General features: G+C 53.0%; 2 protein-coding genes across 3 annotated transcripts in view; one reads left to right on the top strand and one right to left on the bottom strand.

The window, feature by feature from the left end:
• bcap31 (B cell receptor associated protein 31) overlaps window positions 1-23,856 on the top strand; it is a 41,453-nt gene extending 17,597 nt beyond the window's left edge. For both annotated transcript variants that reach the window (XM_072246299.1, XM_072246298.1), the window contains exons 4-8: window positions 2,616-2,760; window positions 15,544-15,679; window positions 18,073-18,193; window positions 22,719-22,819; window positions 23,202-23,856. In XM_072246299.1, the coding sequence (XP_072102400.1) occupies window positions 2,616-2,760; window positions 15,544-15,679; window positions 18,073-18,193; window positions 22,719-22,819; window positions 23,202-23,240 (542 nt within the window). In that variant the 3' untranslated portion in view covers window positions 23,241-23,856. The remainder of the gene's footprint in view (window positions 1-2,615; window positions 2,761-15,543; window positions 15,680-18,072; window positions 18,194-22,718; window positions 22,820-23,201) is intronic.
• A 4,003-nt stretch (window positions 23,857-27,859) lies between these two features.
• LOC140190261 (creatine transporter-like) lies at window positions 27,860-61,211 on the bottom strand. The gene is made up of 13 exons (XM_072246838.1): window positions 60,151-61,211; window positions 54,078-54,209; window positions 49,747-49,984; window positions 49,231-49,363; window positions 47,676-47,810; window positions 45,971-46,074; window positions 38,935-39,059; window positions 37,893-38,005; window positions 36,960-37,097; window positions 31,414-31,516; window positions 31,052-31,152; window positions 30,289-30,459; window positions 27,860-29,728 (listed from the first exon to the last, which is right to left on the bottom strand). The coding sequence occupies exons 1-13, from the start codon at window positions 60,383-60,385 to the stop codon at window positions 29,591-29,593; spliced, it is 1,866 nt and encodes a 621-aa protein (XP_072102939.1). The 5' UTR covers window positions 60,386-61,211; the 3' UTR covers window positions 27,860-29,590.
• Window positions 61,212-71,334: the final 10,123 nt, after the last annotated feature.

Here is a 71,334-nt window from a genome sequence, read left to right as displayed (position 1 = left end):
AACGCTCTGTTCTGTGTTGACAAATGCAGTACTGTCCAGAGGTCTTCTGCACCCTTGTTGTATTGTGCTGAAGACTTTTACGCAGCACAGGTGAGAAAAGGGATGAGTTGGAGTAAATTATGACCTTACTAGACAGGAGCTAATTGGGAGAGCTCCACAGTTGCTAATCAGACCTCAGGACTGGCACATTCCAGTAAAGAGGAAGCACGGGGCATGGAGCTCGCCACCGTACATCTGTAGAAATTTGCAAAAGTCTTTGACGTGCCAAATCTCCTCAGACTCCTCATGTTCATGATTGCATCAGTGTGCTGGGCCCAGGATGGATGAATCGTGACGTCGATGCCCTCAAATGTGGAAACTGTTCACCTCTGCACTGCCGAGCCTCGATGCGGACTGATGTGTGTTCCCTCGGCTTCTCTTTCCTGAAGTCCACAATCCGTTCCTTGCTCTTACTGATGCTGAGTGTAAGGTTGCTGTTGCGACACCACTCAACCAGCCCGTCTAGCTCTCTCTTGTACGTCTTGTTGCCATCTGAGATCCTACCAGCAACATGTGGGCAGTGCCCAGCTACAGTCACGAATGCGGATGCAGAGAAGCTGTCGGCTAAGCACACATCCTTGTGGTGCGCCTTTGTCAGTGAGGAGGAAATGTTATTTCCAATCTGCACTGACTGTGGCTCCTGGGGAGGATGTCAAAGATTCCAGTTGCAGGGGGAGAGTTGTGGGACAGCACAGAACAGAAACTGGCCCTTTGGCCCATCTACTGTGTCAATCCATTGATCTGCTTAGTCCCATCGACCTGCACTCGGATCATAGCCATCAGTGTCCTTCCCATCCACGTACCTTTCCAAATCGAACATTTCTATGTATTCTATGGATAATAAGAAGTGGAACCTGACCAGAGGGCTTAAAAAGAGGATTTTCATAGCAGTCGTGGAGTCCATTCTCACGTACGGATGCGAGACGTGGACACTCACCAAGACTATGGGAAAGTCTCTAGTGGTTGCTATACACGAATGCTCCGGATGGCTCTTGACGTGTGTTGGTAACAGCACATGACGAACGTCGAGCTCTATAACAACCTACAGATGCTCTCCGCTAAAATCGAGGCGAGAAGACTGCAACTAGCGGGGCACTGTCTACGCCACCCCGAGCTACCTGCCAGCCTAGTCATCATATGGGAGCCCAAGCACGGGAGGATGAACCCTGGGCGCCCTCCCAAGACTGTGGTCAACACGCTCCTAGAAGACAGCAGTACGGCTAATGTAGATGAACTGAACACACTGATGAGGGAGAGGGAGAAGTGGAGAGTCCGTCATCGTGCCCGATGCCGGCCCCCTAGGCCTGAGTTGACGTAGTAGTAGTATGGATAGAACAGGATGTAGCCACATTTGGAAAAGTGTGGCCTGATTAGGGACAGGTCAAGGTTTATGGATTTAATAATAGATTATAGATTAGACAAACTTCTATAAATGTGTAGTGGAGAGTTTATTGACTGGCTGGATATGGCACAGTCCATCACAGGTAAAACCCTCCCCACCATTTAGCATGTCTACACGGAGTGCAGCATCTATTATCAGGGACTCCCTCCACCCAGGTGATGCTCTAGTCTCACTGCTGCCATCAGGAAGAAGGTACAGGAGCCTCGGGACTCTCAACACCGGGTGCAGGAGCAGTTATTACCCCTCAACCATCAGGCTCTTGAACCAGAGGGGATAACTTCAGTCAAGCACTTGCCCCATCACTGCACTGTTCCCACAACCTGTGGACTCTTTTTCAAGGACTCTTCGTCTTGTGTCTATTTATTTATTATTATTTTGTTTTTGCACAGTTTTCCCCACTTCTGCACTGTTTGAATGCTCAGATTGGTGTGGTCGTTCTCTGATTCTAATGTAGTTATTCTATAGGTTTGCTGAGTATGCCTGCAGGAAAATGAATCTCGGGGCTGTGTATGGTGACAAGTAAGTACTTTGATAATAAATGAACTTTGAACTTTATATTTAGAGGAGGTGACAAAGAGGAGTGATGAGCATGGGGCAGTGGATGTTAATGACATGGACTTCGAGGCACTTGACAGAAGTTTCCCATGGTTAGCTGATCCGGGACATAAGGGCGCAGGAGATGAATGGTGATGACAGTTTGGTTGCAGAATTGCCTAGTCCATGGAAAGTGAGTGTAGTGGTCTTCTGGCTAGAGGTCTATGACCAGTGGTGTTTGACAGGGATCAGTGCTGGGCCATCAGTTGCTGAGATGCACATAAGTGGCCTGGATGAAAATGTAGATTGGCCGATAATTAAATTGTCTGCCGTATTGGGTAGATGGTCAGAATCTCTATTGCTGGCAAGAAGTGTTGCACTTAAAGTGAGAGAGAGAGCGCTGCACAGGACAAGTTCATTTCTGTATGCAATGGAGGGTGCTGCACACTAGCTACCAGGGCTGGTGCAGGAAGCGGGTGCAATGTTGATAGATGGAAGGCATTTGACATCATGTTTAACACACATACTTGGGGCCAATGAGCCTTTTCCTGTGATGTAGTGCTCCACTCGGGTGGGGACGCGGTTAGACTGGCTGTGATCCAGTGGAGCTGATGAAGGGATTTGCATTGACCTGTTTCAGATGCCATCCGTGAGGTTCAGAAATACAATGTTCCAGACAAGGTGGACCTCAAGCACCTGCCCACGGCTGAGGACCACATCCACATGAAGCTGTTCCGTGCACAGAGGAACCTCTACATCGCCGGCTTCTCCCTCCTCCTGTGGTTGTGAGTACCTGTGCCAGTTTCTTCCCCTAGTCCGCGGTTTTGAGGGATAATGGTCTCACTGGGGGCGACAGCAGGTCAGGGTAGCCCTTGTGCTGGCAGACAAGGCAGTCCGGAAACCCAGACACCCGGAATGTGTAATGGGGTTGTGTGGAGGGAGCTTCACTCTGCGTCTAACCCCAGGAGTGTGTGATGGGACAGTGTGGAGTGAGGTTCACTCTGCGTCTAACCCCACACAACCCCTTTTTTTTTTTTTTTTTTTTTTTTTTTTACAAAATTCTTTATTACAAATGTCGGTGCTATACAATATTTACAAACCCAGTGAATAACACATTTACTACACTACAAACAGACAATGCATGTTAAACCAATATATTGCCATCCTCATCAATGATGGCATTTACACCCCGCGGAGCCCAGCGGTCCCGGAACATCTCGATGGTCGCCGTGGACTGTGCGTATTCCTTTTCAATGTTCACCCGGGCTCGAACATACCCCCTAAACATAGCCAGGCAGTCCGCCCGGGGAGATCCTCCTGCCACCCTTTTCCAGGAGCCACGGATGGCAATTTTCGCCAGCCCCAGGAGCAAGTTGACAAGGACATCCTCATCCCTCTGTGCCCCCCTCCTTACTGGATGACCATATATGAATAGGGTGGGACTGAAACGCAACCAGAAGGCGAGAAGCAGCCCACGCAAATACGCGAAAAGGGACTGCAGCCTCACACACTCCACGTACATATGGTACACGGTCTCCTCCAGCCCGCAGAAGTGACACGCGGCTGGGAGATCCGTGTACAAACTAAAGAACTTATTGCAGGGCACCGCTTTATGCAGCACCCTCCAGCCGAGATCCCCAAGGTGCATGGGAAGGACTCCCTTGTAGAGGGACTTCCATTGGGGACCCCCCTCACCTCCAGGTGGAAAGACCGACCGCCATGGCGTGTCGGGACGGTGGACAAATGCTAGGAAGTGGAGGGTGTGGAGCAGCAGCCCATAAAGGTACCTCCTGCCTGCATCCCTGAATGGGATTGTGGGTGTCGATGAAAGACGGCTCAAGTTGTGTGGATTCGTCTCTCGGGCAAGGCTGCGGAGCCTGGGCCCGACGAGCAGCTCAGCTTGAGTCGTTCCACACACCTGAGCCGCACTGACATCCGTTGAGACAGGGCAGGGGTCGGCCAGGACCCCGCCCTCTGCCAGAGGAGGGGATTCCCGGCCTGAGGCAACCATGTTCCAGACTCTCAGTAGGTCCTGATAGAAGCCGGGCAGCCTCTGCAAAGCAGCACGGCTGACGCCCGCCGGTGGTAGCTGCATATCTTTGGCAAGACAGCAGCCCCTCCGGAGGAAGAAAGTCGCCAACACGTGCCACCTGGGAGGGTGCTCGGCGTACAGGAATCTCTGCAGAGTCCTGAGGCGGAGAGCCGCCAGTCGTGTGCGTACACACACCAGCGACTGTCCGCCCTCCCCTTCTGGGAGACTCAGAACCGCTGCAGAGACCCAGTGCTTCCTGTTTCCCCAGAAGTCGTCCACTAGCTTCCTCTGCATTCTCGCGACAAAAGGGGCAGGGGGGGGCCAAGGTGACCATCCGGTACCACAACATGGAGGCCACCAGCTGGTTTATGACCACCACCCTGCCTCGATAGGAAAGCACCCTGAGAAGGCCTGACCAGCGCCCTAGCCGGGCCATGACCTTTGTCTCCAGGTCCTGCCAGTTCGCCAGCCAGGTCTCCCCAGAAGGACTCAGGTAGACTCCCAGATAGAGAAGACGTCTGGTGCTCCACTCAAAAGCTCTCATCTCCTCCGGCAGGGAGTCCACCTGCCACTGGCCTACTAAGAGTCCGGAACATTTCGCCCAGTTGATCCTGGCGGAGGATGCCGCCGAGAAAACATCTTGGCACTCGCGCATCCTCCGCAGGTCACAGGGGTCTGTCATCATGAGGAGTACGTCATCGGCGTAGGCCGAGAGGACGACCCCCATGTCCGGTTCGCGCAGAACCAAGACCTGTCAGCCTTCGCTGAAGAAGGCTGAGGACGGCTCGACACAGATCGCATACAGTTGACCGGACATGGGGCACCCTTGACGCACTCCTCTTCGGAAGTGGATAGGTCCTGTCAATGATCCGTTAATCTTAACTAGGCACTCTGCGGCAGAGTACAGGAGCTGAACTCGGGCCACAAAGTGTGGTCCGAGCCCAAAAGCCTGCAGGGTGCCCACCAGGAAACTGTGGTCCACCCGGTCAAAAGCCTTCTCCTGGTCAAGAGAAAGAAACGCTGCCAGGGTCCCAGTCTCCTGGAGTAGGTGGATCAGGTCCCGTACTAGGTGGACATTGTCCTGGATGGAGCGGCCCGGGACTGTATAAGATTGGTCAGGATGGACCACCTGTCCAATTACCGAACCCAGACGGTTGGCCATTGCCCGGGCAAAGATCTTGTAGTCCACGCACAAGAGGGAGACCGGCCGCCAGTTCTTTAGCAGGCGGAGGTCTCCCTTCTTGGGCAGTAGGACCACAACAGCTCCTTGCCATGAGAGGGGCATTTCTCCGGTGGCTAGGCTCTCCCCTAGGACAAGGCTGTAATCATCCCCCAGGACATCCCAAAAAGCCTGATAAAACTCAACACTCAGTCCATCCAAACCAGGGGACTTGCCCCTCCGGAGTTGCCGAAGGGCAGTGGACAGCTCCTCCCGAGTCAGGGGGGCATCCAGACGCACTGCGTCCTCTGGGCTGACCTTCGGCAAATCCTTCCAGACCTCATTACACGCCTCCGCATTTGACGGATCAGGCGAGAATAAGGACCGATAGAATGAACGGACCTCGTTGTTAATTCCATCAGGGTACGTGATGGAGGAGCCATCGGCAGCCAGCAGCTCCACTAGCTGCTTTTGAACTCCCCGCCACCTTTCCAACGAGTAGAAGAAGGGTGAGCCACGGTCCAAATCCTGCAGCATTTGGATCCGTGACCTCACGTACGCACCTCGGGACTGCTGAAGCTGCAGGTTCCTTAGTGCACCCTTCTTCTCCTGGTATTCCTGCCACAGCTGCTGGTCTCCAGTGGTCGGACTGAGGCGGGACTCCAGGTCAAGCAACGCTCTCTCAAGCCGCTCAACCTCAGAGCTCCGCCTCTTTGTCGACCCCCTAGTGTACTCCCGACATAGAAACCGGATGTGGGCTTTGCCCACATCCCACCATAGCCGTAGGGAGCAGAACTCTCTCCGCTTCTCCTTCCAGGAGACCCAGAAAGCTCGGAACGAATCCCGGAATCGGCTGTCCTCCAGCAGCCGGTTGTTAAAATGCCAATACCCGGATCCCACCCGAGGGTGCAGTGGAATAAATTCCATCCACACAAGGTGATGATCCGAGCACGACACCGGCCGCATGGAGGACGCCGACACGCGGGAGACGTAGGCCCGAGAGATGTAAATGCGGTCTATCCTGGAACCTCCTTCTCTAGACCTTCTCGAGAAGGCGCTAGAGTTGGGGTGAAGATTCCGCCAGCTGTCCACCAAGTCAAAGGAGCTGACTAGCTCCTTTAACTTTTTTGCCAATGCTGGGTCGCGTTGGAGGCCCGAACGGTCCTCCGCCTCGAGGGTACAATTGAAATCTCCCCCGAGGATGACGCAATCCTCAGGATCGATGGAGCTCAGCAGGGTGGACAGCTGGCAGAATAGGCGCGTCTGCATCACACCGCACCTGGGAGCATACACATTGATAAAATGCAATGGTACGCCATCCAGGCGCACAACCAGGTGGAGCAGACGGCCGGGCACAACGTCCTGGACTCTTTCAATTACTGGCTGGAAGGTCGGGGCCAACAGGATCGCCACCCCGCTAGAAATGGAGCTGAGGTGGCTCATGTAGACCCCGCCCCGCCACTCCAGGAGCCAAGCAGACTCGTCCCCAGGGATGGTATGGGTTTCCTGCAGGAAACTCACCGTATACCGCCCATCCCTGAGGGCTGAGAGATTGTTATGCCTGCGAAGAGGACCCCTGCTGCCGTTTACGTTGAGACTAGCTATGGTAAGCTTCATGGCGGGAGCACACTAGGTCTCAGCAGCTGTGCCCATTTCGGTGAGAGCGGAGGCGCCCTCCACCACACTGTCCCGAAAGAAAGCAAGGATACTTTTTGCCTTCCGGGCTCGAGCGGTACCAGCGACACCCTGTGACCCACCATCCCCCGTAGGAGCGAGGCTGCTTCTCCCTCTAATGTCCCTTACTAGGTCATCCAGGAAAGATTTTAGTTGCCGTCTGTCGTTCCCCGCCACTGCATTCCTCTTTCCCTTTCCCTTTCGTCCGAGGATGACTCGCAGGGACCTCACCAGCCTCGGCATGCTGGGCCAGCATAGCGAGGCTAGTTGAGGCCGGTGCTTGGCACCCTCAGAGGTGAGAATAAAATGCTTAATTTCCTCTACAGGTATCAATGGGGACTTCTCAGGAGGGGTGAGGATGTCCATTATTTCACTATCGAAAGAGTCCCCCTCCAACCCGATCCCCAGGGACTCACTGCAAGTCATTATTTGCTGGGGTCGACGTGCACAGAAAAACGCCCTCCCCAGGGGGCAGGCATAGAGGGGAACCCAGCACCTTTGGTCCAAGGGATTCACAAGCAGCGTGGTGCTGAGAATGAGAGAGCTTTGTCTCGTCTCCTCTTACATTATTCGGTACACTGGCCTCCAGAGAGGCGCTGACTTGTAGGTCCTGGGTGGAGGCCTCCAGGGCTGCCTCATTTGTGCAAACAGGGCTATCACAAGCTTTTTGCACAACCACACCATCTACCCCAGGACTGGTGGCTACATCTGGGGACTCAGGTTTAGAACCAACCCCTACCCGGATTCCCACCCCTTCCTGGGACTCCTCCGCATCTACATCCCCTGCCCTCTTGCGGGAACGTTCCCTTCTCCTCTTCACACCGGAGGAGCACACAGGTGCAGGCTTCACCGATGGGGCGGCGCTCTCTGTTTCTGCTTGCGCACCTCCCCGAGTCCCACGCTCCACTTCAGGCGAAATGGGCGTGAGCTCTGCAGCCTCAAAGGCCCGCTTCTTACTGTGTTTGGATTTCCCCTTTGCCTTCTTACTCCGCACAGACTCCACCCCGTCCCCCACCTGAACCACAGGGAGAGGAGCAGGGACCGACCCAACCGTAGGAGTAGGGGTAGGGGTAGGGGCTGGGGCAGGATCACGGGCGGGGGCAGGGTCAGATGCAGGCGCAGACGCACGCGCAGGAGGAGGATCAGGGGCAGAGGTAGCTGGGGCACTGGTGCCCGAAATGGGCTCCCTCGGGTTCCGGGCGGCAGGACAGTCCCTCCGAAAGTGCCCCACCCCCCTGCACGCATGGCACCGCGGGCGCTCGGAGCTCCAGTACACCTGATAATCCACTCCCTCGTGCCGGACAGTAAACCGGCCCTCAACATCGTCCTCCCTTTCCAGCTGCATGAATACCTGACGCCGGAAAGAGATTACGGTGCGGAGGGTGCGTCTCTTAAATTTGTGTCGGATGGCAGTGATCTCCGACCTTACTTGCCCTAAACGGGCCAGTGGGGGTAGCAAGTCCTCATTTGGAATGAAAAGCTTAACATGCCCAAGCACGATACGTTGCGTGGGGGCCGTCACCAGCTCCATAGGTAAAAAGATGTTTTCTACCGTGACTCCCCTGCTTAGGGCCCGGGGCACTAGCTCTTCATTTGCCAGATAAAACACCGCCTTTCCGAACTCCTTCTCGGTGGCCAGAATACCACCTTTCCCAACAAGGTCCTCCATTGCCTCCGTACACTTTTCTAGTGTCATTCCAGGGCGCAAAATACATTCCACCTTCACCGACCGAAAAAGGGCGTTGTCCGAGGCCGGGGAGGCAGCCGCCCTTGCGTAACTCCCCGAAGGCCCGCGACTCTCTGGAGACCGGTCCGGCATGCTGGCGCTCTTTCCAGTCCGAGAATCCTACAGCGGTGCCGGTTAGAAGTCCTGGAGCGAGTTGAATAACTGGCCGGGAAAGTTTGCAGTCGACAGTTCCTCGCTGGCTCGACGCCAGGAAAGGCTCCGTCGGACTTGCAGAGACCCAGGCCGGGAGAGGCCGAAACGTCCTTCCAGATGCTCCGGCACCAGCACCGGACGAAAATCAGGAAAACAATGGAGGAGGAACGTTGCCCCGCTGTCAATGGGGGGGAACGACGGCGTTTGCCTCTGGTTGGAGCGAATCGGCTTCCTGGCGAGTTGCCAGCGACCGCAGCTGGGAGCTGCACAGTTAGCAGCCGCCAACAAACCCAGCCCAAACCGGCAGTAAAACTGCACACCGAGTTTCCACACCAGCGCCGTCACTCACTCGGTTGTCCAAGAGACTTTTAGAGCCACCTCCAAAGTATTCCACGAACTTTATCCAGTAGTTTTGCCTCGATTTCTCCCAGCTCAGTCAGCACAGCTCCTCTCTGTGTCTGACCCCAGGGGTGTGTGATGGGACGGTGTAGAGGGAGCTTCACTCTGTGTCTGACCCCGGGAGTGTGTGATGGGACGGTGTGGAGGGAGCCTCACTCTGTGTCTGACCCCGGGAGTGTGTGATGGGACGGTGTGGAGGGAAATTCACTCTGTGTCTGATCCCGGGAGTGTGTGATGGGATGGTGTGGAGGGAGCTTCACTCTGCGTCTGACCCTGGGAGTGTGTGATGGGATGGTGTGGAGGGAGCTTCACTCTGCGTCTGACCCTGGGAGTGTGTGATGGGACGGTGTGGAGGGAGTGTGTGATGGGATGGTGTGGAGGGAGCTTCACTCTGTGTCTGACCCCGGGAGTGTGTGATGGGACGGTGTGGAGGGAGCTTCACTCTGTGTCTGATCCCGGGAGTGTGTGATGGGATGGTGTGGAGGGAGCTTCACTCTGCGTCTGACCCTGGGAGTGTGTGATGGGGCGGTGTGGAGGGAGCTTCACTCTGCGTCTGACCCCGGGAGTGTGTGATGGGACGGTGTGGAGGGAGCTTCACTCTGCGTCTGACCCTGGGAGTGTGTGATGGGACGGTGTGGAGGGAGCTTCACTCTGCGTCTGACCCTGGGAGTGTGTGATGGGACGGTGTGGAGGGAGCTTCACTCTGCGTCTGACCCTGGGAGTGTGTGATGGGACAGTGTGGAAGGAGCTTCTGCCTCTGTGACTGTGATTGACCTCTGGCTGAATTTGAATGGTTTCCTGCCCCAGCAGTACCGATCATTCCCACAAGTGGGCAGCAGTGCTCCACTGTTGGGCCGTGGAGGAGGCAGAACTTCCAGGGCTGCCCACTGAAGGAAGAGCTGCCATTGGTTAACGAGGAGTCATTGGGTTCATTAAAAACGCTGTCCTCCTTTCTCCTCTTCCCCTCGCCCCCAATTGTAGGGCCAGCTTCCTGCACAGTGTTGTCAAACCTCTGGTGACTAGTGACGCTGGTCCCATGAGTCATAGTCACGACAAGTGGTGCTGCGGTCTCACAGCCCCAGGGACCAGGTACCATTTCCACCTCTGCCGCTGTGTCTCTGCCTGTCTGCGGTGGAGTTTGCACGCTCTTCCTCCCCCTCACCCCGATGACGTGCCGGATCGGTGGGTTCTCTTACTTCCGGGATGCCAATTCAGCCAACTCGAAGGCACTCAGCTCAATAGAAGTGATCAAATATTCCTGTTTCAGCTTGCTGCAGCTGAGAATCACAACCGCATCTAAGGTCTATACAGTCAGTAATGACTTTTTAATATGATTAAAGCATCCATTGCTGCTTAAAACTGATGGAAATAGATCAGACTCTGGTGGACTGTCCCCTTGAGATGGTGGTGGAAATGAGGTCATTGCGGTGGGCTAATTTTTTTTAATTTAAAAAAAAAAGGTTTTCAACTGTCAATACCAAAACATAGTCTCTGGTAAGTAGAACTGAAGATCTCTGAGCTAGGGTACAGTATCAGGCAGACATTAGGACTCCTTGTATATTTTGCTTCATGGAATCTTGTTTCACCCCTTCCGTTCAGAACACAGTGACTTGGATTGGCGGGTTCACAATACACCACCCAGACAGGACTACTGAGTCCTTTAAAGCCGGGGGGGTGAGGGGAGGTGGGGTGTCTTGATTTATGATCAATTCCTTGAGGTGGTGCTGTCCCAGTCTTATTCACCAGATCAGGAACCCATCCCACCACAGGCTATTATCAAGCAACACGCACAAAAGTTGCTGGTGAACGCAGCAGGCCAGGCAGCATCTCTAGGAAGAGGTACAGTCGACGTTTCGGGCCGAGACCCTTCATCGGGACTAACTGAAAGAGCTAGTAAGAGATCTGAGAGGGGGAGGGGGAGATCCGAAATGATAGGAGAAGACAGGAGGGGGAGGGATGGAGCCAAGAGCTGGACAGGTGATTGGCAAAGGGGATATGAGAGGATTATGGGACAGGAGGCCTAGGGAGAAAGGAAGGGGGAGGGGGGAAGCCCAGAGGATGGGCAAGGGGTATAGTGAGAGGGACAGAGGGAGAAAAAAGAGAGAGAGAAAAAGAATGTGTGTGTATATAAATAAATAACGGATGGGGTACGAGGGGGAGGTGGGGCATTAGCGGAAGTTTGAGAAGTCAATGTTCATGCCATCAGGTTGGAGGCTACCCAGATGGAATATAAGGTGTTGTTCCTCCAACCTGAGTGTGGCTTCATCTTTACAGTAGAGGAGGCCGTGGATAAACATGTCAAATCTCTTTCAAATCTCTTACTAGCTCTTCTTTCAGTTAGTCCTGATGAAGGGTCTCGGCCTGAAACGTCGACCGTACCTCTTCCTAGAGATGCTGCCTGGCCTGCTGCGCTCACCAGCAACTTTTATGTGTGATGTTTGAAATTCCAGCATCTGCAGATTTCCTCGTGTACAGGCTAATGTCAAACAGCCTCTGGAGCGATCTCATCAACTGGTGTGAAACAGCACATCCTGATGCCTCCCCCATCATCGTGGGAGATTTTAAGCAGGACAGCTTGAAAAAGTCACTAAATAATTATTATCAATAAATCGCCAGAGAAGACAACACGCTGGACCACTGTTTACATCACTATCAAGAGTGCTTACCATGCTATTTCACACCCATACTTCAGAAAGTCTGATCACCTGGCAGTACCACTCCCTAAGCATAGGCAGAGACTGAAGACTGAGGCCCAAGAGGGTCTAGACAAAGGGAAGCAGAGGAACGCTTTGAATCCTTGGACTGGACTGTATTCAGGGATTCATTTTCGACTTTATGTGAAAATGCTGCAATTGTTAGCAACTTCATTAAAACCTGTGTGGATGAAAAGTTACTGTACATTCCCAAACCAAAAACCATGGATAAACCAGGAGGTTCATTGTCTGCTGACGGCTAGATCTGTGGCGTTTAAGTCTGGTGACCCAGGTCTGTACAAGGAAACCAGGTATTGCCTGCAGAGGGCTGTTTCAAGAGTGAGTAAACAATTCCGAGTGAGGTTGGAGGCGAACTCTGACAGGGTTTGCAAAACATTACTTCTACAAAGTGAAACCCAATAGCATGAATGGCTTCACTCCCAGATGAGATCAATACTAAAAGTGAGACTCCTAACGACAGCTGTGAAGATCCCTGCTGTACCCGATGACCCTGTGATCTCATTTTCAGAGGCTGACGCCAGTCGGCCTCTGGAGTACCAGCTAAGGCTTTCAAAACTTGTACCAATCAACTGGTAGGAGCATCGAAGGACATTTTCAACCTCTCATTGCCATGGTTGGAAGTTTCCACCTGCTTCAAAACAAACAACGTTTATACCAGTGCCCAGGAAGAGTCATGTGAACTGCTTTAATGACTACTATCCAGTAGTACTCGCATCCACAGTGATGAAATTCTTAGAGAGGTTGGTCATGGTCAGAATCAACACCTGTCTCAGGAAGGACCTAGACCCACTGCAATTTGCCTACCGCCACAATAGGTCCACAGTAGTTGCGACCTCAATGGCTCTCCATGTAGCCTTGGATCACCTGGACCATGCAAATACCTGTGTCAGGATGCTGTTCATTGATTATAGTCCAGTGTTTAACACCATCATTCTTACAGTCCTTATTGATTGGTAATAACATCTCCACCTCACTGACGATCAACACTGCCGTACCTCAGGGCTGTGTGCTTAGCCCACTGCTCTACTATGACTGTGTGGCTAGGTACAGCTCAAATGACATCTCTAGATTTGCTGATGGTGCACTCTGTCAGTAAGACGAAAGAGCTGTTTGTGGACTTCAGGAAGGGTAAGATTACGGAACACGGACCAATCCTTATAGAGGGATCAGAAGTGGAGAGTGACCAATATCAAGTTCCTGGGTGTCACTATCTTAGAAGCTCTAACCTGGTCGCAACATATCGATGCAGCTATGAGGAAGGCGAGATAGTGACTGTACGTCGTTAGGAGTTTAAAGAGATTTGGTTTATCATCTAGAACACTGAAAAACTTCTATAGATGTACTGTGGAGAGCATTCTGACAGGCTGCGTCACTGTCTGGTATGGGGGCGGTGCTGCACAGGACTGAACTAAGCTGCAGCAGGTTGTAAAACTAGTCAGCTCTACCGTGAGTACTCGCCTCTGTAGTATCCAAAACATCTCCAAGGAGCGGTGCCTTAAGGCAGCGTCCATCATTAGGGACCCCCATCACCCAGCACATACCCTCTTCTCATTGCACTGCTACCACCTGGGAGGAGGAACAGGAGCCTGAAGACATGCTCGATGATCCAGGAACAGCTTCTTCCCTTCCGCCATCTGATTTCTGAATGGACACTTCCTCACGACTTTCTTTCCCTCTTTTTGCACAGCTTATTGAATTTAACTATTTAACATGTTTACTGTAATCCAGTTTTTCTCTCTACTATCAGGTATTGCATTGTACTGCTGCCGCAAATTTTGCAACATATGCCAGTGATACTAAACCGGATTCTGATTCTAATGGCCTCCTGGTGTATGGGTGAGGGGTAAAATCTGTGGGAAGACTAGCTTTTTGGGGTAATGTTGACCAGAGACACGAGAGGCTGCAGACATTGGAGCAAGAGGCTAGAGGGAACTCGGACCAGGCAGCATCTCACAGCCTTGCTGCACAGAAACAGGCCCTTCAGCCCGACTAGCACATGCCATCTGTGCTGCCCAGTGAGCTCATCCCATCTGCGCGTCTTTGGCCTGTTACCCTCTCAACCTCTGCTATCCATATACGCGGGTGGCGGGGTGGAGATGCGTCCCTACCAAAGGAGGTGTAAGGCTCTCTGACCCTCTGCTAGCCTGTAGGCCACCCTTGGGCAAGGTGTAGCACCTGCTTAGCCCTCCCCACCCCCTGAACATGGTCACGTAAAGCCATGGGAGCAGGTGGTGGATGGTCGTACGAGCAGCCGGTGCAGATCACAAGTCCTGGTTATGCGACCACTGACGCCAGCCAATTTCTGAACAGTACTGGCAACGGTTGGGGTCACCCGTCTTGTAAAGACTGCCCAGGAGAAGGCAAACCACTTCTGTCAAAAAAAATTGCCAAGAACAATGACGATCGTGGAAAGACCATGATTGCCCACGTCATATGACATGTCACATATTGGACGAATGATCCACGTGGCTTTTAAAATAATGTTATTATGGACTACCATCCTTCCAAACACACACTACTCTGAGTGGAAAAAGCTGCCCTGAGGTACCTTTCAAATTTCTCCTCTCTGATCTGAAACCACTGCTCCTTTTGTTTAAAATTGCCCCCTCCCTGAGAAAAAGACTTGTGCTTACACCCTTATGCAGGGATGTGAACCGTCAAGGGTTTAGAGGAACACTGCAGCCCAATACAGGCCCTTCAGCCCTTCAGTACAATGTTGTACTGACCTTTCAAACAAATCCAGGATCAATCTCACCCTTCCCATGGGCCTATTGGACTTTCTGCCATAGGAGCAGAATTAGTCCCACTGAGGCTGTGCCGCTATCCTGTCATGGCTGATTTATTATTCCTCTCAACCTCAATCTCCTGCCTTCTTCCTGTAACCTTGACGTCGTTATAGGTCCAGAACCTATCAACCTCCGCTTTAAGTGTACCCAGTGGCTTGGCCTCCTCAGCTGACCATGTCAACGAATTCCACAGACTCAGCACCCCGTGGCTAAAGAAATCCATCCTCATCTCTGTTCTACATGGACGTCCCTCTAATCTGAGCTGTGCCCTCTGCTCCTGGACTCTCCCACTATCGGAAACATCCACTCTATCTTGGCCTCTCAGTATTGGATAGGTTTCAATGAGATCCTCCCCCATTCTTCTAAACTCCGACTACAGGCCCAGAGCCCTCAATTGTTTCTCGTACATTAACCTTTTCATTTCTGGGAAAGTTCATGTGAGGCTCCTCTCGAGACTCCAATGCCAGAACATCCTTTCTTGGATAAGGGGCCCAAAACTGCAGACTGACCAGTGCCTTATAAAGCCTCAGTATTACATATTTGCTTTTGTACTCCAGTCCTTAGCATACCCAGTCCCCAGTGTATGTGTCTGCCTCTGCCACTACTGTGGCAGAGTGTTCCACACACCTACCACCCGCCACTCTCTGTGTACTTCTGGTATCTCCTCTGTACTTTCCTCCTTCGTATTGGCCATTTTCACCCTGGCTGTCCACTTGATCTATGCCTCTTGTACACCTCATCCTCTTTCACTCCAAAGAAAGCCCCAGCTCACTCAGTCTATCCTCGTGTAAATCCAGATGAAGGGTTGCTGAGTTCTCCAGGGGTTGCCACTTGTTGGATTGCTTCCCACAGCATAAACCTGATGGGCCACAAGGCCTGCCTTGTGACCGGTGAGGAATGACGTCTCTCCCTCTTTCCCCCACAGCGTCCTGAGGCGACTGGTCACCCTGATCTCCCAGCAGGCCACGCTCCTGGCCACCAACGAGGCCTTCAAGAAGCAAGCGGAGAGTGCCACCGAGGCGGCCAAAAAGTACATGGAGGAGAACGATGGGCTGCAGAAGGTGAGTGTCGTGTCTCTCTCCCCTGGGCCTCTCAAACCGTTGTGTCCCCCAACCCATCACCTCCCAACCCGTTGTCCCCCCAACCCGCCAGCTCCCAACCCGTTGTCCCCCCAACCCGCCAGCTCCCAACCCGTTGTCCCCCCAACCCGCCAGCTCCCAACCCATTGTCCCCCCAACCCGCCAGCTCCCAAACCGTTGTCCCCCCAACCCGCCACCTCCCACACCGTTGTGTCCCCCCAAACCCGCCAGCTCCCAACCCGTTGTCCCCCCCAACCCGCCACCTCCCACACTGCTGTGTCCCCCCAACCCGCCACCTCCCACACCGTTGTGCCCCCACCCCAGCCCGCCACCTCCCACACCGTTGTGCCCCCACCCCAGCCCGCCACCTCCCACACCGTTGTGCCCCCACCCCAGCCCGCCACCTCCCACACCGTTGTGCCCCCACCATTGGGTACTATCTGGGCAGGACGAGGCTCATCACTCTCCCCATCCTGTCCTGGTGCCACACTGAAGCCTTGCAATCGCTGCTCTGGCCTTGGGTGGTGGGTTGCCTCAGGTCCCCAGATGGGTGGAGAGCTGAGGACTGTTCGGCTCCCTGAGATGAAGAGTCTCCTGTGACGGGGACGGATCAGAAGAACCGAAAATTTGTTACTGCATAAAGTTGGACTTCATTGCCAGGGAAATTGGATTTAAGGGCTGCAAGTTATGCAGCAACTGTACAGGGTATGGTGAGGGAGGGAGGGAGTAAGGCAGTTCTGGTCTCTTTACTTGAGGTAAGATAGTCACAGAGGACTACAGCACAGAAACAGGCCCTACGGTCCCCCCTTAAACCACTTAAACTGCCTGTTCCCATCGACCTGCACCAGGACCATAGCTCTCCATACCCCTAACATCCATGTGCCTGTCCAAACTTCTCTTAAATGTTGAAATCGAGCTCGCCTGCACCACTCGTGCTGGCAGCTCATTCCACGCTCTCATGGTGCTGAGTGAAGAAGTTTCCCCTCATGTCCCCCTTAAACTTCTCACCTTTCACCCTGAACCAATGACCTCTGGAAAAAGCCTGCTTGCATTTACCCTATCTACTATAATTTTGTATAATCTTCTCACAGTATTCTACTTTTTAAAGAATACAGTCCGAACCTATTCAATCTTTCCTAAAAATCGGGTCCTCCAGACCCAGCAACAACCTTGTAAGTTTTCTCTGCACTCTTTCAACCTCATCTTTCTGATTTTGTAGATGGTGCAGAGGACTTTCACCGGGTTGATTCCGGAGATGAGGGCTGTTGGCCCATGAGACGGTGAACTGCCTAGGATTGTACTTTCTGAAATCAGAAGAATGAGAGGGGATGTTGTAGAAATGTTTAAAATCAGTAAGAGATAGATAGAGACAGGAAAGTTGTTTCCACTGGTGGGTGGGACTGAAACTAGGGGAGATCGCCTCAAGATTGCGGGGAGTAGAATTAGGACAGAGATGAGGAGGACCTGCTTTTCTCAGTGAGTTGTGACCCTGTGAAACTCTCTGCCTTGGGAAGCAGTGAAGGTGACCTCATTAAATAGATTTTAAGACATTGTTCAGAATTGGAATTAGGTTTCCTGTCACTGACGTTGTGAAAATCTGGGCAAGTGAGTCCACGGCCTGAGCAGCCATGATCTTACTGAATGGTGGAGAGGTCTTGACAGCTCAGATAGAACACTGGACAGTACAGAGCGGTGTGCTAACCTTCTAACCTACTCTAAAAATCATTCGAACATTCCCCTCCACTTTTCCATCATCAGAGTACCTATCCAAGAGCTTAAATGTCTCCAGAGTATCTGCCAGAAATAGTTGACTGCTGTTGCTAGCTTTGATGTAAGCGAGATCTGGGCTCCCCATGGTGAAGTTCAGAGACATTTTCTCACGAGGGCCTGGGAGATTCAGAACCCCAGCCCGCTGCTGGCAGCTGACGGTCACGGGTTGGCGAGGGGCCTGGGTCAGTGCTGGTGGTGGCTCTATTTTGGGCCCAGAAGGAGGTGGGACTGGAAGCCAGCCTTCTGTTGGAGGGTGGGTTTGGTGGTGGGGGTGAGGAGGGAGTGCTGGTTTGGGTGTGGGTCCAGGCCCGGGCTGGGTTGGGTGAGGGGGTGGGGGTGAGGAGGAAGTGCTGGTTTGGGTGTGGGTCCAGGCGGGCTGGGTTGGGTGAGGTGTGTGAGGAGGGAGTGCTGGTTTGGGTGTGGGCCCAGGCCCGGGCTGAGTTTGGGTGTGGGCACAGGCCCGGGCTGGGTTGGGTATGGGATGGGATGGGGGTGAGGAGGGAGTGCTGGGTTGGGTGTGGGTTTGGTGGTAGGTGTGAGGAGGAGGGTGGGAGTGCCAGGTTTGGTGGGGGTTTGAGCTGGTGCTCACGGTGTGTCTGTTTCAGGCCCTGAAGGAGGCCGGGGTGGAGCCAGTGACCCGAGAGGCCGGTCAGCTGGAAGAAGAGAACCGGAGCCTCCAGGCCAAGCTGAGCCTCCTGAAGGAGGAGGCAGCAACTGCCCAGAGAGGTTAGCAGACACCACACCACACCCCACCCCACGCTCAGTGCTCCTAGACCCCAAATCCACCTTCGCTCTGCGCTTCCTGCCCTCTCTTGGTCTGGCTGTTTATTCTTGTGGGGGAGGAAGCTGGGTCCAGCGATTGTTTCTGGGAGGGTGGAGTGGGGCTACTGGGTTTGAAGGTTGCTTCTGGGGGGAGGAAACTGGGTCTGATGGTTTCTTGGGGAGGGCACTGTGGGGTGAGATGTGGGTTTGTTCTGACAGTGTGCAGGTGAGATGTGGGTCCGTTCTGGCGGAGCGGAGGTGGGACGTGGGTCCGTTCTGGCGGAGCGGAGGTGGGACGTGGGTTTGTTCTGAGAGACCGGAGGTGGGGAGGGGCTGGCTTAGATCATAAGACATGAGAGCAGAATTAGGCCATTCGGCCCATCGAGCTGGCTCCGCCATTTCATCACAGCTGATCCATTTCCCTCTCAACTCCAATCTCCTCGCTTCTGCCCGTAACCTTTAACATCCTTACATATCAGGAACCTCTCAACCTGCACTTTAAATGCACTCAGTGATATGGTCTCCACAGCCATCTGTGGCATGAACTCCACAGATTGACCACCCTCTGGCTAAAGAAGTTTTTCTTCACCTAAGTTCTAAATGGACGTCCTTCTATTCTGAGGCCGTGTCCCCTGGTCTTAGACTCCCCTACTACAGAAAATAACCCTTCCACATCCACTCTATCTAGGCAATAGGTTTCATTGAGATCCCCTCCCCACCATCATCTAAACTACAGCCCAGCGCCATCAAATGCTTCTCGTACATTAACCCTGTCATTCCTGGAATCGTTCTCGGGAGCCTCCTCTGGGCCCCCCTCATGCCAACACGTATCCTCTTTGATTTGGGGCCTGAAACTGCTCCTCATACTCCAAGTGCAGTCTAACAAGTGCCTTAGAAAGCTTCAGCAACACGTTCCTCCTCTTGTGTTCTGTCCTCTCCAAAAGAATGCTAACATTGTATTTGCCTTCTTTACCGCCGACCCAACTTTAGGGAATCTTTGTACTTCTGATCTTTTGAATTTTCTCCCTGTCTACGCTTTTATTCCTTCCATCAAAGTACATGACCACACACTTCCCTGCAATGAATTCCGTTTGCCTATTCTCCCAATCTCAGTCCTCCTGCAGTCACTCTACTCCTTCAATGCCCCGCGCCCCTCCACCATCTTCCTATTGTCCGCAGACTTGGCCACAAAGCCATCAATTTCGTCATCCAAATCATTGACATATAAAGTGAAAAGAATTGGTCCCAGTACCAACCCCAGTGGAACCCCACTAGTCACCATCAGCCACCCAGAAAAGGCCCCCTTTATTCCCACACTTTGCATCCTACCAGTCAGCCAATGCTCTATCCGTGTTAGTGTCTTTCCTATAATACCATAGGCTATTATCTTGCTTAGCAGCCTCATGTGCGGCACCTTGTCAAAAGCATTCTGAAAATCCAAGTACACAACATCCACTGATTCTCCGTTGTCTGTGCTGCTTGTTATTTCCTCAGAAGAATTCCAACAGATTTGTCAGGCAAGATTTCCCCTTAAAGAAACAATGCTGACTTTGGCTTATTTTATCATCTGCCTCAAAGTACCCCCAAAACATCATCCTTAGTGATGGACTCCAGCATCTTCCCAACTACTGATGTCAGGCTAGCTGGCCTATAATTGCCTTCTGCATCCCTCCCTTCTGAAGAAGTGGAGTTGACATTTGCAAGTTTGTAGTCAGTCTACAAATCTCCAGAACCATTCCAGAATCTGGTGATTCTTGAAAGATTATTACTAATGCTGCCACAATCTCTTCAGCTACCTCTTTCAGAACCCTGTGGTATAGTCTGTCAGGTCCAGATGACTTATCTACCATCAGACCTTACAGCTTCCCGAGTACCTTCTCTTTAGTAATAGCAACTACACTCATTTCTGCTCCCTGACACTCTTGAAATTCTGGCATACTGCTAGTGTCTTCCACAGTGAAAGCTGATGGAAAATACTTATTAAGTTTGTCTGCCATTACTGCCTCTCCAACGTCATTTACCAGCAGTCTGATATCCATTCTTTATATATCTGAAAAAAGACTTTTGGTATCCTCTTTGATATTATTGGCTAGCCTCCCGTCATATTTCATCTTCTTTCTCCTTATGGCTTTTTTAGTTGCCTTCTATTGTTTTTCCCAATCCTCTAACTGCCCACTAAATTTTGCTCTATTATTTGCCCTCTCTTTTGCTTTTACGTTGTCCTTGGCTTCCCTTGTCACCCACAGGTGCCTCATCCTCCCACTGGAATCCTACTTCATCTTCTGGATGTATCTATTCTGCACCATCCCAATTGACCCCAGAAGCTCCAGACATCGCTATTATGCCGTCATCCCTGCTAGTGTCCCCTTCTGGTCAACTTTGGCCAACTCCTGTCTTGTGCCTCTGTGGTTCCCTTTACTCCAGTGTAATACTGATACATCTGACTTGCTCCTCCCTCTCAAGTTACAAGATGAACTCTTATCATCTATGTTTACGGCCTCCAAAGAGTTCATTTACCTTAAGTTCCCTAACCAAATTTGGTTCATTACACAACACCCAATCCAGAATTGCCTTTACCCAATTGACTTCCTCTAAAAAGCCATCGCATAGTACAGATTCTTTTCTGGGATCCACCACCAACCTGATTTTCCCAAAATACCTGCCCACATCCTGGCTAGTCTTTGGGGGCCTATATATAATCCCATCAGGGTCTTTTTACCCATGCAGTTTCTTAATTCCACCGACAAAAATTCTGTATCATCTGATCCTATATCACCTCTTTTCTTTACCAACAGAGCCACCCCACCCCCTCTGGTCTCCTGCCTTTCGATAGAATGTGTATCCTTGGATTTTAAGCTCCCACTATGATCTTTGAGCTACGATTCAGTGATGCCTAACTGCATTACAATTATGTCCACTGTGTGCATTCAAATATGTAACACCTTCAGTCCTATATTCATCACACTTTTTGATTTTCGCCCTGTTACGCTTCAACTCATCCCACTGACTGAAATTTTGCCCTATCATCTACCTGTCCTTACTTACAGTCTTAATGCACCTCCCCAACAGCTCCAGCAAACCTGCCCACCTGGATATTGGTCCCCCTCAGGTTCATTTGTAACCTTCTGTTTTTTTTTTAACCCAGAAGAGATCCCAATGATACAGAAATCTGAAACCCTGTCCTTGCACCAATTCCTCAACCACACATTCGTCTGCCAAATCATCCTATTCTTGCCCTCAATGGCGTATGGCAGAATAATCCAGAGATTACTACCCTTGGTCCTGTTTTTCAGCTTCCTACCTAACTCCCTATTTTCTCTCTTCAGGACCTCCTCCCTTTTCCTACAGTTGTTGTTGGTGCTAATATGTGACATGACTTCTGGCTGCTCACCCTCCCACCTTGTGGACCCGATCCAAGACATCCCTGGCACCTGGAGGCAAAATCTCATCCAGGTGTCTCTTTCACCTCCACAGAATCTCCCGCCTGCTCCTGTAACTACCGAATCCCCTATCACTACTGTACTCCTCTCCCCTCTTCACTTCTGAGCTACAGAGCTAGACTCCGTGCCAGAGACTTGCTTGCTATAGGCTCGTCCTGGTAGGTCTTTTCCCCCAACAGTACTCAAAACAGTATAAGCTTATTGAGGGGAATGGCCACAGGGGTACTCTGCCCTTTCCCTCTCCTGACTGTCACCCAGGAACCTGTCTCCTGCAACTTGGAGGTGACTACTTCCTTGCAGCCCCTCTCTGTCACTTCCTCAGTCTCCCATATGAGACAAAGATCCAGTTCCTTAACTGTAAGGAGCTGCATTTTGTGCAGATGTAGTTATCAGTGAGACCGGAGGTCTCCCAGAGTTCCCACATCTCGCACGAAGGAGATACCACGACTCTGGACAGATTCTCAGCGCACTAGCTTTGTGCAAACAAAATGGAACCTCTGCCTGTGCTTTCCCAAGCCTGGCCATTCTAACACCGGCCCACTTCAACAATGGCTGCTCTGCTTACGCCTCCCTTTTTATTGGCAAATAATAAAACTTGCTCCAGAAAGGACTTAAACACGAGGAAATCTGCAGATGCTGGAAATTCAAGCAACACACATCAAAGTTGCTAGTGAACGCAGCAGGCCAGGCAGCATCTCTAGGAAGAGGTGCAGTCGGCGTTTCGGGCTGAGACCCTTCGTCAGGACTAACTGAAAGAAGAGCTAGTAAGAGATCTTCCTAGAGATGCTGCCTGGCCTGCTGCGTTCACCAGCAACTTTGATGTGTGTTGCCAGAAAAGACTTGTTCTTTTTGAATGTGTCCCACCCTTCAACATGTCACGCTCTGTCACTATTTCAAATTGTGGTTTTCTGGAGTCGGGGATGGGCTGCATCTGACGTTGGGGGGCTGGGGTGCAATGTTCTCGTGGCGAGGAGGTGGAGAGCTCCGGGACCAGGGGCTATTTTTCCAGACGAGGGTATTCCGTAGACTGACATCTCTGCTCCCCACAGCCCTGCAGCGCTCGGAGAACGAGCTGACGGCGATGAAGCGGCAGGCGGAGGGTCTGACAAAGGAGTACGATCGGCTGCTGGAGGAGCATTCCCGGCTCCAGGTGGGTCTGGCCCTCGCCGAGAAACGACGGGTTCTCATCCAGGCAGGGATTGGGTTGGGAAAAGGGTGAACCAGGGTGGGGAGTTGTTTCTGAGTGGGTTCGTCTAGGAGAAGTGGCAGTGCAGGATATCCCAGGTTGAGGAGTGATGGCGATGGGTATCCTGGGTGGGGGTTGTCCAGTGGGAAGGGCAGGGGGGTGATGGGAAGGGGGAAATGGGGATCCTGAAGATGAGTGGGGGGTATTTAGGGGGGATACCTTGGAAGAGGAGTGGGGAGGGGAGGAAACCAGGGGTGAGAGAGGGGGTAGGGAATGGAGGGTGAAGGGAGGAGATTCCCAGCGTCTGTTTCTTGCTGACCCCCTCTCCCTTCCTCTCCCCACACAGTCGGAGGTTGACAGACCGACCCACAAGAAGGAGGAGTAGACATGTCTGTGGCTTCTGGTGCTGAGGACCGGTCCCCCGGCCTGATGCTTGGCTCTTCTGTCCCGGGATGGCCAGCACCTCCCCTCAGGCACCCTGTCACTACCCCCCCCCCCTCCCCAATGCGTTTCTGTCCCTCAGTGGGATCCCCTGCCCCACTCGCTCCACGTCGCACTGGCCACGGAGACCCGGCCCTTCTCCCCACCTCCCACCTGCAGCTCCTCAGGTGCCTGCGTGCTGTGGGTGGGGGTTGGGGGAAAGAGTCGAGCCCTGGAACCCCTGTCCCTTTTGGCCTCCCTCAGCACCTCCCCTCTGTCAGACCACTCTCTCCACCCCACACCCCCCACCCCTTTTCTCCCCTTCCCCCTTCCCCCTCTCCGTGTGGAGTGCTGTGGTGGTTGAGGGAGCTCTGGTCGGGACGTGTGTGTGAAACGAGGACGCAGTCGGCAACTCGGCTTGTAAACGTTTGCTGTGCGATATCGCTCACTGGGTGTGAGGCCAGTGGTTACCAGATGCCCACCTCGTCTCTGGGCTGAAGGTCTCTGTTCTTTTGTAATCTCACGGAAAAGGTGTTTACACATCTGCTCTTAGGGGAATAATAAATGGTTTTGGACTGTAAGGTGGGACCGTCCTGTCTTCGTGTCAGATGTCAGATCCCATACAGCATCTCACTGTAATGTGGGTCTGTCCTGTCTCCCTGTCAGATATTAGCTCCTGTATGGCACCTTCGCAGTAGTGCAGGACTGTGATGTCAGCCGCTGCGCAGCACCTTTGCAGTTGTGCTGCATGCTGCTGTCCAGCAGGGCACAACCCCGAGTCCAGCGCGGCACCTTCACACAGCCCTCCACGCTCTTTCCCGTCACTTGGTCATGATCGTCCTCCCGTGGGAGCTTGCTGTGCGTGGGTCCCCAGCTCCTGTGAGAGGCCTGCGTTGTGGGTTCCGAGTTTCTGGCAGCTCGGAGACGTGCAAGAGCTCATGAACCCTGTCATTAACCCTCGGGCAAGGTCAGGCGGGTTGTAACTGCTGAGAGCTTTATCTGGCCTTGACCCTTGGTAATGCTTCACAAGTAACAGCTGCGATTAGATTACAGGCTGGCGTCCTGCCATCTGGCTCGCCTGAACCACCTTTGAGCCAGCCTCAGTCCTTGAACTGCAAGGACTTGCCTGTTGCCATCGCAGCCTGACCGCTCCACGACAGGAGGCTCGCACCCACCAACCCACCAACCCAGTCCCCAAAGTGTCATTGGGATGATTGCTGCATTCCCACAGGTTTAGTCAGTGCGGGGACTCAGCGGAAACCCCCCCACTGTTCAGTATCTGTTCTTGTCAGCAGCCTCTGGGGATTGATGTGCCTTTGACTCTAATGCCCCAGTAGTGAAGAATCTGGCGAGGGTGCAGACGAGGTTCTCCAGGATGCTGCCTGTGGGCTATAAGGAGAGGCTGGACAAACTTGGGTTGATTCCTGTGGAGCGGTGGATGCTGAGGAGAGATCTGACATCTGTGAGGGTCATGAATGGGGAAGATAGTCAAACCCTTCTCCCAGGTAAGAAATGTGAAGGAACACAGGGCCGAACAGAGTGGCAAAGTTTCAGGGAGATAAAATCAAAGCACAGGGTTAAAGACCAGATTCGTGGCAGTGTGGAGCAAAGGGAAATCTTGATTTCCACATCCATAGATACCACAGAATTGTCACATGAATTGATAGGGTTGTAAAGGAGACATATGATTTGTTGGCCTTTGTTAGTCGGATTGAGTTCAAGAGCAGCGACTGAGTTCAATAGCCTGGAGAAGGTATGACCTGTACAAAAAGGGCAGATTACACCTGAACCTGTGGGGGACCAATATCCCAGTGGGCAGGTTTGCTGGAGCTGCTGTGGAAGGTTTAAACTAAGTTGGCAGTGGGATGGGAACTTGGGGTCACAAGACTGAGGGGGCACTTTGTATTCAAGTACATGCAGAGTGTAGTGAGACTGTAAGGAGGGACAGGCAGATGGGAAAATTGCAGTCGGTGGGATGTATTGCAAAATCGAACAGGGTGATGAATACAGGACAAAATGTAATATTTGAAGGCATGCGGTATACGGAATAAGGTAGATCTTGTAGCACAGTTAGAGACTGGCAGGTACAGCGTGGGCATCACTGAGTCAAGGCTGAAAGATTATAGTTGGGAGCTTAACATTTAAGGATACAGATTGTTTCAAAAGGACAGGCAGGTAGATGGAGTTGTGTGGATCTGTTGTTAAAAAATGAAATCAAATCCTTAGAGGTGACATAGGATCGGAAGAGGTAGAATCCTTGTGGGCAGAGTTAAGGAGCTGCAAGGCTAAGAAGACGCCAATGGAAGTTGTCTACGGGCCTCTGACTGTGGTCGACAAATTACAACGGGAGATGAAAACTGCATGTCAAAAGGGCAACATTACTTCAATATGCAGGAAGGTTGGGAACATCAGGTTGGTGCTGGATCCCAAGAGGGAGAGTCTGTACAATGCCTATGGGATGGCTTTCTAGAGCAGCTTGTGGGTGAACCCATTGGAGAGGGTCCAGAGGAGGTTCACAAGAATGAACCTAAGAATGAAAGGGTTAATTTATGAGGAGCGTTTGATGGCTCTGGGCCTGTACTTGTTGGAGTTTAAAAGAATGATGGGGAGGGGAATCTCATTGACACCTATCACATACTGGAAGGTCCAAATAGAGGGGGTGTGGAGAGGATGTTTCCTTTAGTGGGGGGAGTCCAGGACCAGAGGGCTGAATCTCAAAATAGAAGCATGCCCCTTCAGAACAGAGATGATGAGGAATTTCCTTAGAGAGTGCAAATCTGGAATCCATCGCCATGGACAGCTGTGGAGGCCAAGTCACTGGGTATATTTAAAGCGGAAGTTGATAGGTTCTTGATTAGTCAGGGCGTCAAAGGTTAGTTACAGGAGAAGGCAGGGGAATGGGGTTGAGAGGGATAATAAATCAGCCATGATGGAATAGTAGAGTAGACTCGATGGGCTGAATGGCCTGATTCTGTTCCTATGTCTTAGGGTAACATAGCAGCTCTATAAAACCCTGGTTAGACCACACCTGGAATATTATGTTAAGTTCTGCTCACCTCATTATGGTAAGGATGTGGAGGCTTTAGAGAGGGTGCAGAGGAGATTTACCAGGGTGCTGCCCAGATTAGAGAGCATGTCTGTATGAGGATAGGTTGAATGAGCTAGAACTTGTCTCTTTGGAGCAAAGGAGGATGTGAGATGACTTGATGATAGGAGGCACAGATTGAGTGGACAGCCAGGGCAGAGATGGCTAATACCAGAAGGCATCAGTTTAAGGCAGGAGTTCCTACCCTTTTTAATGCCATGGACCTCTACCATTAAGTGAAGGGTCGTGGACCCCAGATTGGGAAACCCTGGTTTATGCTGAGTGAAGGAAAATTTAGGGGATGTGTCCAGTGTTTTTACACAGTGGTCTGGTCTAGGTGCCAAGGCGGCCAGCAAGAACAAACTGGAGGAGAGGCTGTACTCGATGCTATTGGAAGATTGAAGAAGATGGAGGTGCATAGCCGCCAACCTCAGATTCGGGACGGCACCCAGCACCCACCGACTGACTGGTCTAGGAGGGAAGGGTTAGATTGATCACAGAGTAGATCAGAAGGTTGGCACAAGATTTTGGGCTGAAGGACTTGTACTGTGCTGCAGTAAGGTCTGTTTTTACCCAAGGTACCTCGAATGGGTTGCCAGAGGTGGTGGCAGAAACATACAACAGCAGTGTTTAGGTGAGACAGACTGGAGGGAAGGTTTAGTTTGGCATTGTGGTTGGCACTGATACAGTGGATGAAGGGGCCTTGTTCCTGTGCCAGGCTGAGGGGGGCCCCTGTTGGGCTGTGGTTAGCCTGGAGCCAGCGGTTGACTGTGAGCACAATGCAGCTCCGCCCCCCCCCCCCACCCCGAGCAGGGTAGGTGCCAGGCTATGCCTGAGAGCTTCTTCCCTGGCAACTGCCTTTGTGCCAGTCTCAGCTTGAGGCCTGCGTGGGGTGAGGTTTCTCGGCCCAGCGTGGGTCCAATGATGACACTGAATGCTCCTGAGACACTGGCTGAGGGGGCCTCTCCCCTCCTGGGCACCCTCAATAGGAGCCTGTTTGTCAGGACAGTAAAATCACAGCCACCACCACCTGGGTTTGAACCGGTGATGGAGAGTCTCATTGGACAACATCTAAATCTCACTGCTTCTCTCTGGGGCCTCTGACCAAGGGGTGGGCAGTAGCCCCCTCACTCCTGCCCGTCCTCCATCCCTGGCCTCTGGGGAGTGAGCGAGGACTTTGAGGCTGATGAGGCAGTGGCCAGTTCTTGGGAGCCCTCTCTCTCCCTGCCACCTTCTACCAGTACCCCCTTCCACCCTGCCCCTCAACATCAGGAGTCTTTCCGGCCCGAATGCTTCAAGTTGGAGCTGAGAATGGACAAGTCGGGGAGGCCGGGGGGAGGGGGGGAGGATGTGGTGTTTACCCAAACCACCCACAGGCTGGGTGAGAGTGGCAGGTCGGCAGTAGTTGGTGCGAGGAGTGAATGTCCAGCACCAGGCCCTGTGAAACAGGCTGCACAGCCTAGGCCGAAAGCAGACACCGGATTGCCATGGAGACCAGTTGACAAAAGATTTTATTCATTTCAATTCACACACTGAAAATCCAGAAGACTCACAAATCTCAGACGTGCTCTAGAAACCACACAGTTAACTTGTGCAGTTAATCACAGTATCATGTTAAGGTGCTTATTTTAAAGTGATTACATCACTCTGATGTACAATCAATTCTATTGTTATTGGCACAATCACAATGAGCACTTCTGCGGTGGCTCGCCTCCCCCATTAACTCTGTACAAACTCGTTCAATTCCACCTCCTACAGACTGGGTCAGACCACACCGGGAGCACTGCGCACAGTTCCCGTCTCCGTATCCCTGGATCAGACCCTCACCGGGAGCACCGTGCACAGTTCCCGTCTCCGTATCCCTGGATCAGACCCTCACCGGGAGCACCGTGCACAGTTCCCGTCTCCGTATCCCTGGATCAGACCCTCACCGGGAGCACCGTGCACAGTTCCCGTCTCCGTATCCCTGGATCAGACCCTCACCGGGAGCACCGTGCACAGTTCCCGTCTCCGTATCCCTGGATCAGACCCTCACCGGCAGCACCGTGCACAGTTCCCGTCTCCGTATCCCTGGATCAGACCCTCACCGGGATCACCGTGCACAGTTCCCGTCTCCGTATCCCTGGATCAGACCCTCACCGGCAGCACCGTGCACAGTTCCCATCTCCGTATCCCTGGGTCAGACCCACACCAGCAGCACCGTGCATAGTTCCCGTCTCCGTATCCCTGGATCAGACCACACCAGCAGCACCGTGCATAGTTCCCGTCTCCGTATCCCTGGATCAGACCCTCACCGGGAACACCGTGCACAGTTCCCATCTCTCTATCCCTGGGTCAGACCCACACCGGGAGCACCGTGCACAGTTCCTGTCTCCATTCCCAGCAGCAGGAACATGGTTCCGGTCTCTCTACCCTGATTTACACAGTCTCCAATTCAATCCAAGGAGGAATTTGGAAGAATGTTCTCCTGCCTGAGGGTGGGTCTCGGGGTGCCAGTTGAACTGTGTTTGCAGAGTGCGAGGAGGTGGGCGAGCATTGTCCAAGTGGAACCAGCAAGGAGCTGACAGCTGGCATGAAGTGCGTCTTTTCCAAAGTTTAACATATTAATTATATGTTATATAATAAATAATCACAGGACACCAATTTGGCCTGAGGTTCAGGAGGAGGCACTTTGAAATGAAGGGTGGGGTTGAGGAGGGGGAAGACACCAAAATTATCCCAGCCTTCAGAATCCGCCAAGGGTAGTGCTCGGTTGGCAATCAGCAGAAACGGTTGTGGTTGGAGATCAGACACACTGTGCAGGTTTTATCAGATTCGGACCGAACATCACCTCACCCCACCTCCCGTCCGATCACAGATTCCCAGAGAACAGTGGGTGTACACACCCACCACTCAGAGAGGGTCACAGTGTCCTCCCCCCTGGATGGGGTGGGTACATAGAAATTGCATCCCTTCATTAATAGACCCATTGTCCTTTGAGACGGCCTCTGCAGTCATGGTATTTGCAAAGTCAGTAGCCCCTCCCACCCTTCACCCCTACCTCCTCCCCCGCGAAACCTCAGAGAGACACACACACACACACACACACACACACACACACACACACACACACACACACACACACACCAGCAGAATGTTCTGGAAGACCATCCCTGGGGTGCTTGGGCTGACCCCAGACTGGAGTTGAAGTGGGGGTCCCATCCGGGACCGCCACCGTGAGTGGTGCGCACTCACATCACGCTCTCGTAGATGACCACCTTCTCGTGGGAGGAGGAGGCGTCCTGGCACGGTTGCTTGAGGTCTGCCTCGGCAGCCTGGTAGATCAGGTGATGGTTCCCCCACACCGGCCTGGTCAGCTCCCGCCACCGCTGAGGGGAGCAATGCGCAACGTCAGTCAACAATGTCACAGCAACCCATTTCTTTACACAGAAAAGAGCACCACACGCGCACGCAAAATACTGCAGGTACTGAGAGGATAAGGGGAGGGATCTCCGAATTTATTTATTTATTGATATTGCAGCACAGAATCAGCTTTCTGAGCCGCACCGCATAGCAACCCTTGATTTACCCCAGCTGAATCACAGGACAATTTACAATGACCAATTAACTTACCAACCAGGATGTCTTTGGACTGTGGGATAACGCCCACACAGTCACGGGGGCGGGGGGGACGTATAAACTCCTTACAGGCAGTGGTGGGAATTGAACCCGGGTTGTCTGGACTGTAAAGCGTTGTGCTAACCACACCACCGTGTGAGGGAGCCCCCCTACGCACCACCTCTGACGGTTTTAATGACCAGAACTTCAGTGTGGGACTGTCACCCTGTCCAAGACGACCTCACCATCTCCTGCCACCCGCTGTTCCTACACCAGTGTCTCTCCCACCCTCTCCACCCCAGACGCCCCTCGCTCCCTGCCCCGTACTGACCTCTTTCAGGGAGCCCCTGCTTTGGGTGAGCTTGTAGAGGATGGTGGTGGGGATGCAGAGCATGGAGGCCAGGGCAAGACTCCAGCCGATGGCCTCGCCCCACCAGGGGTAGGTGTACGTCTTGTTGTACGTCAGGGGCCGGTAGTTCACCAGGTGGAAGGTGAAGATTCCCTGGAGTCGGAGAGGAAACAGAGTGAGCTGGACGGGACCAGTTACAGAGGGTCTGCCCACCCACCCCCATGCCCCCCATGCCCACCCCACCTCACCATCTCCCCCATCTCACCTCTTCCTCCTCCCCCCCGAGTCACTCCCATCTCACCCCCTCCTCCACCCTGTCTCACCCCCTCCTCCCCCCCGAGTCACCCCGTCTCGCTCCCTCCTCCCCCCGAGTCACCCCATCTCGCCCCCTCCTCCCCCCCGAGTCACCCCGTCTCACCCCCTCCCCCCCCGAGTCACCCCGTCTTACCCCCTCCTCCCCCCCCGAGTCACCCCGTCTCACCCCCTCCTCCCCCCGAGTCACCCCGTCTCGCCCCCTCCTCCCCCCCGAGTCACCCCGTCTCGCCCCCTCCCCCCCGAGTCACCCCTGCCTCTCCCCCTCCTCCCCAAGTCACCCCATCTCCCCGCTGCCCCTCCCGTCACCCTGTCTCTCCCCTCCCCGTCTCGCCCCCTCCCGTCACCCCTCCTCACCTCACCCCACCGCCACCCCCCATGGGATGTCCCGTGTCTCTCTGCCCCACCCCCATGGGATGTCCCGTGTCCTCACCATGCAGATCAGAGGAGTGATGAACGACCAGCACCACTTTATCATCACACAGGGTCGGTACCCCAACATACACACCAGGTCACCCATAAATCGGTCTCCACCTGCAGGGACAGACATGGGGGTTAACACCGGCTAAGGATGGGGGAGGATGGTGGGCAACGGAGAGTTCCACCATCATTAACCCCCTCCCACACCCTCTCGGCATCTCTACGACAGCTCACAGTGTGCTCCTGCCCCATTCCTCCCAGCGCAGAGGGAGGGGAGAGTCAGTGACACTCACCGTACACCCAGGCTACCACCATCACACCTGAATGGGTCACAGTGGGTTCCTGCGCAGGGAGGGGAGAGTCAGTGGCACTCACCGTACACCCAGGCCACCACCACACACTCCCAGAAGGCTTGCCAAAGCAGCGTCATCCCACTGGCCGAGTAGTAATCGAAGAGCTGGAAGATGAACATGCCGGCCTGGGCAGGAGAAGAGGGAAAGGAGATGTCACTAACACAGCACCTGCTATAAACACATTGCATTGCTACATGCTACACATAAGTGTACCTTCCCCACCCAGTCAGAAACTCTCTACCTCCAGATTCCTGCAGGCACCAGGAGATCTGTCCAGATGTTGTGGGGTGGTCAACTAATCAGGATTTAGGGCTGTGGTGTGGTCAACCAATTAGGATTTAGAGCTTGTGGGGTGGTCAACCAATCAGGATTTAGGGCTGTGGTATGGTCAACCAATTGGGATTTGAAGCTGATTCTGCACATCCCTACTCGTGCACAACAAGATCTCACTCTGGGGAGATTCGTTTCCCAACCTCCCATCTGAGGGGTTACACCCCATCCACAGGGGCAGAGGGAGCTATGGGTTAATGTCTCACCAACTTGAAATGCAAATTATAGCAGGGGATAGAAAAGGCATGTCAAAAGGGCAATGTCATGGTTGTCATGGGGGATTTCAATATGCAGGTAGATTGGGGAAAATCAGGTTGGTACTCAATTTGTTGAATACCTATGAGATGGCTTTTAGAATAGCTTGTGGATAAGTCCACTGGGGAATCAACTATTCTGGATGGGATGAACCAGAATTGATTAGAGCTTAAGATCAAGGAACCCTTAGGAGACAGTAATCATAAAATGGAATTCATCCTAAAAATTTGAGAGGGAGAAGCTAAAGCCAAGATCTATTGGTGTTACAATGGAGTAAAGAGGCATGAGAGAGGAGCTGGTCAAAGTTGATTGCAAAGGGACACTAGCAGGGATGATGGCAGAGCAGCAATGGCTGGACTTTCTGGGAGCAATTCAGAAGGTACAGGACAGATGCATCCCAAAGAACTGTTCTAAAGGCAGGGTGATGTAGCTGTGGCTGACATGAGAAGTCAAATCCTGCAGAAAAGCCAAAGAGAGGACATATAATAGAGCAAAAATTAGTGGGAAGTTAGAGGATTGAGAATCTTTTTAAAAACCAACAGAGGGCAACTTAAACAAAACTCGGAGAGGGAAAAGCTGGAATATGTAGGTTAACTAGCTAGTTAAAGAGGATACCAAAAGTTTCTTCAGATACATAAAGAGTAAAAGAGAGGGGAGAATAGATATTGGATTACTGGAAAATGATGCTAAAGAAGTGGTAATGGGGGACAAGGAAATGGCAGATGAATTTGAGAATTTTGCATCAGTCTGCACTCTGGAAGACAGTGCCAGGATGCCAGAAATTCGAGTGTCGGGGCAGAAGTGAGAGAGGTTGCCATTACTAGGGATAAGGTTCTCGGGAAACTGAAAGGTCTGAAGTAGATAAATCACTGGGACCAGACGGTCTACACCCAGAGTTCTGAAAGAGGTGGCTGCAGACTTTGTGGAAGCATTAATAATGATCTGTCAAGAATCTATTGATTGTGGAGGACTGAAAAATTGCAACATCACTCCACTCTGAAAGCGGGGAGAGAGGCAGAAGAAAGGAAGTTATAGACCAGTTAATATGACCTCAGCGGTTGGGAAGATGTTGGGAGTCAATTGTTGAGGATGAACGAGAAAATGGGTTCTGCTGAGGGAATTTGAGCAGCTAGGGACTAAATTGAAAAGCAGAACCGAAAAGGTGGTAATGTCTGGATTACTACCCGAGTCGTGTGCAAATTGGGTTAAGATTAGAGTTAAGTGCATAGCTCAGGATTGGTGTGGCAGAAGTGGATCTGAATTCATGGGGAACTGGCACCAGTATTGGGGAAGGAGGGAGCTGCGCCAATAGGACGGGCTTCACCTGAAGCAAGCAATAAAGAAAGGGAAGATAGATTATGAAAATAAACTAGCACAAAATATGTGGAAGTTGTCCTGTCCAAGACTGGAAGAAGCTGCAGAAGATCGTGAACATGGCGCAGTACATCACACAAACCAATCTTCCGTCCGTGGACTCACTTTACACTGCACGCTGTTGGAGCAGTGCTGCCAGGATAATCAAGGACACGACCCACCCAGCCAACACACTTTTCGTCCCTCTTCCCTCCGGGAGAAGGCTCAGGAGCTTGAAGACTCGTACGGCCAGATTTGGGAACAGCTTCTTTCCAACTGTGTAAGACTGCTGAATGGCTCCTGACCCGGATCTGGGCCGTACCCTCCAAATATCCAGACCTGCCTCTCGGTTTTTTTGCACTACCTTACTTCCCATTTTTCTATTTTCTATTTATGATTTATAATTTAAATTTTTAATATTTACTATTGATTTGTAATCCAGGGAGTGGGAAGCGCAGAATCAAATATCACTGTGATGATTGTACGTTCTAGTATCAATTGTTTGGTGACAATAAAGTATAAAAGTTATTATAATTATATAAAGTGGGAAAGGATGGCCAGTGAACGTGGGTCCCTTGGAGGATGAGAAGGGGGAATTGATATTGGGTAATGATGAAATGACCAAGGCTTTGAATGTGTCGGTTTTCACAGAGCAGGACACATCTAACATGCCAAAGAAAGATGATATGGATGTGACGGGGCTGAGCAAACCTGTGGGCCTGTGGAATGAATGCATCTCAGGGTACGGAGAGAAATGACAGAGGTTGTAGTTGAGACTTTGTGATAATTTACCAAAATTCTATGGACTCTGGGCAGGTCCCGGTGGATTGGAAGTCTGCAAATGTCATGTCACCGTTGAAAAAAAGATGTAGGCAAAAAGCAGGTAACTATAGGGCTGTTAGTTTAACATCTGTGGTTGGGAAAATGCTTGAAGCCATCACTAAAGATGAAATAGCGAGGCATCTGGAAAGAAATGGATCCATCAGGCAGATGAAGCATGGATTCAGCAAAGGCAGGTCCTGTTTGACAAACTTACTGGAGTTCTTTGAGAATATAACAAAGGTAGTGGATAGAGGGGAACAGATGGACTTTGTTTATGGATTTCCAGATAAGGTGCCACATAAAAGACATATCCATAAGATAAGGATGCACAGAGTTGGGGGTGAGGTATCAGCATGGTTAGAGAATTGGTCAACCAGTAGAAAGCAGAGTTGGTGTTCTCTGGTTGGCATTCAGTGGTGAGCGGTGTGCTGCAGGTGTTGGTGCTGGGCCTACAACTGTTCATGATCTACATTAACAATCTGGAAGAGGGGACCGATGTAGTGTATCCGAGTTTGCTGATGATACTAAATTGAGTGGAAAAGCAAATTGTGCAGAGGATACAGAGAGCCTGCAGGGAGATATAGATTGGTTATGTGAGTGGGCAAGGGTCTGGCAGATGGTGTACAATGTTAATGAGAGGCCATCCACTTTGGAAGGAAAAACGGAAGATTGGATTATTGAAGTGGAGGGGGACTTGGGAGAGCTCGTGCATGAATCACAAAAGGTTGGTTTGCAGGTGTAGCCGGCTATCAAAAAGGCAAATGGAATGCTGGCCTTCATTGCTAGAAGGATTGAATTGAAGAGCAGGGAGGTTATGCTGCAGCTGCACAGGGTACTGGTGAGGCCGCACCTGGAGTACTGCGTGCAGTTCTGGTCTCCTTACTTGAAGACGGATATACTGGTTTTGGAGGCAGTCCAGAGGAGGTTCACCAGGTTGATTCCAGAGATGAGGGGAGACTGAATCACCTGGGACTGTACTCACTGGAATTGAGAAGGGTGAGAGATCTTATAGAAACATAAAATTATGACAGGGATAGATAAGATAGAGACAGGAAAATTGTTTCCACTGGTAGGTGAGACTAGAACTAGCCTCAAGATCTGTGGGAGTAAATTTAGAATGGAGATGAGGAGGAACTGCTTTTCCTAAAGAGTGTAGAATCTGTGGAATTCTCTGCCCAATGAAGCAGTGGAGGGTACCTCACTAAATATATTTAAAACACAGTTGGATAGATTTTTGCATAGTAGGGGAATTGAGATTTATGGGGAAAAGGCAGGTAGGTGAAGATGAGTCCATGGCCAGATCAGCCATGATCTTATTGAATGGCAGAGGAGGCTCGACGGGTCAGGTTGCCTACTCCTGATCCTATTTCCTATGAGGTTTTGGAGTACTTGGAGGCACATGGTAAAAACAGGCTGCAGTCAGCATAGTTTCCTTTAGGGAAAATCTTGCATGACAGATCTGTTGGAATTCAAGCAGAATAGACAAAGGGCAATTGCAGAATAGAGTACTTGGATTTTCAGAAGGATTTTGACAAGGTGTTTCACATGAGGCTGCTTAACAAGTTAAGAACCCGTGATGTTGCAGAAAAGATACTAACATGGATAGAATATTGGCTGATTGGCAGCAGGCAAAGAGTGGAAATAAAGGAGACCTTTTCTACAGTTTTCCACAGGGGTCTGTGTTGGGACCACTTCATTTTTATTGTATCTCAATGATTTGGATGACAGAATTGATGGCTTTGTGGCCAAGTTTGCAGATAATACGAAGATAGGTGGAGGGGCAGGTAGTGTTGAGGAAATAGAGGGGCTACTGAAGGACTTGGACAGATTAGGAGAATGTGCAAAGAAGTGGCAGATGGAATACAGTGTTGGGAAGTGTATCATGCACTTTGTTACAAGAAATGAAAAGGTTGCCTATTTTCTAAATAGAGAGAAATTCAAAAATTTGAGGTACAAAGGGAACTTGAGGGGATTCGAGGACTCCATGAGGACTCCCTTAGGTTAATTTGCTGGTTCAGTCAGTGCTGAGGAAGGCAAATGCAATGTTAGCATTACTTTTGAGAGGACTAGAATATAAAAGCAAGGATATAATGTTGAGACTTCATAAAGCACTGGTGAGGCCTCACTTGGAGTATGGTGAGCAGTTTTGGGCCCCATATCTAGGAAAGAATGTGCTGGCATTGGAGAGGGTCCAGAGATTGAAAAGATTACCTTATGATTACCGATTGATGGCTCTGGGCCTGTACTCGCTGGTATTCAGAAGAATGAGAGGGGGATTTTCATTGAAACCTATCGAACGTTAAAAGGCCTCGATAGAGTGGATGTACAGAGGATGTTTCCTGTGTGGGGGAGTCCAGGACCAGAGGGCACAGATGCGGAATAGAGGGATGTCCATTTAGAATGGAGATGATGAGGAATTTCTTTAGCCAGAGAGTGGTGAATCTGTGGAATTCATTTCCGCAGACAGCTGTGGAGGCCAGGTCTTTTTTGGGTAGGTTTAAGGCAGAGGTTGATGGATTCAGGGTATGAAGGGATACTGGGAGAAGGCAAGAGACTGGGGTTGAGAAGGAATCGGTTCAGTCATTATGAAACGGTGCAGCAGACTTAATTGGCCAAAGAGTCTAATTCTGCTCCTGTGTCTTATGGTCTTAGAGCTCCCTCCAGCGCAGCACTGCCCCCTCTCTGCCCCTCCCACAGCCCGTAGGTAGCTGGTTGGACTAGTGCAACGCACTGAGGCCCAAGAGGAGAGGGAGGGAGGCACAGAGAGACCTGAGGTGAGAGTGGAAGGTGTGAGGTGCCGAGGCTCACCTGGGTGACCATGGAGAGGTCGATGACGAAGCTAATGGTGATGACGACGGCCACTAAAACTTCCCTCTGGTAGCGGCAGGAGGACTTGGCGGGCAGCAGGTCGAGAATCCCGGTGATGAATCCCTCCACACCCACAAACTGGGGGCGACAAGCAGGCCAGAACGTGAACAAGACAGCCCCTCGCTCGGCCCGTACACTATAATCTTCAGTGGGCTCCCTTTCTCTGTACAGCGGCTGGAGGGGGCAGAGATGGGGAGGGAGGGGGTCACAGAGATGGGGAGGGGTTTAGGGGCCTGAGGGGGGTCACAGAGACAGGGAGGGGTTTAGGGTCCTGTGGAGGGTCACAGAGATGGCGTTGGAGGGGGTCACAGATCAGAAGAGGTGTAGGGGCCAGGGGAGGGTCGCAAGATGGGGAGGGGAGTTGACGGGGTCATGGAATTGAGGAGGGGTCCACAGATGGGGAGAAGAACATTGATTGAAATATGATCAGGGTTGGGAGATGCGGACAGGACTGTCCCTGAGAGGCAGATGGACTGAATTCTACTGTTTATTCCCCTCCACCCCCTCCCTCCCTCTTCCCCTCCCCCTCCTCTTTCCCTCCCCCTCCCTCCTCTCTACCCCCCTCCACCACTTCCTGTTTCCCTCCCCCTCCCTCCCCTCTACCCCCCTCCACCACCTCCTCTCTTCCCCCTTCCTCCCTCCCGCCTCTCTTCCCCCCCTCCCTCCCACCTCTCTTCCCTCTTCCCCCTCCCTCCTCTTCCCTCTCCCCCTCCTCCCTTCCCACCCTCCCCTCCTCCCTCTCCCCTCCTCTCTTCCCCCTCCCCTCCCCTCTTCAACTCTCCCCTTCTTCCCCCGTCCTCTCCCCTTCCCCCCTCCCCCCTCCCCGCTGTCTCTATTCGCTGCTCCCCGTTCTGCCCCCCGCCCACTCGGTACCTGGCTGCCGAGGCCGAGGAAGAGCAGCATAATGAAGAAGAGTGCGGCCCACACCTGAGGCAGCGGCATGAGGGTTACAGCTTTCGGGTAGGCAATGAAGGCCAGGCCGGGCCCTAGGATGGAACAGAGCGCACGTTACCGGGACGGTGTGGACCTCGTTACCGACACGGAGCGGAGCGCACGTTACCGGGACGGTGCGGACCCTGTTCCCGGGATGGACCAGAGCGCACGTTACCGGGACGGTGCAGACCTCGTTACCGACACGAAGCGGAGCGCACGTTACCGGGACGGTGCGGACCCTGTTCCCGGGATGGACCAGAGCGCATGTTACCGGGACGGAGCGGAGCGCACGTTACCGGGACGGTGCGGACCCTGTTCCCGGGATGGACCAGAGCGCACGTTACCGGGACGGTGCGGACCCTGTTCCCGGGATGGACCAGAGCGCACGTTACCGGGACGGTGCGGACCCTGTTCCCGGGATGGACCAGAGCGCATGTTACCGGGACGGAGCGGAGCGCACGTTACCGGGACGGTGCGGACCCTGTTCCCGGGATGGACCAGAGCGCACGTTACCGGGACGGTGCAGATCTCGTTACCGACACGGAGCGGAGCGCACGTTACCGGGACAGAGTGGAGGGCCAGTGCATTGCCACAACGAAACACAGAAGCCCCCCAGACAATGTAAAATCTACCCCGCCGCCCCGGAACTAGACCATGACGGGCTACTACATACACGGCTCCTGGGTCAGGGCGTATTCTGTGACGACGTTTACCCTCTCGGTTTGCGGCCGCCCCCCGGGAAGGATTCCATGAGGGAACAGGAGAGGCCATTCGGCCAACCAAAATCCTTACACAGCCTCGCACTAAACCCTGGACCCTCAGCGCACCCTGAACCATTAACTATTCAGTCTCTTCCTGCCTCAGTCCTGAATACCAGCCCCCAGGCCCCCAGGGACAGAGGAGCTCAGACAGGGGATGGTGCTGAGGTCAGTGAGGGACACGGGGCCTCCCTGCCGTCAGTTCCCTCAATGACCTTCCTTACCTGACTCAGCCACCTGGGAGATGTCCACTCCCTGCTCCTCCGCCATGAATCCCAGGATCGAAAAGACAACCAGGCCCGCAAAAAAACTGGTGCCGCTGTTCACCAGCGACAGGATGAAGGTGTCTCTGTGTGAATCAGAACAGACACCGAGAGAGACGCTGAAATAGGCCATCGCACACTCCCGGGATCACAGAGTGAATCTCCCTCCACACTGTCCCATCACACACTCCCTCCACACCGTCCCATCACACACTCCCGGGGTCAGACACAGAGTGAAACTCCCTCCACACCGTCCCATCACACACTCCCGGGATCAGACACAGAGTGAAGCTCCCTCCACACCGTCCCATCACACACTCCCGGGATCAGACACAGAGTGAAGCTCCCTCCACACTGTCCCATCACACACTCCCGGGATCAGACACAGAGTGAATCTCCCTCCACACCGTCCCGTCACACACTCCTGGGGTCAGACACAGAGTGAAGCTCCCTCCACACCGTCCCATCACACACTCCCGGGGTCAGACACAGAGTGAAACTCCCTCTACACACTCCCGGGGTCAGACACAGAGTGAAGCTCCCTCCACACTCCCAGGGTCAGATATGGAGTGATTCTGTCTACGTAAGATGGTGGAGGGCCAGTTAGCCAACAGCCTGCCCCAGTGTGTTACTGAAGTCATTGTCTGATGAATGTCTGATGATCACAGAGTGAATTGTGCCGAAGAGCAGCCTGCCCAATGCTCACAGTCACGGAGCTGGTGGTCAGTGGGGACTGCTGCGATTGGCAATTGGATTGCTGGGGTGATGGAGACCCCGTCATCTGTGACAGGTTGTTGCAGCTGTGCAGCCTGTAGGCTAACACCCTATGGAGGGAGTTTCACTATTAGTGTCCTGATTTCTCAGCACCCACTGAGAGAGCTGAACCACTGCCATCCTCACCCAGTGGAGCAGAGGTTGACTTGAGAATTAATGGCCCTGTCAGTGCCTTGCTTGCATTTACAACTAGCTGTACCCCTCATAAAATCTCTCCTCAATCTCCTCCACTCCAGGGAATAAAGTCTAACCTAGTCAACATTTCCCGATAACTCAGGTCCTCAAGACCCAGCAACATCCTTGTAAGTTTTCTCTGCACTCTTTCAATCTTACTGATACCTTCCTCTGGGGAGGTGACCACAACTGTGCACAGTGGTCCAAATCTGGCCTCACCAACGTCTTATACAATGTCAGCATAACATCCCATCTCCTGTACTCAATACTTTGAACTTGAAAAGAGATAAGTATTTAATGACTATACTGCTGGTGGCTGGTAAAAAGACCCTTACCAGGAAATAATTATCACAGGAGAGCCCAACTTTAAATGTATGGATGGAAATTACAATGGACATTTACAAAATGGAGAAGATAACAGCATCTGTTAATCATAAGTTGGAACATTATTCATACTGGGAAATATGGTTTAACTACATAACACCTCATAGACCTGATTTTATTCTCAAAAGTCAATGAATATGTTGTTTAAAAAAAGATCACTCCCTACTCTGTACATAGTTTTCTTCTTTCGATTGTTCTTTCTTTCCTCTCCTTTCTATAACTGCATACCTCAGATAAATATTATGTGGAGATTTCTGACAAATATGATTATATGATCTATATGTACTGTGTCTGAAATACATCTTATGGAAATGTTTGTTTGATGATGAAATTCAATAAAAAATAAATTACAAAAAAAGGCCATTGTGTCAGAAGTTTTCTTTATGAGCCTCTCCACCTGTGACGCTACTTTCAAGGAGTTTTGAATCTGTAAATTAGATCCCGTTGTTCTACCACACTCTTCAGTGCCCTACCACTCACCAAGCAAGACCTTCCCTGGTTGGTCCTCCCAAAACTAGATGGGCCGAAGGGCCTGTTCTCTCTCTGACAAAATGCAACACCTCACACTTGTCGGCACTAAATCCCTTCTGCCGTTGTTTAGCCCGTTTTTCCAGCCTGCCACATTCTGCTGCAAACGTTGACCGTCTTCCTTGCTTAATTCTCCCTGAAAGTTATGAAGCAACCTTTCTTTCGATAGGTTTAATACCTCGCTGCGTCATGGTGGCGTGGCGGGAAGCGCAAACGCTTTACCGTGCCAGCGACGGGGGTTCATTTCCCACCGCTGTCTGTAAGGAGTTTGTACGTTCTCCCTGTGACCGCGTGGGTTTCCCTCGTGTGCTCCGGTTTCCTCCCACAGCCCAAAGACGGACCAGTTGGTAGGTGAATTGGTCACTGTAAATTGTCCCGTGATTGGACTAGGATTAAGTCACAGGTTGCTAGGCAGAAAGAATTCCACGCTGTATCTCAATAAATGAATTCTCTGGCCTTTCTCTCCACCAAATCTGTGCTATCAAACGGACACCTACACCAGTCTCGACCTTCTCCCTGACATGGACCAACTGACAGGGAACCACTGACCTCCTCTTCCACCTCCACATCTACACGCGCGACCTAACGACCCTGCTCGTGTTTGAGACCTGGGACGACCCACACTGTCTCAGGGGCGAACAAACAAACGCCACACAGCGAGAATGGAACCGAGCTGGCTGGAGCTGGGAGGTAGTGAGGAGCGGGGGGAGAAGGAGGAGGGTCCTACCCTCTGTGCCACCCCCTGGTCCTGGCAGTCTGGTGTGGTATAGTCGTGAGGAACGTTATACAGGGTCACCCCGAAAGTGCCACGGTACTTCAGACCTATAAGATGGTTCGAGGTGATGCAGCAGAGATTGAGTGGCTTTCAAAGCTTCGTGACAACGTCCGGTTTTTGGTGTACACCAGCCTCCCCGACCCCACAACCTCTTTTCTTTCCCCTCCCCACTTTGGCGAAGAGCCCATCACCTTCCTCCCTCTGGCTCTCCACCGCCTCGCTGCCAGTCTAGGCGTTTCTCAACCTGCTTGATGCCATCGACCATTACCGATAGCCGAGGGGTCCACGGACCCCAGGTTACGACCCTCGGTCCATGACCTTTCACGTCAGGTTCCTCCTTTACCTCTTTCACCTATCTACTCCCAGCTCCTCATGTCAGCCTCACCCATCAGCTGCCAGCTTGTCCTCCTCCCCCTCCCGCCCAAAGGAGGGTCTCGGCCCGGAATGCCGTCTGTTTGTCCGTTTCCACAGGTGCTGCCTAACCTGCTGAGTTCCTGCAGCGACTTGTGTGGGTTCCTCTGTAAAAGTTACAATGCCCTGCCCACTTCTCGTTCCCTGTGATCTCTGGTACAAGCTTCACCACAGGTCTGAACTGCTTATCTGTGAGTTAAGCTTTGAATCACGCCACCCAGCAGCCCCGGAATTAACGCTAGCCTAACCACGGGACAGTTTACCGTGTCCAATTAACCTCCCAACCAGCACGACTTTGGACTGTGGGAGGAAACCCATGCAGTCACGGGGAGAGCGTACAAACTCCTTATAGAGGACATCAGAATTGAACTCTGAACTCCTGGACCCTCTCCAATATCAGCGCCTTTCTTCTTACATAAAGGGCCCAAAACCACTCACAATATTCCAAGTGAGGCCTCACCAGTGCTTTATAAAGTCCCAACATTACATCCTTGCTTTTATATTCTAGTCCTCTTGAAATGAATGTCAACATCACATTTGCCTCCTCACCACCAACTCAACATGGAAATGAAACTTCAGGGATTCCCGCAAACTGGTTCACAAGTCCTTTTGCTCCTCAGATTTTTGAGTTTTCTCTCCATTTAGAAAACAGTCTACACTGTTGTTTCTTCTACCAAAGTGCGTGACTGGTACTGTGTTTCATCTGCCACTTCTTTGCCCATTCTCCTGATCTGCCCAAGTCCTTCTGTAGTCTCTCTGCTTCTCCAACACTACCTGCCCCTCCACCTTATCTTCCTATCGTCCACAAACTTGGCCATGGAGCCATTATCCAGATCATTGACGTACAACATAAACCGGATCAGTCTCAGCACAGGCCCCTGGGGAACACCACTAGTCACCGGCAGACAACCAGAAAAGGCTCCCTTCATTCCCACACTTTGCCTCCTGCCACTCAGCCACTGCTCTGCCATGCTGGTATCTTTCCCATAATCCCACGAGCTCGTCTTGTTAAGCTGCCTCAGTTGACCTGTATGTTCACATCCCTACATTCCTGATCATTTTCAATCCGAAAGACCCTTAAACTTCACTTTTTTACACCTACTTCCACCCCGGTCATGCATTCCAGACCGCCCTACGTAAACAAAATCTTGACCCTCACGTCACCTCCCCACAGGCCTCAAAAAGCATGTCCTCTGCTCGCTGACATCTCTCCCCGGTCTCTGACACACTGTTTGAGCAATGGCCGTGAGAGCTTCGGAACTGGAGAATGAAAGAAGTTGAAACGTCTGCAGGTCAACGAGTTGAAATTCAGCCAGAGAGGCCAAACTGACAGAGCTGTTATCCTCGTCCCTGACAGCTCTTTTGTTCAAGTTGTTTAATTCTAAACAAATTAGGCCAAGCCACAGCTTGTTCTCTCGGAAGTGCTGACGACGTCTGGTGAATTGTAAGAGGGAGAGATGTCTGCAATCACGCAGTTCTCTGGCAGCCTACTGTGAGATGGTGATTTAACATGTTCAGGGGTTGAAGTGGAACAAGGTCCACAAGGAGAAATCTTCTCTTGAGGCTGAACAACAATTTGCAATTGGGGAAATCCTACATCATCGTCATCGCGTGCTGTGTCCGTATGACATCATCATTATGAGCCTTGTATGACATCAACATTATATGCCGTGTTGTATGATGTGGGCAATCATGGTTCCCCTTAAACATTTCACCTTTCACCCTTAACCTCTGGTTGTGGTCCCACTGTGCAAAGTAAGTTAAAGAGAACTGCACTCGGTTGCCGGGGTGGAGGTATGTCTCCGCCAGAAGAGGTGTAAGGCGCCCTTTCCCTCCGCTACCCTGTGGGTCACCCTTGGGCAATGGTGAGCTGCCAAACACGAACGATGAGCCCCATCTACTTGAAACGACTGGCTTTATGACCCACCTTTGCCCTTCCTCCTGTCAGTAGAGATGTTTCTGCTAGGTCAGTAGCTAAGCCACACACGAAGGCCAGGGGCTGGACTTGGTTGTCAGAAGCTATTTGAGACGCATACCATTTTAAGAGGTAGTGGGAGCCAGTTATAACAACCTAGGGAACCTGAACGGCCATAAAGTACAGCACAGAAACAGGCTCTCCGGCCCATCTAGTCCTTGCCAAACCGTTTAAGCTGCCCACTCCCATCGACCTGCACCGGGATCATAACCCTCCCATCCATGTACCTATCCAAACTTCCCTTAAACGTAGAAACTGCGCTCACATGCACCACCTGCACAGGCAGCTGATTCCACCTCCTCATCACCCTCTGAGAGAAGAAGTTCCCGGTCAAGTTCTCCTCAAACAATTCGCCTTTCACCCTTAACCCATGACCTCTAGCTGTCGTCCCACCCAGCCTCGGTGGAAGACGCCTGCCTGCATTTACCCCCAATCTCTACCTCTCATTATTCCGTATACCTCTGTCAAATCTCTCAGCCCTCTACATTCCAAGGAATAAAGCCCCAATCTATTCAATCTTTCCCTCCAGACTCGACAATATCCTTGTAAATTCTCTCTGCACTCTTTCAACATTATTTACATCTTTCCTGTAGGCAGGTGATGAAGGCTGCACACAAAACTCCAAATTAGGCCTCACCAACATCTTATACAACTTCAACGTAACATCCCATCTGCTGTACTCAGTATTTTGACTTGTGAAGGTCGATGCAGTAAAAGCTTTTTTTTAAAAAGAACAGCTCTATCCACCCTGCTTTCAATGAGTTATATTGTTGGATAAAGATGAACTGATCGCTGGCTGAGCCTCCAGCACGACACATTCTCTGCGAGCGTAACACTATATGCTGGACTCTGATATGGTTTTCCCTTCTGCTGCCACAAAGTTCTGGTGTCTGGAATGTTCCGTGTGGATGGCTCACAAACAGAGCCTGCCACTGTGTCCCCGGACACGTGACCATAGCAAACAAATCACCAGCACACTGAGTATTCTGATCAGATGTGGGTCAGGAGAGAGAGAGAGAGAGACTACAGAGACACGGTTGAGTTTGTCATCTTGCATGGCTGTTACTCGTTAAGGCCAGAGGATATGGGAGCAGAATTAGGCCACTTGGCCCATCGAGTCTAAACGTAGTACAGCACAGGCCCTTCAGCCCACATTGTTGAGCTGGGCGAGTTCAAAAGTAAATTTGAACAAAAGACCCCAAACACTAATCTCTCCTACCAACACAATGTCTGTATCCCTCTGCCTTCCTTACCTCCATGTGCCTGTCCCAATGTCTCTTAAAAGCCTCTGTTGTATTTGCTGCTGTCACCATACCAGGCAGCGCATTCCACCATGGCAATCCACTTCCGTCTCACCTCCATCGTTGTGCCTTCTCCCCGTAACCTTTCACGCCCCAGGAGCCAATCCAATCAACCTCTGCCTTAAATGTCTTTTAACAGACTTTTGGATAGGTACAAGGAGCTTAGTAAAATAGAGGGCTATGGGTAAGCCTAGTAATTTCTAAGGTAGGGACATGTTTGTGGGACGAAGGGCCTGTATTGTGCTGTAGGTTTTCTATGTTCTATTAATGGCCTCCACAGCTACCTGTAGACATGAATCCCGCAGATGCCAAAGAATTTCCTCATCATCTCCATTCCACATGGACATCGCTCTTGCCTGAGGCAGTGCCCTCTGGTCGTAGACTCCCGCAGCGCAGGAACATCCTCCTCAGCTTAGAAAGTGGATTGAAGGGTTGAACTTGGAGGTAGGCCCTTCATCCTGTCCAGGCCAACTATTAAGTGACTACCTTTGACCTTAAATCCTCCCTCGGACCCCCAGCCCCAGCTTGTGCCCGACCACCAACTCCACCCCCCGACCTGTAACCTTTAACCTGGCCAACAGGTGCCCCGACTACTAACCCCAGCTCTGCCACCGAGAGTCTGCTGGCCACCTCCTGACCCCTGACCCCGACCTGCCCTGTGACCCCCGTCCTTACTTGTAGCAGTCATTGTGGAACTGGTTGTAGCTGCCCAGAGCGGTGAGGGCCCCAAGCCCGATGGCGTATGAGAAGAAAATCTGTGTACCAGCATCAATCCATACCTGTGGAGGGAGGAGCAGTCAGAGAGGGGGTGTGGGGACAAACCTGGTTAAATGGCTCACGGCCCTCCCCTCAGGATCCACACCTCATGCCTCATGCCTTACAAGCCTGGTTGAATTTTTTGAGGATGTGACTAAACACATTGATGAAGGAAGAGTAGTAGATGTAGTGTATATGGATTTCAGCAAGGCATTTGATAAGGTACCCCATGCAAGGCTTATTGAGAAAGTAAGGAGGCATGGGATCCAAGTGGACATTGCTTTGTGGATCCAGAACTGGTTTGCCCACAGAAGGCAAAGAGTGGTTGTAGACGGGTCATATTCTGCATGGAGGTCGGTGACCAGTGGTGTGGCTCGGGGATCTGTTCTGGGACCCTTTACTCTTCGTGACTTTTATAAGTGACCTGGATGAGGAAGTGGAGGGATGGGTTAGTAAATTTGCTGATGACACAAAGGTTGGGGGTGTTGTGGATAATGTGGAGGGCTGTCAGAAGTTACAGCGGGACATCAATAGGATACAAAACAGGGCTGAGAAGTGTGAGGTGGTTCATTTTGGTAGGTCAAATATGATAGTAGAATATAGTATTAATGGCAAAACTCTTGGCAGTGTGGAGGATCAGAGGGATCTTGAGGTCCAAGTCCTTTGGACACTCGAAGCAGCTGCGCAGGTTGACTCTGTGGTTAAGGCATTGGCCTCCATCAATTGTGGGATTGAGCTTAAGAGCCAAGAGGTAATGTTGCAGCTATGTAGGACCCTGGCCAGACCCCACTTGGAGTACTGTGCTCAGTTCTGGTTGCCTCACTACAGGAAGGATGTGGAAGCCATAGAAAGGATGCAAAGGAGATTTACAAGGACGTTGCCTGGATTGGGGAGCATGCCTTATGAGAATAGGTTGAGTGAACTCGGCCTTTTCTCCTTGGAGCGATGGAGGATGAGAGGGGTGTATAAGATGATGTGAGGCATTGATCATGTGGATAGTCAGAGGCTTTTTCCCAGGGCTGAAATGGCTAACACGAGAGGGCACAGTTTTAAGGTGCTTGGAACTAGGTGCAGAGGAGATGTCAGGGGTAAGTTTTTTACACAGAGAGTGGTGAGTGCGTGGAATGGGCTGCCGGCGACTGTGGTGGAGGCGGAAATGATAGAGACTTTTAGGAGACTCGTGGATGGGTACATGGAGCTTAGAAAAACAGAGGGCTCTGGGTAACCGCAGGTAATTTCTGAAGTAAGTACATGTTCGGCACAGCGTTGTGGGCCGAAGGGCCTGTGTTGTGCTGCAGGCTTTATGTGCTTCTATGGGATACACTGAAACCACACCTCACCCCATCCCACGTTCCAAAGAAATGCGCCGGATCGACACCTCTCCCCATCCCAACGTTCCAGTGAAATACACTGGGATGAGGTATTAATCCTAATTCTCCCCATGGCCCCTTGAGTGAACGAGAGCTGGTGAAGGTGCTGGCAGAAGTGGCTTGTGATTGCATCTGGGTGGTGGTTGTAGCCTTGGGTGTCTGTGCGCTCCCACTGGATAGATGCCTCCTTCCTCTCCCCTGACCCCTATATCGTCCCTCTTGCCCCCTCACCCCTCCATCCCTCCGCCGCTCACCTGAGGCTCTCCCAGCTTGCTCCAGTCAGGCTGCAGGTAGTAGATGATGCCTTGAACGGCTCCAGGGAGCGTGGCCCCGCGGATCAGCAGGATGGTCAGGATAATGTAGGGGAACGTGGCCGTGAAGTAGACAATCTGTGGGCAGAGGGAAAGCAGTGAGCGGACGGCCTGCGACCCCCACCCACCCTCGAGCGAGCTGCACACCCGGGGCCCCATCCCTACACACAGACAGCTCCCTGTCACCCAGGCACTGAGGACAGACGCCTCACTGAAAGGGGAGAGGTGGTGCGGGGGGAGATGAGGGGGGGAGGTGGCAAAGGAGTGAGGAGGAGTTGAACTAGATTCAGACGATGGGACAGCCTCCCTCTGGGAGCTCGTGGCGACTCTGTGACATTGCCCAGGAGATGGCTGGGACTGACGCTGCCTTTGTCCGAGTGACCCGGGGACCCAACGAGTCTTCAGGCTCCCTGGATACCGGCTGGGCCTACAGCGGTGTCCATGGCAACCGGCCTCCATCCCTCTGAGAGTGGCCGCGTTGGCAGCGGCCCGCCGCGAGAACAAAACCGAGAGCGGGTTCACTGAGAACCTGGGCCCTGGAGCTCTGTCACCGCAAAAACAGTCAGGGAATCACGGCTGGGAAAAGGGGAGAGGAGAGGAGGTGGATCAGGAAGCATTCTGATCAGTAAACCAATTGTTTGGAATCAAATAACCTTGCCTGGTGTCTCGGGGCCGGGTGTGTCCCTCACCCTGGCACACCTTCTCTGCCGCCTGTCTCACACCCCTCCCACGACAATCCACCCTCACCTCCCCAACATGCTTTGCTCCCCTCCAGATTTACAAACTCCTTCTCCACTCCACGCTGACAAATACAGTACTGTGCAAAAGTCCTACGTACCCTACATATATTTACCTGAGACTTTTGCACAGTTCTGTATGTGTTTTGAGGAGGTGACCATTGATCAGTGCTGGACATTGTAAGATGCCAAAATGGACATTCAACAAGGTCCCTCGTGGTTAGTTCATCCAGAAGATTAAGATGCAGGGGACCCAGGGTGACTTGGTCGGTTGGATGCAAGACTGGCTTGCCCATAGACATCGGAGGGTGGCGATTCATGACCGGAGATAGTGAGCCAGTCACGGTCCACAGGGATCTGTGCTGGGACCTCTGTTGTTGGGCTGATTAGTAATACAAAGTTTGGTGAGCTTGTGGACTGTGAAGAAGGTGGTGGGTCTGAGTGGAGGTATGGCAGGTGAAGTTTAATTTGTACAAGTGTGAGGTGTTGCACTTTGGATGGTCAGATGAGAGGGGAGGTAGGCAGCAAATGGGTGGGCACTGACCCTGGGTGTCAACATCTCTGAGGGTCCATCCTGGGCCCAACATATCGCTGCAGTTTCACAGAAGGCATGGCAGAGGCTATATTTCATGAGGAGTTTGAGGAGATTTGGTGATGGGGTTGGGGATTGGAGTGACTTGTCAGTGAGGGCCATGTCCGTCCACCCCAATGATTCCGCTTCGCCCCGGTCACTCCCCCCACGCCGCCTCGGTCCTCATTACCTTCCCTGTGCACTTCACGCCCTTCCAGATGCAGAAGTAGACAAGGAGCCACGTGGCGACGAGGCAGAGTGTCACCTGCCAGCTCATCTCGCCCATCTCTGCCAGTCCGCTCGACAGCCGCAGCACTCTCCTCCTGTAAGAGAGGCCGTGGCTGGTTAACTGGGGTAGGCATCACACCGGCACGGTGCAGAGTCTGAGCACGTGGCCTCGCAGCAAGAGGCTCGGCTGGTCATCATGGAGGCTGCAGCTGCAGACCACTCAGCCCATCGAGGCTGTTCCAAGGGGTCAGGGAGACCATTAAGTCTACTGAGGTTTTTTTTCCATGAGGACAAGGAGACCATTCAGTCCATCTATGTTAGCCCACAGGGACTGGGAGAGCATTCAGACTACTCTGACTGTTGCACCGAGACCAGTCAGCCCATCGTGAACGTACAATCTGGAAGAGAAGGCCTTTAAAGCCTCAGACCGGGATCTAATCGCCATCCCCAACCCCACCCTCGCTGTGACGCGACTTACTCCCAGAACTCGACGATAGAGGACTGTGCCTGCCCCTGGGGAGTGCAGGCGCTGACGTTGGTGTCGCCAGAGACGCCACAGCCTTCGGAGCACGCGTCGGTGTTCCACGTGTTGTTACAGGAGGCCCAGGGCAGCGGGGTGGAGAACGAGTTCACCAGGTAGAACGAGCCCCAGCTCAGGATCATGATATAGTACGTGTTACAGAAGAAGACGATCACCATCGAGGCAAAGCCCAGTCCTGTTCGCAAGGGCCAGATTTGCAGTTAATGCATCACTCACACCGACCTCCTCATCACCCCCACACTGAGAGCACGGTGTTCCCACCTCACCGTCACTCCCACAGCACAGTCCCACCTCACCACCCCATCCCACAGCACGGTCCCACCTCACTGCCCCGTCCCACTGCACAGTCCCACCTCACCGCCCCGTCCCACAGCACGGCTCTCCCTCACCACCCCTACCACAGCACACCCCACCCCACAGCACGGTCCCACCTCACCGCCCCGTCCCACTGCACGGTCCCACCTCACCACCCCGTCCCACAGCACGGTCCCACCTCACTGCCCCGTCCCACTGCACAGTCCCACCTCACCGCCCCGTCCCACAGCACGGCCCTCCCTCACCACCCCTACCACAGCACACCCCACCCCACAGCACGGTCCCACCTCACCGCCCCGTCCCACTGCACGGTCCCACCTCACCACCCCGTCCCACAGCACGGTCCCACCTCACTGCCCCGTCCCACTGCACAGTCCCACCTCACCGCCCCGTCCCACAGCATGGCCCTCCCTCACCACCCCTACCACAGCACACCCCACCCCACAGCACGGTCCCACCTCACCGCCCCGTCCCACTGCACGGTCCCACCTCACCACCCCGTCCCACAGCACGGTCCCACCTCACTGCCCCGTCCCACTGCACAGTCCCACCTCACCGCCCCGTCCCACAGCACGGCCCTCCCTCACCACCCCTACCACAGCACACCCCACCCCACAGCACGGTCCCACCTCACCGCCCCGTCCCACTGCACGGTCCCACCTCACCACCCCGTCCCACAGCACGGTCCCACCTCACTGCCCCGTCCCACTGCACAGTCCCACCTCACCGCCCCGTCCCACAGCATGGCCCTCCCTCACCACCCCTACCACAGCACACCCCACCCCACAGCACGGTCCCACCTCACCGCCCCGTCCCACTGCACGGTCCCACCTCACCACCCCGTCCCACAGCACGGTCCCACCTCACTGCCCCGTCCCACTGCACAGTCCCACCTCACCGCCCCGTCCCACAGCACGGTCCCACCTCACTGTCAGTCCCACAGCACAGCCCTCCCTCACCACCCCGTCCCACAGCACAGCCCTCCCTCACCACCCCTACCACAGCACACCCCACCCCACTGCACGGTCCCACCTCACCGCCCCGTCCACAGCACGGCCCTCCCTCACCGCCCTGTCCCACAGCACGGCCCCACCTCACCGCCCCACTCCACTGCACGGACCCACCTCACCGTCAGTCCCACAGCACGGCCCTCCCTCCCCACCCCGTCCCACAGCACGGCCCTCCCTCCCCACCCCGTCCCACAGCACGGCCCTCCCTCCCCGTCCTCCCACAGCACGGACCCACCTCACTGCCCCGTCCCACAACACAGTCCTCCCTCACCACCCCGTCCCACAGCACGGACCCACCTCACCGCCCCTCCCACAGCACGGCCCCACCTCACCACCCCACCTCACAGCACGGCCCTCCCTCCCCGTCCTCCCACAGCACGGTCCCACCTCACCGCCCCTCCCACAGCACGGACCCACCTCACCGCCCCACCCACAGCACGGACCCACCTCACCGCCCTGTCCCACAGCACGGCCCTCCCTCACTGCCCCACCTCACAGCACGGCCCTCCCTCCCCGTCCTCCCACAGCACGGTCCCACCTCACCGCCCCTCCCACAGCACGGCCCTCCCTCACCGCCCCACCCACAGCACGGACCCACCTCACCGCCCTGTCCCACAGCACGGCCCTCCCTCACCGTCCCGTCCCACAGCACGGACCCACCTCACCGCCCTGTCCCACAGCACGGCCCTCCCTCACTGCCCCACCCCACAGCACGGACCCACCTCACCGTCAGTCCCACAGCACGGACCCACCTCACCACCCCGTCCCACAGCATGGCCCTCCCTCACCGCCCCGTCCCACAGCACAGCCCTCCCTCACCGCCCCTCCCACAGCACGGCCCTCCCTCTCCGCCCCGTCCCACAGCACGGACCCACCTCACCACCTCGTCCCACAGCACGGACCCACCTCACCACCTCGTCCCACAGCACAGACCCACCTCACCGCCCACCCCACTGCACGGCCCTCCCTCCCCACCCCGTCCCACAGCACGGACCCACCTCACCGCCCCTCCCACAGCACAGCCCCACCTCACCGCCCCGTCCACAGCACGGCCCTCCCTCCCCACCCCGTCCCACAGCACGGACCCACCTCACCACCTCGTCCCACAGCACGGCCCCACCTCACCGTCACTCTCACAACACGGTCCCACCTCACCGCCCCTCCCACAGCACGGTCCCACCTCACCGCCCGTCCCACAGCACGGCCCTCCCTCACCGCCCCACCCCACAGCACGGCCCTCCCTCACTGCCCCACCCCACAGCACGGACCCACCTCACCACCCCACCCCACTGCACGGCCCTCCCTCCCCGCCCCGTCCCACAGCATGGACCCACCTCACCACCCCGTCCCACAGCACGGCCCTCCCTCACTGTCACTCCCACAGAATGGCCCTCCCTCACCGCCCCGTCCCACAGCACGGTCCCACCTCACTGCCCCACCCCACAGCACGGTCCTCCCTCACCGCCCCGTCCCACAGCACGGTCCCACCTCACCGCCCCACAGCACGGACCCACCTCACCGCCCCGTCCCACAGCACGGCCCTCCCTCGCCGCCCCACCCCACTGCACGGCCCTCCCTCGCCGCCCCACCCCACTGCACGGACCCACCTCACCACGCCGTCCCACAGCACGGCCCTACCTCACTGTCACTCCCACAGCACGGTCCCACCTCACCGCCCCACCCCACAGCATGGCCCTCCCTCACCGCCCCGTCCCACAGCACGGTCCCACCTCACCGCCCCGTCCCACAGCACGGCCCGCCCGCACCGCCCCGTCCCACTGCACGGCCCTCCCTCACCGCCCCACCCCATAGCACGGCCCTCCCTCACTGCCCCTCCCACAGCACGGCCCTCCCTCCCCGCCCCACCCCACAGCACGGCCCTCCCTCACCGTCCCACCCCACAGCACGGCCCTCCCTCACCGCCCCACCCCACAGCACGGCCCTCCCGCACCGTCCCACCCCACAGCACGGTCCCACCTCACCGCCCCGTCCCACTGCACGGCCCTCCCTCCCCGCCCCGTCCCACAGCACAGCCCTTCTGCACCGCCCTGTCCCACTGCACTGTCCCACCTCACCACCCTGTCCCACTGCATGGCCCTCCCTTCCCGCCCCGTCCCACAGCACGGCCCTCCCTTCCCGCCCCGTCCCACTGCATGGCCCTTCCTCACCGCCCCTCCCACAGCACAGTCCTCCCTCACTGCCCCATCCCATAGCACAGCCCTCCCTCACTGCCCCTCCCACAGCACGGCCCTCCTCACCGCCCCACCCCAGAGCACAGCCCTCTCTCCCGCTCTCTGTGCTTACACCAGCCAAAACTGATGAGAGACAATGTACTTGTTTACAAATCGATTTCCCTTGATCCCCAACTGTGTGTGTGAGAGAGAGAGAGAGAGAGAGAGAGAGAAAATCTGTCTGTGAAAGGGAAGAGAGAGAGAGAATATGACAGAGTGTCCGTGAGAGAGAAAGAGAGAGTGTATCTGTGAGAGGGAGAGAAAGTCTGTCTGTGAGAGAGAGCATGTGGAAGTGTGTCTGAGAGAGAGAATGTGGAACTGTCTGTGGGAGAGAGAGAGAAAGTGTGTCTGTGGGAGAGATGGAGAAAGTGTGTGAGAGATAAAGAGGAAGGTGTGAAGATGAAAAAAATGAGACAGAGGGAGACTGATGGGAAGATTGAGTTTAGGAATTTGGAAAAGGGATATTGAGAGAAATGGAGAGTGTGGCGGGAGAGCAAGAGATTCAAATGGAAGTTGTGAGGGAGAGATGGATTGGAGAGGGACAGGAAGAGGATTGGAATGAATGAGGGCAAAGTCAGTGTCAGAGTGAAGTAGAGAGACGGGGGAGTTGAATGAGTGCGGGAGACGGGGTGGGGGCGTCCGAGTGAGAGCGGGTGATGGGGGGGGCATCCCAATTGGCCCAGGAGACGGGGTTACACGCTCTTTGACAAACCTTTGAAAAGTGGTGCGATGTTCCAGACATTGATCCCACCGGCCTTCATGAACTGCCCAAGCGAGATTTCCAGGAAAAAGATGGGAATCCCGCCAAACATGGCAACCAGGATGTAGGGAATGAGGAAAACACCTGTGAGGGAAGCACAGATAGGGAGGTTACATAAAAATGGGGAGTTTAACGTCTCTCTATAGGTGGGCAGAGCTAGACCGGAAAACAATTCCCATCTCCCTACACACTGGGAGCACCGTGCACAGTTCCCGTCTCCCTATCCCTGGGTCAGACCCACACCGGGAACACCATGCACAGTTCCTGTCTCCCTATCCCCGGGTCAGACCCACACCGGGAACACCGTGCACAGTTCCTGTCTCAGTATCCCTGGGTCAGACCCACACCGGGAGCAACGTGCACAGTTCCCGTCTCCGTATCCCGGGTCAGACCCACACCGGGAACACCGTGCACAGTTCCCGTCTCCCTATCCCTGGGTCAGACCCACACCGGGAGCACCGTGCACAGTTCCCATCTCTGTAACCCCGGGTCAGACCCACACCAGGAGCACCGTGCACAGTTCCTGTCTCTGTATCACTGGGTCAGTCCCACACCGGGGACACTGTGAACAGTTACCGTGTCCCTATCCCTGGGTCAGACCCACAGCGGGAGCACCGTGCACAGTTCCCGTCTCCCTATTCCTGGGCCAGACCCACACCGGGAGCATCGTGCACAGTTCCCGTCTCCGTATCCCTGGGTCAGACCCACACCGGGAGCACCATGCACAGTTCCTGTCTCTGTATCACTGGGTCAGACCCAAACCGGGAGCACTGTGCACAGTTCCTATCTCCCTATATCTGGGTCAGACCCACACCAGGAGCACCGTGCACAGTTCCCGTCTCCCTATCCCTGGGTCAGACCCACACCGGGAGCACCGAGCACAGTTCCCGTCTCCCTATCCCTGGGTCAGACCCACACCGGGAGCACCGTGCACAGTTCCCGTCTCTGTATCACTGGGTCAGACCCACACCGGGAGCACCGTGCACAGTTCCCGTCTCCGTATCCCTGGGTCAGACCCACACCGGGAGCACCGTGCACAGTTCCCATCTCCCTATCCCTGGGTCAGACCCACACCGGGAGCACCGAGCACAGTTCCCGTCTCCGTATCCCTGGGTCAGACCCACACCGGGAGCACCGAGCACAGTTCCCGTCTCCGTATCCCTGGGTCAGACCCACACCGGGAGCACCGAGCACAGTTCCCGTCTCCGTATCCCTGGGTCAGACCCACACCGGGAGCATCGTGCACAGTTCCCGTCTCCCTATCCCTGGGTCAGACCCACACCGGGAGCACCGTGCACAGTTCCTGTGTCCCTATCCCTGGGTCATACCCACACCGGGAGCACCGTGCACAGTTCCCGTGTCCCTATCCCTGGGTCAGACCCACACCGGGAGCACCGTGCACAGTTCCCGTGTCCCTGTTCCTGGGTCAGACCCACACCGGGAGCACCGCGCACAGTTCCCATCTCCATCCCCGAGTTCCTGTCCCCATCAAGCATTCAGTTCCACATCTCTATGTGAAAAACCATTCTCCCCGCCACCCCGGCCCCCCACCCACCCGGCTGAGGGACCATCTCAGACCAGCCCACGGTCGCGGGTGCACCCCTCGGCCCCCCACCCACCCGGCCGAGGGACCACCTCAGACCAGCCCACGGTCGCGGGTGCACCCCTCGGCCCCCCACCCGCCCGGCCGAGGGACCACCTCAGACCAGCCATGGTGGTGGGTGCACCCCCCGGCCCCCCACCCGCCCGGCTGAGGGACCACCTCAGACCAGCCCACGGTCGCGGGTGCACCCCTCGGCCCCCCACCCGCCCGGCCGAGGGACCACCTCAGACCAGCCCACGGTCGCGGGTGCACCCCTCGGCCCCCCACCCGCCCGGCCGAGGGACCACCTCAGACCAGCCCACGGTCGCGGGTGCACCCCTCGGCCCCCCACCCGCCCGGCCGAGGGACCACCTCAGACCAGCCCACGGTCGCGGGTGCACCCCTCGGCCCCCACGTCGCGGGTGCACTCTAACTTGGTGTTGCAGACAGCGGGATGGGGGGAAGGAAGGTGAGAGAGGACAGGAGATTGTGGAGACTGAGGGGTGGGCCGACAGGGAGGAGAACGGTAGGAAGGTTCAGAGGCAGGAGACGGCGTGGGGTAAATCGAGAGAGGACGAGATAGAGAGAGACAGATGGGTGTGGGGGACATGCAGGCAATGGATATGGAGCAGGTCATGAGTGGTTCTTGTTGAGTGCAGATGGCATTCATTTGCTGAGGGGGGGAGAGGGGGAGGGGGAGGGGAGTTGGGGACAGAAGGAGGGGTGGAGGAAGTGGGGGCAACTGGTTGAAGGTTAGAGAGTGAAAGCCAAGGTGAATCTGAAATGAAGAAGGGGAAGGGAGAAACTGGGAGTGATTGGAGAGGAGTTTGGGCTGAGCGTCAGGAGAGGAGAGGAACATGATCTGTCCAAGCACCACATGCAGAAATGCAGAGACTTTGAGAAAACGAGAGAGTTACAGAGAGTGGGGAACTAGCCAAAGATAGTCAGGGTTAATGGCAGCTGTTCACAGGCACTGGGGCGGAGATACCAGGAGTGACTGAGAGGGGCTGGTGCAAGCACTTACTATGTAAGGAGATTGTCTGTTTAAACACTCATCCCACACACCGAGTCAGGGATAGAAACACACACACCCACAATCAGAGAGATAGAGACAGACAGACACACACACACACACACACACACACACAGTCAGAGATAGAAACACACACACACACACAATCAGAGAGATAGAGACAGACAGACACACACACACAGAGTCAGAGATAGAAACACACACACACACTCACAATCAGAGGGATAGAGACACACACACACACTCACACAGAGTCAGAGATACAGACACACACACACACAGTCAGAGAGATACAGACAGACAGACATGCAATGCACACTCACAGTGTCAGAGATATAAACAGACACACACACACACAGTCAGAGAGATGGAGACAGACACACACACAATCACAGTGTCAGAGATAGAAACACATACACACACACACACAGTCAGAGGGATAGAGACAGACACACACACACACACACACACTCACACATACACACTCACAGAGTCAGAGAGAGAAACAGACAGACACACACAGAGTCAGAGAGATACAGACAGACCGACACACACACACACACACAGTCAGAGAGATAGGGACAGACAGACACACACACACACACACATACACAAGTCAGAGATCAAAACAGAGTCATGTGACCCAGACAGATGGGCTTATCCTTTATATCCTATGTCTTACCAAACAAAAATGATCTAATAACTTCACTTTATTTCCCACTCAAGACTTGTTGGCATGATCGAGGGATGGGTAGGGAGCCACAGCACAGGAAAATCATGGATTAGAGAAGGAGAGACTCCCTCTACAGTGACCCATCACACAACACATGGAATGAAAAGCATTCGAGAGACAGAGAGAGCTCATGGAGACGGGGGATAGTAGGTCACGGAGATGGGGAGGGTTGTAGGGTTGAGGGGTCACAGAGATGGGGGTGTCGCAGAGACAGGACGGGGTGTAGGTGAGGAGGAGAGATCAGAGTACCTGGGGGAAAGTCAGGTGCTCAGAGGGGGAAGGTGTGAACTCCACACACAGTCATCGCCAGAGGCAGGCACCACCCCAGGTACACAGGGTCCTAGGCAGTCAGATACTTGGGGGGGGGGCGCGTGTGGGTAGAGTGGGGCAGCTTTCCCAGTGGGGGAGTGAGAGCCGGGATGTGGAACTTGAAGGGTATGGGTAATCTGAGAGCCTGACTCCAACCCTAGCTAGAAACCGACACTCCAAGGCGCACGTACAGCATGCCTGGAACGGCGGGGTAAGAGGCAACTCGAGCTGTGCTGGAAGGGGCAGTGCGGGGAGGGGAGGGGGCAGATATTCAGCCTCTGGAGGTCCTGAGAGTTTGTACTGGGGCTGGTGCTGAGGGTTTGACAGATTTGGACGTGTCAAGATTCACACAGTCGTGGTGCCTAACAGCGTAAAAACAGGGTCAAACTGTTAATCCTATTGATCTATACCAGGACCATGGCTCTCCATACCCCTCCCATCCATTTACCTATCCAAACTTCTCTTAAATGTTGACACCACCACCACCGCCTCCCCTTGTTCCCCCGAAACATTTCACTTTTCACCCCTAACCCATGACCTCTAGTTGTAGTCCCACCCAACCTCAGCAGAAACGGCCTGTCTATACCCCTCATGACTTTGTACAGCTCTATCAAACCTCTCCTCATTCTCCTACGCCCCAGGAAATAAAGTCTGAACCCAGTCTACCTTTCCACATAACCTAGGCCCTCCAGTCCCAGTGACATCCTTGTAACTTTTCTCTGTAGTCTTTCAATCTTATTGATAGCTTTCCTGTAGGTAGGTGACCGGAACTGCCCACCACACTCCAAATGAGTCCTCAGCATAACATCCCAACTCCTGCACTCAGTACTTTGATTTATGAAGGCCAAAGTTTTCTTGACCACCCTTTAAAGGAGTTACGGACCTGTATTCCTAGATCCCTCTGTTCCCGATGGCTCATGTGCAAGTCATACCCGGATTTGTCCTCCCAAAGTGGTAATTTAGGGCGTAACATAGAAAACCTACAGCACAATACGGGCCCTTCGGCCCACAAAGCTGTGCTGAACATGTCCCTACCTTAGAACTACCTAGGCTTACCCATAGCCCTCTATTTTTCTAAGCTCCATGTAGCCATCCAGACCCTATCATTTCCGCCTCCACCACCATCACCGGCAGCCCATTCCACGCACTCACCACTCTCTGCGTAAAAAACTTACCCTTGACATCTCCTCTGTACCTACTTCCAAGCACCTTAAAACTGTGCCCTCTTGTGCTAGCCATTTCAGCCCTGGGAAAAAGCCTCTGACTATCCACACGATCAATGCCTCTCATCATCTTATACACCTCTATCAGGTACCTCTCATCCTCTGTCGCTCCAAGGAGAAAAGGTCGAGTTCACTTAATCTATTCTCATAAGGCATGCTCCCCAATCCAGGCAACGTCCTTGTAAATTTCCTCTGCACCCTTTCTATGGTTTCCAAGTCTTTCCTGTAGTGAGGCGACCAGAATTGAGCACAGTGGGGTCTGACCAGGGTCCTATATAGTGTGCACTGCAAGGTTGGTATATTTTGGACGGTTGGGGTGTTTTTTCCCCCCCTGGAGGGGCTGAGTATTTTTACACCTTCAGGGCATATTTGTTGAGTCATTATGTGCTGTGTTGTACAATGTAGCTGATCACGATCTTTCTGTGGTTTTGATTGTCCTTGGCAAACTTTTCTACAGAAGTGGTTTGCCATCGCCTTCTTCTGGGCAGTGACTTTACAAGATAGGTGACCCCAGCCATTGTCAGTGCTCTTCAAAGGTTGTCTGCCTGATGTCAGTGGTCGCATACCCAGGGCTTGTGATCTGCACCAGCTGCTCATGCAACCATTCTTTGGGGGCACGAGAGGACGAGTAATTGGAGGGTTGGGGTAATTTGGAGCATTAGAAGTATTTAGAGGGCCAGTTACTGGGTGAAGGATTGGAGGTGAATGTGGGTACTCTGGGAGAGGTTCAAGGGTTATTTTTTATGGGTTTGGGGGGGATTCTGTGAATGAGGGAGATAATACTGGGGTTGAATGTTTGAGTAGATTGGGGGATTAGCAGATATTTGGGGGTCAGTGTATGGAGAAGGGTTGAGGGGTTGGGATTATTTCGGGCGGAGTGTGTGCAGGGATGAAACTATGCAGAAGTGGGGCTATGCGTGGCTGGGGTTATTTTGGGGAACCAGAGTATTCTCAAAATACCTCTGGCGGTGAGTATCCTTGTGCAGCGGATGATCTCGGGGTTTTAACCCGGGTGATGTCGCAGCGGTACCGGTTGAGATCAGGGAAGCCCAAGGTGATTTCTGTGTCCCTGGTGATGGCCACGCATAAGCGGACGATCACGAGCTGATGTTAAGGTGCAACCGAGAGAGGTTCCGCCCCCTTACCTCCGCCGTTCTTGTAACACAGGTATGGAAAACGCCACACGTTGCCCAGCCCCACTGCGAAGCCCACGCAAGACATGATGAAGTCCATCTGGTTGTTCCAGGTCGCCCTCTGGGTCATCCCCTCCGGGGTGTCCCCTCCCGCGGTCTCGCTGTCCGCCGGGCGCTCGGGCCGCGCCGCTCTCCGCTGCTCCTTCCACAGGTGCTGGGCGCCGCCGCGGGGGTCGCGGCTCTCCATTTCGGCTGGGTCGGCGCAAAGTTGCGTCGCTCTCTCTCCCGCGGTCCCGGCTTCAGAAACAATCCACAAAACACTTGAAGCTGAGTCTGAAGTAGTGCATTAGGGGCCCCGGGACCGCGCGGTCGCCTCCAGAGTCTGCGCTCCCTTGCTGCGAGCGCTTCCTCGACACGGGCACCGACACCAGAGGATTCTCCCGGTCAACCGCTCTCTCCCACTCCACAGCCCGGCTGCTTTATACCCGCAAGCGGCCGGCGCCGCCTCCTCGCCCTCTCACACCCCTCGCCACCTAATTTGGGCAGCGAGTTCTCGCAGGAGCGGGCCAGAAGTGGGACGAGGCGGGGAAACACTGCCCTCCTCACCCCGGCGCTCACACACACATACCAATGCTTCTCTCTCTCTCTCTCTCTCACACACACACACACATACTCCACTCTCTCACACACACATACCAATGCTTTTCTTTCTCTTTCTCTTTCTCTCTCTCACACACACTCCACTCTCTCTCCCCCACTCTCCCATACACACACTCTCTCACACACACCACTTACTCTCACTCTCTCTCACGCACACCATTCTCTCTCTTTCTCTCACACATCAATCTTTCTCACACACCACTCTCTCTCACACACACCACACACTCTCTCCGTCTCACACACACAGACACAGCTACACACCCCTCCCTCATACACACACACACACACACTGGCTACAGTGTGTCACAATGGGAGGGGACACACACACACACACACACACACACACACCACTCTCTCTCTCTCACACACACACACACACACACACACCACTCTCTCTCTCTCTCACACACACTCACCATTCTTTCTCAGACACACCACACACTCTCTCTCTCACACAGACACAGCTACACACCCCTCCCTCACGCACCCCCCCCCCACACGCACACAAACACACTGGCTGTACAACGTGTCACAACGGGAATGGAGACACACACACCACTCTCTCTCACACGCACATACACATACACACCCACCCTTAAACACAGTGACACACACGCTCACATAAACGCATAGACACACAGAGATCTATGCACCCACATTGTATGTGTAAAGTGTCTCGCACTGGGATAGACAGACATACACACCCACGGAAGCACAGAGGTATATAGACACAGACACCCTGCATGTACAGGGATGGTGTAGAGGACAGAATTTATGGTCCTGGATCTCTGATTGGAGGGATGCTGCAGGAGGTGGGCTTTCAGCACTTTGATCTCAAAATGGATAATGGTGCAGTAGGTGGGCTTTAGGGTCCTGGATCTCTGACTGTACGGATGGTGCAGGAGGTGGTTGTTATCTTTTGGGATGGTGCAGCAGATAGACTTTAGGGTAATAGATGTCTGGTGGGACTGTGCAGGGGGTGGGATTTATAGTCCTGGATCTCTGTCTGTACGGTTGGACTTCAGGGTCCCTGATCTCAGACCTGAGGGACAGTGCAAGAGTTGGGTGTTATGGTCCGTGACCAATTTATTGAGGGATGGTGCAGGAGTTGGGCTTTATGGTTCTGGATCTCCTCTGATTGGAGGGATGGTGCAAGAGGTGGTCTTTAGGGTGCTGGATCTCCCATTGAGTGGAGGGATGGTGAAGGAGAGAGGCTTTAGTGTCCAGGATCTCATCCAGAGAGGCTGGTGCAGATGGTGGGGTGTAGCTGGACGGATGCTGTAGGAGGTGGACATTAGGTTCCTAGATCTCTGTCTCGAGGGATGTTGCAGGAGGTGGGCTTTCGGGTCCTGGTTCTCGGTTTGGAGCAATGGTGCATGAGATGGGTTTAGCTGTTGGGACAGGGCAGAAGATGGGCTTTATGGTCCTTGACAACTTTATTGAGGGATGGTGCAGGAGTTGGGTTTTAGGGTCCTGGCTCTCCTTGATTGGAGGAATGGTACAGGAGGTGGGCTTTATGGTCCTTGACTACTTTATTGACGGATCGTGCAGGAGTTGGGCTTTAGAATCCTGGCTCTCCTCTGATTGGAGGGAAGGTGCAGGAGGTGGGCTTTAGGGTCTTCAGTCTTTGTCTGGAAGGATGTTAACAGGAGCTGAGCTTTAGGGTCCAGGATCTCCCCTTGACTGGAGGGCTGGTGCAGGGCATATGTTTTAGGGTCCTGGATTTCTGAGTTTAGAGATGGTGCAGAAGGTAGAGTTTAGGGGTCTGGATCTCCCTTGACTGGAGGGATTGTGCAGGAGGTGGGCTTTAGGGTCCTCTTACCAGTGCAAGGAGGAGCATTAGGTTTGTTGATCTCTGTCTGGAAGGATGGTGCAGGAGGTGCACTTTAGGGTTCTAGATTCCTCTGACTGGAGGGATGGTGCAGGTTGGAGGGATTGGGGTCCTCGAACTCTGTCTGGTGGGATGCTGCAGGAGGTAGTCATTAGCTGGAGTGATCTTGCAGGAGGTGGGCTTTGTTGTTCTGGAGCTCTGACTGGAGGGAAACACATGAGGGTGGACTTTAGGACCTTTGATTCTGTCGAGGCCCAGTGCAGGAGATGGGCTTTATGGTCCTTGATCTCTGCTGGGGGGTTGGTGCAGGTGATGCAGCGTCGGTTTAGAGTCCTGGGTCTCCTCTGACTACAGGAATGGTGCAGAAGGTGTTCTTCAGCAGGAGATGGTCCTTGGCTGATGGGAAGGCGAAAGAGGTGGTTTTTAGGGTCCTGGATCTTTGACTGGAGGGATGGTACAGGAGATGGGCTTTAGGGCCCTGTATCTCTGTCTGGAGTGACCATGCAGGAGATGGACTTTAGTGTCCCGGATCTCTAGCTGAAGGGGTGATGCAGGAGTTGGGCTTCAGAGTCCTAGAACTCCTCTGACTGGAGGGACGATGTATGAGGTGGAGTTAATGGTCCTTTATAGATTCACGGGGGGATGGTGTAGGAAGTGTCTTTTGAGTGTGGACCTCTGCCTTCACGGGAGCTACAGGATGTAAACTTTAGGGCCCCCGGATCTCCACTTGGAGAGTTGTTGCAGGAGGTGGGCATTAGGGTCCTGGATCTCCTCTGACTGGAGGATGGTGCAGGAGATGGAATTTAGGTTCCTGGATCTCCTCTGACTGGAGGCATGGTGCAGGAGGTGGGCTTTAAAATGGAGGGATGGTGCAGAAGGTCCTGGATCTCTGTCTGGAGTGATGGTGGAGTTGGTGGGTTTTAGGGTCCTGCACTTTTGTGTGGAGTGATGGTGCAGGAAGTGGGTTTTAGGGTCCTGGGTCTCTGACTGCAGTAACGGTGCAGGAGTTAGGCTTTATGGTCGTTGACCACTTGATAGAGGGATGGTGCAGAGGTGGGCTTTAGGGTCTTGGATATCCTCTGACTAGAGAGCTGGTGCAGGAGGTGGGCTTGGTCTGGGGGGAAGGTGCAGGAGATAGGCTTTAGGGTAGTGAATGTCTGTCTAGTAGGACTGTGCAGGGGTGGTCTTCCGAGTCCAGGAACACTGTCTGTAGTGTTGTTGCAGGTGATGAACTTTAGGGTCCTTGATCTCAGACGTGAGGGACAGTGTAGGGGTTGGACTTTATGGTCTTTTGACCCCTTTATCAAGGGATGCTGCAGGAGGTTGGCTCTAGGTTCCTGGATCTCCCATTCAGTGCAGGGATGGTGAAGGAGTTAGGTTTTAGCGTCCTGGATCTCTGTCTGGAGGGGCTGGTGAGATGGTGGGGTGTAGCTGGATAGATGCTGTAGTAGGTGGACATTAGGTTCCTAGATCTCCGACTCGAGGGATGTTGCAGGAGGTAGGCTTTCAGGTCCTGGTTCTCGGCATGGAGCAATGGTGCATGAGGTGGGTTTAACTGTTGGGACAGGGTAGAAGGTGGGCTTTATGGCTCTTGACAACTTTATTGAGGGATGGTGCAGGAGTTGGGTTTTAGGGTCCTGGATCTCTGACTGAAGGGATGGTGCAGGAGGTAGGATTTATGGTATTGGATGTCCTCTGGCTGGAGGGATGGTGCAAGAAGAGGGGCATTAGGAGCCTCGATTTCTGTCTGGAGGGATGGCGCAGAAGGTGGGTTTTAGGGTCCTGGATCTCCTCTGACTGGAGGGATGGTGCAGGAGATGGGCTTTAACTGCTGGAATGCTGAGGGAGATGTGCTTTAACAGGTGGGATAATGCAGGAGATGGGCTTTAGGATCCTAGATATCATCTGACTACAGGGAGGACTTCTTCAGCTGGATTGACAGTGCAGGAGATGGTCCTTAGCTGATGGGATGGTGAAGAAGGTGGGATTTAGGGTCATTGATCTCTGACTGGTGGGATGGTGCAGGAGGAGGGCATCAGCTAGGGGAACGGTGAAAGAGGTGGTTTTAAGAGCCTGGATCTTTGACTGGAGGGATGGTATAGGTCAGGGGTCGGCAACCTCTGTGGGCTGGATTGTGTATTAATGAGCGGACGGTGGGCCAGATAAATGCCATAAAAAACTTGAAATGTGGGAATTATCCATTTAAATACATCTAGTTATGTTTTCCCTCAAATTAATGAATAACTCATGCTAGAAAATCATTTGTGCTTAACCAAGGATGCCAATTAGTAATCAAACTCAGTTTAGTTGCAATTTATTTCAATCAAGGCATCTTTTGAATCTGTTAAAAGGACACAAAGAATCTTTAAACATAAAACGTATGAACATGATGCATTGAATGGTGGTAAAGTAAGTATAATAAAAAAGAAAATTTTAATGCAAACAGTTGATAAGTCGATGTGAAACTTGATGCTGTTTGTTGCTTGAAAGCTTCTCAATATTGGGTGTCAGACTTGTTGATGCCAAGAGCAGACATTATCCAGATGGGCAGCAGTCAATCTTGTTCTCAAATAGTTCTTGGTGTGCTTCAGTCTTGAAAATAAATGCTCACACAGATAAGTGCTGCCAAACAATGATGCCATCTTTTTTGCATGGTCCACTAAGTTAGGTTACTTCCCACTTGGGTGAATATACTTTCTATAGAAGTCAAGCACTGACACATCATCAGAATTAAATTTCGATCTCAATATGTCGTCACACTGCACCTCGATCAATTCCATTTGAAAAATTTCTGATGCAGTGTCCACTTTTTGAGACAGTACGTTTTGAGACTTCGTAGCTGGCACGGGTATTTCCTTCATTTTCACTGCTTTTCTTGGCAAAAAATGACGTTTGTTTTCCAAAACAAGCCTTCATTCACTCAACTTCATCTTTCCTAGCTTGCCCAGTAAACCTGTTAAAATTTCCACTGTGGCGGGTCTCGTAAAGTCGCCTGATATTTGCCACCTTCTTCGCAGCAACATTTTCTAGGCAAATGAGGCAAACTGGTTTCCCAGCTTGCTCGATGAAAAAGTAATCTAGTGTCCAGGTGTCTTGGAAGTTACGGCACTCAGGGTCTACCTTCCTGTGTTTTGTATTCATTGCCATTGGAATTTTTTTCTTCGATTTTATTTTGAAACGTGAGTTATTCAACAAGTATCGTAGCACATATAAATATCTGGATATTTAGCGTGGATTTCTTGTTAAAACACAGTGACGCTGTTTCTGTTTACAAATTTGAGCGATCCCATCTGAAAACCTGCGCGTGCACGGAGACTATCTAATACATATTAATAAGGTAGCCTGTCTTCCCGTCATTCGTGTATACCAGTGTTTGGTTTGGAACAAAACGGAACCTGGGGCCAGTCATGTCCATCGGTGTGGTCGCGTGAAACACTCAGAATAAGGAAAAATTGTTTGCAGGCCGGGTACGCATAGTATCCCAATATTTGCTCACGGGCCGGTCAAAATACCTTCGCGGGCCGGATGTGGCCCGCAGGTCGTAGGTTACCTACCCCTGGTGATGGGTTTTAGGGCCCTGTATGTCTGTCTGGAGTGACCGTGCAGGAGATGGACTGTAGTGTCCTGGATCTCTAACTGGAGGGATGGTGCAGGAGTGAGGCTTTAAAGCCTTGGATCTCTGTCTGGAGGGCTGGTACAGGAGGTATGTTTTAGTGTCCTGGGTTTCTGACTTTAGGGATGGTGCCGAAGGTAGGGTTTAGGGGTCTGGATCTCCTCTGACTGGAGGGATTGTGCAGGAGGTGGCCTTTAATGTCCTGGACCTCCTCTTACCGGATCAATGGTGCAAGAGCTTTAGGTTCCTGGATCTCTGTCTGGAGGGACGGTGCTGAAAATACGCCTTAGGATCCCGGACCTCCTGTGACTGGAGGGATGGTGCAGGAGATGGGTTTTAGTTACAGGGAATTTGTAGCTGTTGGGCTTTAGGGTCATGGATCTATTCTGACTGGAGGAATGGTGCAGGAGGTGGGCTGTAGGGTCCTCAATGTCTGGCTGGGGGGATGATTAAGGAGAGGGGCTTCATGGTCCTGGATCTCTGTGTTGAGGGATGGTTCAGGAGGTGGGTTTTTGGGTCATGGAACGCGGTCTGGAGGAACACAGAGGAGGAGGTGGGCTAGGGTCCTGATTCTCCACTGGCGGTGCAGGAGGTGGCTTTAGTTGTACGGACGGTGCTGGAAATACGCTTTAGGATCCCGGACCTCCTGTGACTGGAGGGATGGTGCAGGAGATGCGCGTTATGGTCCTGGATCTATTCTGACTGGAGGGATGGTGCAGGAGGTGGGCTTTAGTGTCCCGGTTCCCCGTCTGGAGGGATGGTGAAGTCGTGTATCTCTGCAGTGACGGCGCAGATGGTGGGCTTTAGGGCCCCGAATCTCGGGCAGCACTTCAGCTGAAAGCGGGTGCTTTGCTCCTTCCCCAGCGTGGGGCCGACATCCTTTGCTGAGAGGCTTCCCACTGCCGCTGGGGAAGTTTTAAACTGAGCCGGCAGGGGAAGGAATCTCAGACTGCTCGGATAGGAAGGGTTACAACCACGTCATGCCGTGAGCCCTGCGAGCCTCTCCGGCTTGCTGTCGAGTGTTGAGCTACAAGGTTTACCGCGCTTTGTTGGAGCCGTTAAACCTCGATACTCTCAGTTTAATCTTGTCAAGTTAATTGTGACCGGCACGTTTCCCGGATTCTATGATTTTGTGAAGGAGACTCTAGTTGTACTCCATTCGCGGAGTCATTCTGTGCGTTTGTGGGGAACGTGTTGTCTTGCAGTGGTGAGTGGTCTAACCTCTTGAATCCACCTCTTCATTGGGAGTCTACCGTTCCCCCGCTCGAGTCGTTACCAGCGCTCGCCGCGACACAGGGAGTCTGCTGACCTTCCATACTTGGGTCTAGTCCTGAGAGTGCGCACCGTGACGCACTATCCCAGAGGTAGAGTTCGCAGGTGAGGCAGAGGAGTCGGGTGAGTAACAGGGGAGGTTTGCAATGTTGTTTGGTCAGGTTCCACCGTGTATGTTGGATCCCAGCTGCCTACGTGCCCAAGCCAGGCCAGTACAATATGGAGTTGCCCGTGTAACAAGCTCGACCCATCCGGTGAATCCGAAGGAACGGCAGAGATTGATGAAGTTCAGCACCGGCGGCGTCGCGGGGGCTGCCGGAACTCAGTGTAGGTATGCCTGAGGAACTCCGTTTCCAGATTTTTTCCCCTGGGGGGTGGGGTTACTCCCGAAGCCTTCCCCATGAGCGGATGTAGCTGCGAGGCAGTGGAGGTTTGAGATTAGAGCTTTCTTTCTTTCTCCTAGATGAGCGGCCAACCGCGGCTGACGATGAGCCGCATCCGCCCAAAGCGGCTGGTTTCAGGGGTACCAGCAGCCTGTCAGTAGAAACAGTTCTGCCGGGGTTAGTGGCTAAGCCACACGTCAAGTCCAGGAGCTGGACTTGGTTGGCAGAGGCTGTTTGAGATGCAGGACATCGGGAGCAGTTAATAGGTAGCGGGACCCTAACCCCAATACCACCCCTGACTATAACAAGCTTAAGGAACCATGTGCACTGTTAGATTGCATTAATTTAGTATTGAGGGAGCAGGTTTTTTTCCACTGTGGTTGAGTGAGACTGCAACTAGAGGTCGTAAGATATTAGCAGCGGAATTAGGCCATCGAATCTGCTCCGCCATTTCATCATGTTTCATCTGGTTTCCCTCCCAGCACCAGTCTCCTTCCTTCTCCCCGTATCCCTTCATGCCCTGACCAAGCAGGAATCTGTCTTAAAGATACATGAAGACTTGGCCTCCACAGAATTCCACTGATTAACCACTCTCTGGCTCAAGAAGTTTCTCCTCACCTCCATTCTGAAAGGACAGCCCTCTACTCTGAGGCTGTGTCTCATCTTAGACTCTCCCACCGTAGGAAACATCCTCTCCACTTCCACCACCAAGGCTCTTCACCAGTCGATAGGTTTCAATGAGGTCACCCCTCATCCGTCTGAATTCCAGTGAATACAGGTCGACAGCCATCAAGCACTCTTCGTCGTGGGTCATGGGTTAAGGGTGAAAGGTGAAATGGTTAAGGGGAACTTGAGGGGGAACTTCTTCACTCTGGGTGGTGAGAGTGTGGGACACGCTGCCAGAGTGGGGGATGGGGGCTCGATTTCAACATTTAAGGGAAGTTTGGATAGGTGCACAGATAGGAGGGACGTGGACGGCGATGGGCTGGGTGCAGGTCAATGAGATAAAGCAGAGTAATGGTTCAGTACAAACTAGATGGGCTGAAGGGCCTGTTTCTGTGCTGTAGATTTCTATGACTCTATGACTAGGGCTTCTCAAACAAGATTAGAAATAAAAAATGACATTGTATTATGACAGGGGCTGTATTACAGACTACCCAAGAGCCAAGAGCAGATGTGTAGACAAGTTTCAGAGATATCAGTAAATAGGGTAATTGTCTGTGGGGGGGGGGTGATTTCAAATTTCCCAAACTTTTACCTGGGATTGCTTCAGCATTACAATATCAGAAAGTACGGAATTTTCAAGGAAGGATGTACATAGGGTCCAGAGGCCGTACACGGGAATGATCCTGGGAATGAAGAGCAGGGTCCTGGGTCCTGACACCTACAGCGCCTTTCCTTCCCAAAGAGCCCACTCCTGGTTGGATTAAATTCCAGCCGCCATTCCTCTGCCCAGATCCATAACTGATCTACATATTCTGTTTCTTTTGGAGTCGTAGGTAGCGAAGGGGCCGTGAATCTTTGTGGTACCCGCAAGGGTAGAAGGTACGGATGAGATCCGAAGTGAAAACTTTTCATCATCACTCACAAACAGACCAGACTTTGTACTTGGATAATTCAGTGAGGTGAAAGTCCCCAAAAAATAGATGAGGCACTGAATGCACGAGATGCCTTAAAGATTTCGAAGATTTCAAAGTACATTTATTATCAAAGAATGTAGAACTTATACAACCTTGAGATTGTGTTTGCTTACGAAGCAAGCAACCCAAAATAACCCATTAAAAAAAAACAAACGAAGACCGACACGTGCCGTGTAGAGAAAAGGGGTAAAAAAAAACTCAAGTCCTGCAAACAATAGATGCAAGCAACAATATTGTGAACTAAAATGAGCTCTTAGATCAGAACCCCAAAGCAGGCCCAAAGCCTTGGTATCACTCCATCATATTAGCAGGGACAGAGCACAGCATCCGGGGGAATCTCAGCGCCATGGGGAGAGCAGACTGAATATCGCGGGAGAGCAAGCAAATTCAGTTTCTGCCTCCGATCTTTCCGGTGCATTATTTAAATTGCCCAAACAGAGGAATGTACCTCACACTGGGACCCAGTCACCGCTGCAGCGGAAGGGTCTGGGCCTGGAACGCTCCGCTCCGGGCCCAGGTGTAGCCACCCTGATCAAAGCTGCTCCTGATTTCTCCAGCTGGCTCTGCATCCAGAGCCATTCGGCCTTGCCCCTGGGCTGGCTGTAGGGGAATCAGAACCCCTCTGCCTCATCCCCTCCTCTCTGAACGGCTCCCTCCAGCTGCATCGATTCAGCAAAGGCACAAGGCGATCTCAGGCCGCTGTGGGAGGTAAAGGACCTTGCTGGGGCTCCAACTGCGACTTTTCAACCTCTGGCCGCTAGATGATAGGAGAACAGCAAACATGGTCTCCCTTCTTAAGAAATGAAGGACTGGTATGTCACCAAAGACTGCAGCAAATTTTTACAGCTATATGGTGGAGAGTAACTCCCCCATGGGCAGTAGTCCCAAGCCTGGCTGTAAAAAGAAAAGAAGTGGACACGGACCTTAAAAACCCAGAGCTACAGAAGCTCTCCAGGGACCTCAGTTCTGGGAGAGGAAGGATCTTCAAAGCTGGTCTACATCTTGCGACAACTCGAGAGACTGGCCCAGGACAGAGGAGTCTGGAGAGGCGTCGTTGACAGCCAATGTCCTAGTAGGGGTTCAAAGTTCAAGGTACACATAGACAACCCCCAGATTCATTTTCCTGCGGGCATACTCAGCAAATCTATCGAATAGTACCTACAACAGGATCAATGGAAGATCAACCAGAGTGCAGAAGACATCAAACCCTGCAAATGCAAATATAAATAGATAGTAATAAATAACAAGAACATGAGATAATGAGATAAAGAGGCCTTACATTGAGATCTTTGGTGTAGGAACGTTTCAATGATTCAGCAAGTGAGTGTTTATGCTACGGCTGAGGGGTAGTCACTGTTCCTGAACCCGGTGAGTCCTGAGGCAGCAGTGAGGATGTGTAAGGTGTTCCTTCCCTCCACTAGCCTTGGGCAAAGTGGGGCATCTGCTTACCTCTCCCCCCCCTCCCCTGATCAGGGTCACGTGAAGCCATGGGAGCAGGTGGTGGATGGTTGTACGAGCAACTGGTGCACATCACAAGACATGGTTATGTGATCACTGACAACAGATCTCTGAAGAATATTGATAGTGGCTGATGTCACCCGTCTTCTAAAGACACTACCCGGAGGAAGGCAATGGCAAACCAGTTCTGTAGAATAATTTACCAAGAACAATCATAGTCATAGACAACAATCATCTATGTCATATGACATGGCACATGATGGTGCTATTTATTGTATTTTTTAAATTATTGTGTTCTTTATCTTATTGTGTGTGTGTGTTTTTTGTTCTGCATCAGAT

This window comes from Mobula birostris, chromosome 29, assembly GCF_030028105.1.
Source record: "Mobula birostris isolate sMobBir1 chromosome 29, sMobBir1.hap1, whole genome shotgun sequence".
In the NCBI taxonomy this organism is placed as follows: domain Eukaryota; kingdom Metazoa; phylum Chordata; class Chondrichthyes; order Myliobatiformes; family Myliobatidae; genus Mobula; species Mobula birostris.
Note: the sequence above shows the minus strand (reverse complement) of the source record. Positions and strands in the feature narration are given on the sequence as shown.

Bases quoted from the DNA above. Each gene is read 5' to 3' on its own strand.
- LOC140190261 (XM_072246838.1), bottom strand. From the start codon at position 60,385: ATGGAGAGCCGCGACCCCCGCGGCGGCGCCCAGCACCTGTGGAAGGAG. The intron at 38,006-38,934 runs GTAAGGAAGGTC...GTTCCATCCTAG, and splicing joins CTCCCAGGTGGCTGAGTCAG to GGCCCGGCCTGGCCTTCATT. The intron at 29,729-30,288 runs GTCAGTACGGGG...TGCTCCCCTCAG, and splicing joins GCAGGGGCTCCCTGAAAGAG to CGGTGGCGGGAGCTGACCAG.